Source organism: Hordeum vulgare, chromosome 1H (genome assembly GCF_904849725.1).
Source record: "Hordeum vulgare subsp. vulgare chromosome 1H, MorexV3_pseudomolecules_assembly, whole genome shotgun sequence".
NCBI classification, from domain to species: Eukaryota; Viridiplantae; Streptophyta; class Magnoliopsida; order Poales; family Poaceae; genus Hordeum; species Hordeum vulgare.
In genome coordinates, this window is record NC_058518.1 from 319,383,948 (window position 1) to 319,456,036 (window position 72,089).

Genomic DNA, 72,089 nt, shown 5'->3' on the forward strand with positions numbered 1-72,089 from the left:
GTGAGAAGTACCAAAGCACAGGAAAATGTAAGCTAGCAATCCTAGCGCGAGACACACCTCTCTCCTCTCCAACAGCAATAGAACCAATGAAATCCTCCAAGTCCCATGGACGAGGGTCACGGATATCCCCAACATAAGGTAATTTGCATACATTGCAAAAATCCTGTAGCGTCATGCACTGGGGGACAACGTATATCATGAACTCAACCATGGGAGGATTCTTCCTCCGATAAAAGTTGAAGCTTTGAACGAATATATTGGTGAGGAGGAGGTATTGTGAGCACGTATCTGCAACGAACGCAGTAAGACCTACGTTCTCCACCAAGTAATAAAAGTCTTCATAAAGTCCGGCGGCGTGCAAAAATTCATCACTTGGCCACTCGCACGCTCGAACTTCTGTGACTCGAGGGACTACGTACTTGGGGTGGTTCTTCTCATCCTCCTTGGGGTTACGGCTTGAAGAGCCTCCCAAGAACCTCCTCATCTTTTCCTTTTTCTAGCTTTGAAAAATTCTGAAATTTTTAGAGACTTCGAAAGAAAAGTGAACAAAGATTAACCCAACTTGTAGCAACTACTCCTACTAGTGCCTAGAGACCGTAACACGCGCTAAAACTACTCGAGACCAGCTAAAATCAACCTTTCAAGCTCAAGAACAGGGTCACCAAGGTAGCAAGAATACGCGAAGGATAAAGCACTCGAGAAAAAACTAATTGGACCAATGGAGGAGTCACTTACCAAGGAGTAATTTCCCCAAAACGGTTCAGAGAATGGTGCTTTGAGCAAGGAGATCGAAAATCATAGCCAAATGAGCAAGAACACGAGTTTGAGTTGCGAAACAATTTTTTCTAGAGGTGGAAGAAGAGGCTGGGAGTTGGAATGAGTGGAGGGGGTGTCTGTGGGCCCCACAAGCTTGCACCCCACCACCAGGGGGGTAGGTGGCGGTGGCAGGGCTTGTGGCCCACTGGTCAGGCCCCCAGGCCAGCTCTCAGGCCCAGAATTTTTCAAAAATTCCAGAAAAAATCATACTAAATTTTCAGGACCATCGGAGAACTTTTATTTTCGAGGTATTTTTCTCCGGGACGCTAAAACAGAAAATAGGTAAAGCTAAACTAATTCTATCATTTTTCTTCTAAGCAACAGAAAATGAAAGCTTAAAACAGAGGTAGGTGACTCTTTGATTCATCCGTCTCATGGTCATCGAAAGAACTCCGTCAATGGGGTTGATCAAGTCCTTATGACAAAACCTTCTCGAATCGCAAGTGAGAACGGAGAATTTTCGTATAGCCACTAAGTCACCTCAATGGGTATATGTATCTCCCCAATAAGCAAATCAAACTTCATCTTGACACGAGGAATAGGGCATTCAAAGCTCCCAATGAGAATCGATGAAGTCTTTTCGATAGCATTGATGCAACGTACTTGATATCGTTTCTTCAGAAAGCGCACTGTGTGCTCATTACCGTTGACATGGAAAGTGACATTGCCTTTGTTGCAATCTATAACAGCCCCTGCAGTGTTTAAAAAGGGTCTTTCGAGGATGATAGCCATGGCATCGTCCTCGGGAATATCCAAGATAACAAAGTCTGTTAAGATAGTGGTGTTAGCAACCAAAACAGGCACATCCTTGCAAATGCTGATAGGGAAAGCAGTTGATTTGTCGGCCATTTGCAGAGAAATTTTAGTGGGTGTCAACTTATCCAATTCAAGTCTACGATAAAGAGAGAGCGGCATAACACTAACACCGGCTCCAAGGTCACATAAGGTAGTTCTTACGTAGTTTCCTTTACTGGAGCAAGGTATAGTGGGCACTCCGGGATCACCAAGTTTCTTAGGAGTTCCACCTTTAAAAGTGTAGGTTGCAAGCATGGTGGAGATCTCAAGATCTGGTATCTTCCGTTTATTAGTCACGATATCTTTCATGTACTTGGCATACGGAGACATCTTGAGCATATCAGTTAACAGCATCTGCAGAAAGATGGGTCTTATCATCTCAACGAAGCGCTCAAAATCCTCATCATCCTTTTTCTTGGATGGCTTAGGAGGAAAGGGCATAGGTCTCTGAACCCATGGATCCCTTTCTTTACCATGCTTCCTAGCACTGAAGTCATTCTTATCGTATTTCTTAGGTTATGGGTTATAAGGATTAACCGTAGGTTCAATCTCCACATCCTCATCATTGCTAGGTTGAGCATTATTATGAACATCAGTGTCCATATTGTCACCAGGTTCATGTTCATCACCAGATTGTGTTTCCGCATCAGACGCAGAAATATCATTAGGTTCTTCAGGTGTGATAGTATTTGGTGAACTAGCATGTAAGTTTCTATCATCCTTCTTCTTCTCCTTAGGATGACTAGTTGTATCAGCATTGATTCCTTGAGAATCTTGGTCAATTCTCTTAGGATAACCTTTAGGATACAAAGGTTCCTGAGTCATTTTGCCTCCTCTAGTAATGACTTCGACAGAGTTGTCATTTAATTCATTGAGCAAGTCATTCTGAGCTTTAAGTACTTGTTCTACCTGAATAGTAATCATAGAGGCATGTTTACTCAAAAGCTTCAGATCGTTGACATTTCTGTCTAGACAAGCACTTAAATGGCTAAGCATACGAGTACTTTGTTCCAAATGTGTGCTAACATAATCATTGAAACTCTGTTGTTTGGCAACAAAGTTGTCAAATTCATCAAAGCATAGGCTAGCAGGTTTATCAAAAGGAATATCACTCTCATCAAACCTACGTAGAGAATTCACTTCTACTACGTGTATCGGGTTATCGAGACCATGGATCTCTTCGATAGGTGGTAGAATTTTGACATCTTCAGATCTAATGCCTTTTGTCTTGCATAGATTTCTTGGCTTCTTGCATATCTTCGGGACTGAGGAATAGAATACCTCTTTTATTTGGAGTTGGCTTAGGAGGTGGTTCGGGAATAGTCCAAGCATTATCATTCATCAAGATGTTATTCAGTAGAGTCTCAGCTTGTTCTACAGTTCGTTCCCTAAAAACACAACCGGCACAACTATCTAGGTGGTCTCTACAGGCATGGGTAAGTCCGTTATAGAGGATATCAAGTATCTCGTTCTTCTTAAGAGGGTGATCACGCAAAGCATTTTGTAGCTGGACGAGCCTCCCCAAGCTTGTGGAAGACTCTCTTCTTGGAGTTGAGCAAAGTTGTATATTTCCTGCAAGGCAACTTGCTTCTTATGGGCAGGGAAATATTTCTCACAGAAGTAATAGAACATCTCCTGGGGACTACTCACACATCCAGGAGCAAGAGAGTTGAACCAGGCTTTAGCATCATCCTTTAGAGAGAAAGGAAACAACTTAAGGATATAGTAGTGGCGGATCTTCTCCTCATTAGTGAAAAGGTTGGCTATATCGTGTAGTTTGGCAAGATGGGCTATGACCGTCCTAGACTCATAACCGTGAAAAGGATCAGATTCGACTAGAGAGATTATCTCAGGGTCGACAGAGAATTCATAATCCTTATCGGTGATAAAGATAGGTGAAGTGGCAAACTTTGGGTCATATTTCATCTTAGCTTCCCGAGATTTTTCCTTCCACTTGGCAAGTAATTTATCAGTGTCATAGGCATCCTTACACGCAAGAAAATCCTCAGCTATCTCTCCCTCCATAATGTAGCCCTTAGGTATATCAGGCAATTCATATCTAGGAGAGCTAGATCTAGCACGAGCAAAAGCAGGTTATATCTCAATAGTATCGGCAGTATCAGAAGCATCACGAGCATTGGCAGTAACTCTAGCAATATGAGCATCAAGGAACACTCCTAGTTGAACATCACGCAAAGTAGTATCTCTAGCAGTATCAAGCATAACATCATCAGGCAAAATAGCATCTCTAGCATCATCAGGCAAAGCAGTATCAAGCATAGCATCTCTAGCAGTATCAGGCATAGCATCAGGCATAGTATCAAGCATAGTATCATCACGCATAGTATCTAGCATAACATCTCTAGCAGTAGTATCACAAGCATCATCAAGCACAGGCGACATATCAAGATTTCTAGCAGGAGGTGATGTCGCAAACTTACTCATAACTCAAGGTGAATCAAGTGCAGAGCTAGATGGCAATTCCTTACCTCCCCTCGTAGTTGAGGGCAAGACTTTGGTCTTCGGATCCTTCAGATTCTTCATAGTGATCAGCGGATATAAATCCCAAGTGACTCAGAGAATATAGCAATACCTCCCCGGCAACGGCGCCAGAAAAATGCTTGATGTCAACTGTTCTTTCCCTTGCAACGGCACCAGAAAAATGCTGATTGCAATCCCCGGCAACCAAAACTAGAAGAATGTTGTTGACGCCCACCAGCGCGTGGGGTCGTAGCAGTTTTCGAGGGTATAGTATTCGACGCAAATTTGTTGATTCGCATGACGGGAGGTGAGAGAATACTCTCAAGTATTAGCAGTTTAATTGTCAGATTCAACCACACCTGAAAGATTAGTATTTGCGAGCATAGTAGTAACAACAAAGTAGCGAGTAACGGCAGTGGCAAGGAACAGCAGTAGTGACAGCAGTAGCAAGTAGCAATAGTAGCAAGCGACAGTAGTAACAACAGTAGCAGCAGGGCAAGACAAGTAACAGCAGTAGCAACAGTAGTAGCAGCAGCAGAGCAAGATAAGTAACAACAGTAGCAACAGTAGTAGCAGCAGCAGAGCAAGACAAGTAACAGCAGTAGCAACAGTAGTAGTAGCAACAGCAGAGCAAGACAAGTAACAACAGCAGTAGGACAAACTCGTAGGCAATGGGTCGGTGATTTGTTTGGATGATATTCATCATGCAACAGCTATAGATATGTGGCTAGCTCCCGTTCGTCAGTGTGATGTAGGCATGCATTCCGTGTGTCATCATACGTGCTTAGGGAAAAGGACTTGCATGACATATATTGTCCATCCCTCCCGTGGCAGCGGGGTCCAAAAGGAAACTACGGGATATTAAGGTTCTCCTTTTAATAAAGAACCAGACCAACGCATTAGCACTTGGTGAACACATGAACTCCTCAAACTATGGTCATCACCGGGAGTGGTTTCGGTTATTGTCACTCCAGGGTTGCCGAATGTAACACATAGTAGGTAACTACAACTTGCAAGATCAGATCTAAAACACACATATATTGGTGAAAACATAATAATTTCAGATCTGAACTCATGGCACTCGGGCCCTAGTGACAAGCATTAAGGATGGCAAAGTAGTAGCAACATCAATCTGAGAACATAGTGGATACTAGGGATCAATCCCCATCAAAACTAACTCGATTACATCATAGATCTCATCCTACTCATCATCGCCCAGCGAGCCTACGAATAGATTACTCATGAACGACGAAGAGCTTCATGGAATTGGAGAGGGAAGAAGGTTGATGATGACGATGGCGACGATTTCCCCTCTCCGGACTCCAGATCTGCCCTATAGATGAAGAACAGGTGGTGGCGGCGCCTCCGTATCGCAAACGCGACGAAAACTTCTCTTTTTATTTTTTCTGGGACGAAAGTGGACTTATAGACCTGAGGTTGGGGGCGGCAGAGTCGTGTGGGCCCCACAAGCCTACCCACCGCCACCAGGGGGTGCTGGCGGAGCCAGGGCTTGTGGCCCACTGGCCCACCCCCTCAGGTGGAACTTGGCGCAGATATTTTTTATATTTTCCAAAACTGCTCCCCGTAGATTTTGAGGACGTTTGGAGAACTTTGATTTCTGCACAAAAATAACACCAAGGCAATTCTGCTGAAAACAACGTCAATCCAGGTTAGTTCCATTCAAATCATGCAAATTAGAGTCCAAAACAAGGGCAAAAGAGTTTGGAAAAGTAGATACGATGGAGACGTATCACCCCCTCCTTAATTAAATTAGTTAGGTGTTTTTAACACACGTGATAATGACATGTGGGTTACACATATTGTGGACGAAACCGAATACAGTGTCCGTTCATCTGTGACATGCTCGGAGAATGATGAGCATGGACATTATGCATTAGGTTCACCTGCTCGGTAATAGCCGAAGGCCGGGAAATATCGTGAGATATTTTCCGGCTTCGTCTGTAACTTTTAGTATCGCGTTAGGTCATCCCTGACACGGTGTATTACCTTGTCATGCTTTGTGGTGTGTTTGCTTGCTCACTTATTTATTGTGTTTCACCTTCGTTATTTTCCTTTCCGGTAGACCCCAGGACCGATGTTGATCCGGTGATCGACTACTTCAACGTCAGGGATCTGTATCTGTCTATAGAGCAACAAGGCAAGCAAACCCCCCTTGATCATTCCTATATCGCCTATGTCTTTCTTCCTACTGCTTGCATTAGTATTTTGCCACTGTTGTAGTTAGCTCCTATATCTGATGCATAGCCTATTTTTGATGAACTGCTACTTTCAGCTCTGTACTTTAAATCTGCTTAGTATAGGTGGAGCAGTCATCCGCTCTGACCCCGTAGTTCAGTTGCCCCGCTTGCTTTCAATCTCGATCCCTGATCGACGAGCCAGACCCGACACAGCACACACACACCCCTTAGTTGTACGACACTACAGAGATACTATCGGGTACCGAGGGTGACACCTCGCTAAGTACTCCTGATGATATCTCTGTAGTATAGCTAGTCGGTCGTGGTTATCGAGGGTGATTCCTCTTTCACCATTCCCGACGATGCCTCTGTCATGCAACCCCTCAAGTGTGGGACCCACGAGGGTGATTCCTCTAAGCCCACCTTGACGGATACATCCTTCGGAATCCAACGAGGGTGATACCTCGGATTCCCCCCGATGTTACAACCACACAGTTATTCGACCATGTTAGTGGGATCATTGGTGTTTAGTTGTTAAGACGGGTGGATTCCCGCGAGACTGTGTTGATGGCCTAATTAAAATGTTAATGGATTTGGGTATTTGATCTGGTTGGTCGGAGACCTTTTCGCACTAACCGTCTGCGTGGGAAGAATTATGGGTACTCGGCGTCGCGGTATCAGCCGAAGCTTTTCAGATGTCAGCAACGTAGTGGCGCGCGCCCGAGTGGTCCCGAGATGCATTGCGCTTGTGATTAAGGGATGCTAGGGCTGACGTCGGCCGCCCTCGCATCATGCAGGAGCGCGGAGGGGAACTGGGCCCATGAACCCTTTGCGCTTAGGATTTAGACCGGCGGGCTGGCCTCTCTGATTAGTCTTAGGTGGGGCTGCGACGTGTCGATATTTCGAGGCCAGGCAGGACCCATAAAAGTGTGTCCGGCTAGAGTGTTATCGAGCGCGTCGGGACATGTGGTGCACCCGTGCAGGGATGAACATTAACTATTCGAATAGTCGTGTCCACGGTTACAGGACGACTTGGAGTTGTGCCCTGATCTTATACAACTACAATTGTTACTTAACTGGATCATTAGTTGCCTCGAGATTGCTTCCTCGCAGGGAGTCGAGGGAGGATCTCTGGGTGTGACCTCACTTTCATATGTTGCAACAATATGACTTTTATTTGTGTTAACCCCTGTTCTACTCTCGTCTGTTGCTGCAAGACCCTGAAGGTGCTAGTCTTCGATAAGACTAGGCCTTCTCTCTCTATTCTCGCATTGCTGCAGTCAGCCCACATATAAAACCCCCCTTCTTTGATACTAATGCATATTTAGAATAGTTCTGATGTAAGAGTTGCGAGTACTTTGGATGAGTACTCACCGCTGCTTTGCTCCCCCCTTGTCCCCTTGATCCGTTTGCCGCGACCAGATGATGGAGCCCAGGAGATGGAGTTTCCTGCCGATGTCCGCCATCCCGATGGTGTCTTCTTCGTGGAGGCCGCTGAAGACCAGGAGGTTCCCAGGAGGAGGCCTCGCCTCGTTCGATCGTGTTTCTTTTGTGCTAGCCTTCTCTAAGGCACCCCATGTTTTATGTCTGTACTCAGATATTTGTTGCTTCCGCTGACTCGTGTTTTTATCGAGCTTCTGTATTCTAGCCCTCGAGGCCCCTGGCTTGTAATATGAAGCTTGTATTATTTTATTTGTGTCTAGAGTTGTGTTGTGATATCTTCCCGTGAGTCCTTGGGTTTGATCGTACACATTTGCGTGTATGATTAGCGTACGCTTAAACCGAGGGCGTCACAGGCATAGTTTGTATGTCTCAAATGTTTCAAAAATGAGTGAGTACAAAGATCCATCAGCATGGAGCTCCTTCATGCATTTTATACCAATATAACTCAAGCGGCAGTGCCACAAGTAAGTGGTAGTATCATTACTACTTTCTATCTTTTGGCATCAATATCTTGAACATGTGTACCACTACGATCAGATTCAATAAACCATCGAAGGTATTTATTCAAGCAAATAGAATAACCATTATTCTCTTTAAATGAATAATCGTATTGCAATAAACACGATCTAATCATGTTCATGCTCAACGCAAAGACCAAATAACAATTATTTAGGTTTAACACTAATCCCGATGGTAGAGGGAGTGTGCGATGTTTGATCACATCAACCTTGCAAACACTTCGAACACTTATTGTCACCTCACCTTTATCTAGTCTCCGTTTATTTCATAGCTTTTATTTTGAGTTACTAACACTTAGTAACCGAACCGATATCTAATACCCTCGTGCTACTAGGAGTACTAGTTAAGTACACATCAATATCATGTATATCCAATATACTTCCGTCGACTTTGCCAGCCTTCTCATCTACCAAGTATCTAGGGCAGTTCCCCTTCAGTGATTGTCCCCCTCATTACAAAAGCACTTAGTCTCGGGTTTGGGTTCAACCTTGGGTCTCTTCAGTGGAGCAGCATCTGGTTTGTCGTTTCATGAAGTATCCCTTCTTGCCCTTGCCCTTCTTGAAACTAGTAGTTTTACTAACCATCAACAATCGATGCTCCTTTTTGATTCCTACTCTCGCGGTGTCAAACATTGCGAATAGCTCAAGGATCATCATATCCATCCCTGATTTATAGTTCATCACGAAGCTCTAGTAGCTTGGTGGCAGTGACTTTGGAGAACCATCACTATCTCATGTGGAATATTAACTCCCACTCGATTCAAGCGATTGTAGCACTGAGACAATCTGAGCACATGCTCAACGATTGAGTTTTTCTCCCTTACTTTGTAGACAAAGAATCTTGTCGGAGGTCTCATACCTCTCAACAAGGGCACGAGCATGAAATCCCAATTTCATCTCTTGGAACATCTATATGTTCCGTGATGTTCAAAACGTCTTCGGCGCCTCAATTCTAAGGCATTAAGCATTACGCACTGAACTATCACGTAGTCATCAAAAACATGTATGTCAGATGTTCGCAACATCCACACACGACGCTTGAGGTTCAGCACATCGAGTGGTGCATTAAGGACATAAGCCTTCTACGCAGCAATGATGACAATCCTCAGATTACGGACCCAGACCGCATAATTGCTACTATCATCTTTCAACTAAATTTTCTCTAGGAACATATAAAAATTAGTAGAGCTACAACGCAAGCTACAACATTATTTGCAAAGACCTTTTGACTATGTTCATGATAATTGAGTTTAGCTAATCATATTACTAATAACTCCCACTCAAATAGACATCTCTCTAGTCATTTGAGTGGTGCATGATCAAAATCCACTAACTCAAGTCCGATCATCATGTGAGTTGAGTATAGTTTCAGTGGTGAACATCTCCATGTTGATCATATCAACTATATGATTCATGCTCGACCTTTCGGTCTCTTGTGTTCCGAGGCCATGTCTGTACATGCTAGGCTCGTCAAGTTTAACCCGAGTGTTCCGCGTGTGCAACTGTTTTGCACCCGTTGTATGTGAACGTTGAGTCTATCACACCCGATCATCACGTGGTGTCTCGAAACTACGAACTGTCATAACGGTGCACAGTCGAGAAGAACACAATTTTATATTGAAATTTTAGTGAGGGATCACCTTATAATGCTACTGTCGTCTTAAGCAAAGCAAGGTGCATAAAAGGATTAAGATCACATGCAAATCATAAGTGACATGATATGGCCATGAACTTGTGCTTCTTGATCTCCATCACTAAAGAACCGGCATGATCTCCATCGTCACCGGCGCTGCACCATGATCTCCATCAATGTGCCCCCATCGAGGTTGTCGCGCTATCTATGCTATTACTACTAAAGCCACAACCTAGTCATATAGTAAAAGCATCTTCAAGCACAAACGCTAGTTTAAAGACAACCCTATGGCTCATGCCGGGTTCCGCGCCATCGACGTGCAAGTTGATATTTAACTATTACAACATGATCATCTCATACATCCAATATATCACATCATGTCTTTGGCCATATCACATCACATGCATACCGTGCAAAAACAAGTTAGACGTCCTCTAATTTGTTGTTGCACGTTTTATGTGGCTGCTATGGGTATCTAGTATGATCGCATCTTACTTACGCAAAGCCACAACGGTGATATGCAAATTTCTATTTAACCTTCTCCAAGGACCGCCTCGGTCAAATCCGATTCAACTAAAGTTGAAGAAACACACACCCGCCAGTCATCTTTATGCAACAAATTGCATGTTAGTCGATGAAATAAGTCTCTCGTAAGCGTACGAGTAAGGTTGGTCCGGGCCGCTTCAATCCAACAATACCGCCGAATCGAGAAAAGACTAAGGAGGGCAGAAAATCGAACATCAACGCACACAAAAACTTTTGTGTTCTACTCGAAATTTCATCTACGCATGAACCTAGCTCTGATACCACTGTTGGGGAACGTCGCATGGGAAACAAAAAATTTCCTACGCACACGCAATACCTATCCATGGTGATGATCACCTACGAGAGGGGAGAGTGCATCTATGTACCGTTGTAGATCGCTAAGTGGAAGCGTATATAACGCGGTTGATGTAGTGGAACATCTTCGCGATCCAAATAGCACCCCGTCCCACGATCTCATCATCTGTCCCGCGATCCCATCAAGATCCACCCCGATCTAGTGCCGAACGGACGGCACCTCCGCGTTCAGCACACGTATAGCTCGATGACGATCCCCACCTTCTTGATCCAGCAAGAGGGGCGGAGAGGTAGATGAGTTCTCCAACACGGCGGCGTGGTGGTGGTGGTGGTGAACTAATCCAGCAGGGCTTCACCTAAGAACCGTCGAACAAGACTAGAGGAGAAACAGATCTAGAGAGAAGTAGAGAGAGCACGTGGCAATTTTTATGTGCAAAACCCTCAAAAACCTCTAGTATATATAGGAGGAGGAGAGGAGAGGAGGCAGCCTTGGCCTCCACTTCAAGGAGGTTCGGCCGAACCACAAGGGAGGAATCCACCTCCCACAAGGGAGGTGGAATCCTATTAGGACTCCTTCCTAATTTGGCCTTTTTGCCTTTTTTCCTTTATCCTTTTCGCATGGGCCCTTGAGAGAGACTTAGGCCATCCCTCCAGGGGCTGGTCACCCTCCTCTCATAGTCCACGAGCCTCTTGGGTCGTCACACCCCTCCCGGTGGTCCCCTGACACTCACGGTACACTACCGATGAGCCCGAGACTTTTCGGGTGACCAAAGCATGACTTCCTATATATATATCAATATTTACCTCTGGACCATTCCGGAGCTCCTCGTGACGTACTGGATCTCATTCGGGACTCCAAACAACCTTTGGTCACCAACACATATAACTCAACTATACCGAAACGTCACCGAACCTTAAGTGTGTAGACCCTGCGGGTTCGAGAACTATGCAGACATGACCTGAGACACTCGCCGGTTAATAACCAATATCGGGAGCTGGATGTCCATATTGGCTCCTACATATTCTACGAAGATCTCTATCGGTTGAACCTCTGTGTCAAGGATTTAGTTAACCCCGTATGTTGTTCCCTTTGTCCTTCGGTATGTTACTTGCCCGAGATTCGATCATCGACATCTCCATACCTAGTTCCATCTCATTACCAGCAAGTCTCTTTACTCGTTCCGTAATACAAGATCCCGTAACTTACTCCTTAGTCACATTGCTTGCAAGGCTTGTTGTGATGTTGTATTACCGAGTGCGCCCCGAGATACCTCTCCGTCACACGGAGTGACAAATCCCAGTCTTGATCCATGCCAATCCAACAGACACCTTTGGAGATACCTGTAGAGCACTTCTATAGTCACCCAGTTACGTTGCAACGTTTGATAACACACAAGGTATTCCTCCGGTGTCCGAGAGTTGCATGATCGCATGATCATAGGAACAAATACATTGACATGCAGAAAACTGTAGCAATAAACTGATACGATCATATGCTACGTTCATAGTTTGGGTCTTGTCCATCACATCATTCTCCTAATGATGTGATCCTGTTATCAAGTGACGACACTTTTCTATGGCCTGGAAACCTTGACCATCTTTGATCAATGAGCTAGCCAACTGGAGGCTCACTAGGGACAGTGTGTTGTCTATGTATCCACACATGTATTTGAGTTTCCAATCAATACAATTCTAGCATGGATAATAAACGATTATTATGAACAAGGGAATATAATAATAACCAATTTATTATGGCCTCTAGGGCATATTTCCAACAATACTGATATTTGGAACCAACCTCAAAGGGATTGAGGAGGTTAAGTCTTTTCTGTCTCAAAACTTTGAGATGAAGGACCTTGGGGTGGCTGATGTTATCTTGAACATCAAGCTTTTGAGAGATGATGAGGGTGGGATGACACTTCTGCAATCCCACTTTGTTGAGAAGATTTTGAGTCGCTTTGGATATTTAGACTGCAAAATTTCTCAAACACCATATGATCCTAGTGTGCTGATTCAAAAGTTCAAAGGCACAACTATAGATCAATTGAGATTCTCTCAAATTATTGGTTCGCTTATGTATCTAGCTAGCGCAACGAGGCCTGACATCGCGTTTGCTGTGAGCAAACTTAGCCGGTTTTTTGCCAATCCGGGCGATGTTCATTGGCGTGCTGTTGAAAGAATCATGCGCTACCTGAAAGGTACTGTCAACCACGGACTTCACTATACGGGATTCCCATCGGTACTTGAAGGTTATAGTGATGTGAATTGGATCTCTGATGCTGATGAGATGAAGGCCACTACTGGGTATATATTTACTCTTGGAGGTGGTGCTGTTTGCTGGAAGTTTTGCAAGCAAACGATCTTAACGAGATCGACAATGGAAGCAGAATTAACAGCATTAGACACATCTAGTGTCGAAGCAGAATTTCTTTGAGATCTTTTGATGGACTTGCCTATGATTGAGAAGCCGGTTCCGGCTATCCTTATGAACTACAATAATCAGACAGTTATTGTCAAAGTGAAGAGTTCAAAGGACAATATGAAGTCCAACAAACATATAAGAATGAGATTGAAGTCTGTTAGACGTTTGAGAAACTCCGGAGTGATAGCGTTGGATTACATCCAAATGGCTAAGAATCTGGCAGATCCCTTTACTAAAGGGCTATCGCGTGTTGTGATAGATAGTGCATCGAGGGAGATGGGTATGAGACCCACATGAGTTGCCATGGCAGTAATCCAACCTATATGATCGGAGATCCCGTGAAGTAGGACCTGAGAAAACAAGCCAGTGGTGAACGGAGGAGAGTAACTTTACTAACCCACTCCGTTGGACATGCAATGCTCTCGGATAATGTATGGTAGGATGACTACTGTCTTAATGTGTTCTAAAGCTTATGTGTAAGCCAGAATGCAAGATGTTGTCCTATAGAGTGATCTTTGGAGGAACACACCTATATGAGCCCGACTGCTGGTCAGAGTCTATGAGATTGGGGTGATCTCTAGTAAACTCATGAATAGGCCAGGAGTGTGACTAATATGCTCCACCCGAGGGGTTGTGGCGCTCTGCCTGATTACCACTGTAGCCAGACGGTCCCCGCGCATACCAGCCCAGGAAATCACTATGGCATGCACGTTTACAACAAGTATCATGAACACACGCTCCAGTTCCTCACTAACGGACGACGAATCCTTATGTGAACCTGGCCATGTTAAAAGCCGCTGAGTACTTTTGAATGTACTCGCAAGCAAACCAAACAAACATATACACTAAGCAATGCAATCCATGGCATTTAGGCATGCATTTGTTATTAGAACAATATGAATCATCATAGCATACCTATCTAGCAATAATAATTATCAAGGTATAACAAGATTATTCAACAGGATAACTTCTAAAGTAAATGCGATAAGGTAAAGCATATTAGGTAAATAATTTATAGTCCAACTATTCTCATTATCCAGTTTGAATCTGATCCAAATCCAATCCAACTCATGTGGTCATCCGACCACTCATCTCATAGCCATCCCATGGCTAACATGTCCTATACCGGACATCTTCCGATGTCTACACAAGACGAGTTCTTCCATCATTATTATCACTATTACGGTTGACCACCTACTGAGGTCTGGTCGGGCTGTCCAATACCGTAGATGCGACTATTCGAATAGGTTTGACACTCTGCAGAGGTTGCACACTTTACCACACTATGGAGCACTGACGTCGTGATTCCATTCGGGTGGACTAGTGTTGCTCCAACGAAACTTGTATGACCTGTGACTCTTTCATCATACCCCCGGCATTCATCCTCCCCCGGAGTCCTGCCCTGTGTGGCGTTGTGTCCTTCTGACACCTGCCACCGTCGTGGCTAAACTAAACTGTCCCAACCGGGGACGGGTACCCAAACAACTCAACTAGGCTCACAAGATTATCACCGCCTACATGATTAGGGTAGCACGCGTGCATAACCCTCCTGCTTTGGAGGTACCGGTGAAAGGTCACGCGACCAGCCCAAGTCATGGCCGTCCCATATCGGCAAATGTGGTTGCACGGATAAGCTCGTACAGGTGACTCGAGATCAACCCACTAGGTTTGGTTTTAACAACATAATTATCAAGCATGGTTGTTGTCAACAATAACTTAACATGATGATAATTATGCATGAAATAGCAATGGTAGAAACACCACAACCTATCTCTATATCATGAGTCATTAATACGACAGGATGTAAATGGTAGACTATTACTTTGCAAGCTCTAACTGTAAATTAGACCCTCGGAACCCTCTCATAAAACCGGCAAATAAATCGGTAGCCACCAGAACGGTCTTTACAACGCAGATCTGGGACATTATCGAAATAACTCAACCCCGGCTCAAGACGGCTAGAGAGCAGCACAGAGCATAAGGCGGTGTTGATAAAAAGAATGTAGTAGTTCCCTAAGACAACCGAAGAACAACTCAGAGCATAGGGTCACTTCTACGGAAAGAAATTCAACAGCTTCCCGCGACGGACGAAAAGTAGCTCAAGACATGAGCTAGCTGCTGACAAGAGAATTATAAAGTCGGCATCCACCCCGAACGGCCGAAAACAGCTCAGACTCACGTGTGGTGCCGTCATAGAAAATGCGAGCAAGGGTTCGTTAGAGTCACATACATCACATTACTATCCATACAATCACAAACATATTAATTTAATCATGCAGAAATAACACAAAGCAAAGCTTGAGGGCATATATTAGATGGCCGGCTTGCCTGGGGTCGATGAATACTCCCGGAAGAGGTGCGGAGAGTCCGCGGAAAAGATCATCGGATACCTCTATCTCTCGAAGGGGCTGATTGGAGATAAGGGAAAAAGGGTCATTTTCAAAGTGTAACTAGCTTGTCCAAATGATACCAACATGATGGGCTCGACGAGACGAAGACGTGGGCTTTGGAATCACCTCAATTGGAGTCCCGAGCAAAAAGATATAAGCATTTGAAGAGGAAGGACCAATTTGCAATTAAAATAATTGCCATCGGGTCCCTCAGAGAACAGCCACTCGCGCCTTCTCCAGAAATACGCTTTCTGCTGAAGGAAAGCGTATTTTTATAAATACACCTCCACTTATCCACCCTGGCGGGTGTCTCTCTCATCGACAGGTGGGGTCGGGGCCCACCTGTTGGGTCCCTTTCTCTCTCCTCTCTCTCCTTCTTCTACCTCTCGCCATTGCACGCACAGCAGAGGAGGGCCACCGACGCCGTCGGTCTTTCCGGCGACTCGGGCCACCTCCGGTGACGTCCAGTCTACTAGCGTTCTCAGGGGAGCCAGCCGCACCCATCCCGGGGGTGCACGGAGCCCGACGATGGCCAGGATGACGACGCCGTCCTTCACAGCGGGGAGCGCATCGGACGTTGTCGGCGTCGATGCTCCGGTCATCCCTCGGAGAAGCTAGGCGGCTCGACGGCTTCCTGGGGACTCGTGGGTTCCATTTGAGGCGGCTAATAGGGAAGGGGAGGGGCTGCTGCTCGGATTGACCCAAGGGGATCACGACCGCGTTCCCTATCGAAGAGGAGGGAGAAGAGCTCCAACGTTCGATTCTTTGGACAAGGAGAGAGCTAGGAAGGAGGGGAGTCTGCCGAGGAGTCGAGGTGCTCGGGGAGGGGCTCGGTCGTGGCTATTTATAGCCGGCCGACAACGAGCGGATGAGCATGACGCCGTGGCATCCTTATCACCGCAGTAGAGCTCGCGGTGAGCTGGCTTGGACGCACTCGGTGCCGACCTGACGCTCCACAGGGGATGGGACGTCTCGGGAGAGAAGAAGACATCAGCGAGGGAAGACGACGATGCACACGAGCGGAACAGTGTCGCGGCGGCGACTGCCGTGGCGTGGGGAGGAATAAGGAGGACGGGGAAGGTGCTGGAGAGGGGCTACGTGGACTCCCCGAGGCTGTTTAACACGCTAGGACACGCTGAAGCTGGCCGGAGCTGTCGTGCCGACGACAACAGTGCACAGTTCACCGTTTTGGCCTGTCCCAAGCGTGGTCACCACGGGCGCCACATGCTCTGGAGCTATCCTGGATGCAACACTATGTCAAAGAGGTGACTTGCTGCTCAAAAAGATGAGATATGGGTCTGCAATAAGATGGGAGGCTCTAGAATAAGAGAAACTTGCACCAAAATGATCTAAGAGCAACCTGTTTGTGATATTTTCTGGTATATTGGCTAAAGAGAATATGCTGAATTTTGGTGTGTGGTAATGGTTTACTAAGATGAGTGCCTTGGCAAATTTCTAGGACAAATAACCCATCCTAGCTAGCACTTCCTTAACACCATGACAAACTGGACAGAAATAAAGATGGAGAGGCTGGTGTCAAATTGCTACATGGATTTGGCTCAAATTTGGTGGAGAATCTTTATTTGAATATATGGAGATGCTGGAAAAATTTCAGCTCACTTGGGAATGCCTACATGGTACTTCCTTCACAAAGCTTTCAAATGGGCAAAAACTTAGGAAAATTGGTGGGAAAATATTGCTAGAGGCCTTGAGCTGAGTTTTGGTATTCATTAGTGATTTCGAAATGTATACCACCATGAAAATGGTCAGCTCAAGGAGATAAAGGAATCAAGCACTTCCTTTGCAAATTGCCCAACTGGACAGAATTTGCAAATTGATGTTGTTCTCAAAATTTGAACTATGGGGCTTGGGATATTGATGCAAATGGGGAAGATAAGGATAGGAGAAGCTCCACAAATTATTTGCGATTTTTCCTGGCTACCAAAATGGTAGTTCCTTTAGAAAGTGCACGAAATGCAATATTGGCATTAAATAGGAAAAGGCAATTTTCCTTTATTCAATGATGACCAATATTTTATGGGAGCTCAATATGATCTCAAAGAATATCTCCACAAGTTTTCATAACCTTTGGAGATGGATAGCTATTTTCCTGGATTTAATTCCTTCATGTGACAGAAAAAGGAATTAAATATAAATGATAAATATTGCAAATGACTTAGCAACTTTTTTGCATATCTAGGGTTTAAAGATAGGGGATGATCATTGGGAAAAGGTGTGGGAGGCAACAGGGCAAAAGAAATTGGGGTTCCTTTGAAACATGAGGGATCAGGGTTTCCCTTCCCGCAATTCGGGAGGTAGGGTTTTGACGGCAAAACCCTGAGAAGAGATCTTGGGTGGAAAGGATGGACTGGGGAGAATCTTTTGTTGGATGGGAAAGGCAAGGATAGATGACCATCTTCATATACCCAAGATTGAAATAAATTCGATAACACCTAGAAAAAAGACGGGGGTCAAATCCTGCAAATGAAGAAAAACATGGAGCGAAAACCAGGGTGTTACAAACCTACCCCCTTAAGAAAATCTCGTCCTTGAGATTTCGAGGCTTACCTCCGGGGGAAGGGGGACTTACCTGTGTGCGACTTGGATCCATCAGTTTTCATGCCTTCGTTGGTTCTCTAACCTTATAACTGCCTCTTCGGAGGGACCAGGTGTTGTCTCTACATAAAACTCTCTTGAATCCTTCTCTTTCCTGTCAGGTGTACTCTTTGTTCTCATAGTAGTGTTGAGGGGTGGGGTAGCAGGTACTGCCAATAAACATCGTAGTTCTAGGTCCTGGGAGTACGTGCTTCAGGCTTTATTGTAATGCTTCGTATCCTAGCTGCCATGGGTAATTCGTTCGTTCCTGGTACCATGCTCATGTGCTCGTATGTCCTCGAGTGAATGGGATTGTCTTTCTTTTTGTTGTGTTAGAATGCTCAATCTGGTTGCGTGTTTCGTTCTGATGTTTCGTTCTGGCTTATGCATCCTATCTTTGCCCTTAGATGATCCATGACTGAAGGAATTCACATGACCGAGCTATTGCTGCTATATCCTCAACTCCAACGTCAGGCATGATCACAAAATAATCATAGACAGTAATCTCTTACTCCAATGATGTCATGATGTCTATGAGCTGTTGCTCCCGGTGTGCCTTGAGCCATTCGATCTTAATGTATTGTTCAGACTCTGTTGCTAGCGAAGATGGCTCTGTCATATATAGCTTATGTATTCCTTGTTGTGACCACTGAGATGAGCATAGTATGGCTGTCATTTGGTGTATCTTTTGGGGTATAGCCTCTTATCTGGGTTGATGGCCCATATTCATGATAAGTGCGGCAACTCACTTGTAACCGCAGGTACTACATTGTTGTTGCCGCATATGCAAGAGTCTCACAAGGGTTGGTAATACCACTTTGTCTTTGAGACTGTATCTTGTTGACCGCTATGAAGGTTGTTCGTCCACAACTTCTTTGGTTTTGAGGACTCCTTTGATGTACTTTTCATGTCCTGCCAACACTATTCCTTGATTATTTTCCCTAAGTGTTGGCTTGATCCCACCACTTACTCTTGTGTATGTCATAGGGGTTGATGTGCTCATTCTCTTCTTTTAAACATAGGACCGGTGTTTCTCTGACATGGTTATTCCCGTCCATGAGTGGCTTGCATGAACTGATTCACTAAACTGTATGTTCCCAACATATGCAAGTGTAGGATAGATCCTTCCATCACTACTGGGTTTTGAGGCGACTTATGTGTACTGACTAGTCCTTGCTTCTAACAAGCCCGTTGTAGGCACGATGGCGTGTTGAAGAAGACTGAATTCCTTATGCTCGAAGCTCCTGCTAGAGTAGCATGCTGAAGAAGGCTGGTATCATACCTCGTAAGTTTTCCTTCATGTGGCTTGCTGCGGAAGGTCGGGTTCCTTATGCCCGAAGTTTTCCGCGGTAGCACGCTGTAGAAGATGGAAATGTCGTACTCGAAAGGATTTCTCACTGAGTGGCGTGTCGAGGAAGATTGGAAGGAAGCTCTTCTTCGTAGCTTGTGGGGGAAGGCTAGGTTACTTATTCCAGAAGCCTTTTGCTATGATGTATTGTCATATCTAGGGCTGGTTCTGGCTTCCTTTTGAAGTATCCGGAACTTTCCCCATAGCAGAGCCATAACTTGATATAGGCTATAGCTTGGCAGAAGATATTCCATTGGTCATGCACATCGCTTGTTCTTCCGCTGGTCTGGTTATTGTTGCTGTAAAGGTTGCACAACTGGTGCAGACCTCATGTTGACAATTGATGCAGAAGGCCATATGTTCAAACCATATGTTGTCGATATAAGCAATTGAGGGATAATCCCATTTGATTCAGCTAGGTTTCCAAGCATGTTAGGTGCTCCTTGATTCGGACAACCGTGAATTTATCCATATTCCTCGTAGACCTTTGTTCATAGTGCTCAGGAAATTTTATATTTGCACCGTTGAGCTTCAAGGTTTGCCTTGAAATTTGTACCAACATACCGGAGTTTTGTTGCTGCTTTTGGTGCATTCGTTCTTGAAATATGTCCTTGGTGGGTGATAAATGGTTCTTGGATGTATTGAAAGAAAACTCCGGGTTCACCCCACTGACTGAAATAATCCTCGTACGGAATCATTTGTCCTTACTGATGTACATTCTTGGTAGCTCATGTGACTGCTCCTTAGGCGTGATTGGTTCTGAGGCAAATTCATTCATGTATAATCTGGCTTTGTCTGTTGCACACGATTCTGCTTCTGACCCATTCTTCATTCTTAACAGATCCGGTGGTAATGTTCTGAATATCAGGCAGTTGGCATGGCTTGACTTTTGTTGAGACGGGGATTATTGGGTATTATTTCAGTTGCATGCTGGTCTTCTTAGATAACTCTTGCAGATGGATCCAGTCGGAGCGGAAAAAAAACGAAATCGACTAAAGAAACGAAAACCACAAAAAACCAAAAAGGCAAATAAAATTCAAGTGTTGTGGACCTTACACATGGCCAAGGATTCACTAGTATAACTAATATAGCGCACTCGATGCATCTCTAAGGATTTAGAAGCGAAACCGCACAATGATCCTGGTAGCACTGGTGTCAAGCTCCTACTACTTCCTTAGGGAGCATCACACTCGACGCAGGACAATAGCCAAAATGGCTTAGTCAACGTTCCTACGGTTATTGAGGAAAGATAGAATTTATAAGCGTTTCCCAAAGGAAACTAGAGTAAGGAGAGAAATGTCATGGCTAGACAGCAGGGGTAAGGATATCTGGTTTACCTAGGGGTTTCAGGGCTCACGGGTCATTGTCGGGTGCGAGCATTTCACACCGAAGGCAAGGGCGACGAGAATTGGGGTCTGATGGAGCCAAAAACCTCTGGGGTTGCCTTATGGTCAATAGTAGCCATGCCAGATGGCAAAGATGGCTGAAATCCATCTGGGCTTTCTACTGAACACAAGACAGTGATGTCTGGCTAGGGTAACCTATAGTCAGCCTGGATGCTGTGATACCATTCGTTGTGGCGCTCCGCCTGATTACTACTGTAGCCAGACGGTCGCCGCGCATACCAGCCCAGGAAATCACTCTGGCATGCACGTTTACAACAAGTATCATGAACACATGCATTTCTATTAATGAATATAAGAGTTCTACATGATGAACTACAAGGGTGATGGCACCGTGAAAAGCTCTATCTAAGGCAGCATGGTCGTGGTGCGGCTCCAATCCACAGGGATGTGACTCGGTTATGCTCCTAGCCTGCAAACGCTCCAGTTCCTCGCTGACGGACCACGGATCCTTATGTGAACCTGGCCATGTTAAAAGTCGATGAGTACCTTTGAATGTACTCGCAAGCAAACCAAACTAACATATACACTAAACAATGCAATCTATGGCATTTAGGCATGCATTTCTTATTAGAGCAATATGAATCATCATAGTATACCTATCTAGCAATAATAATTATCAAGGTATAACAAGATTATTCAACATGATAACTTCCAAAGTAAATGTGATAAGGTAAAGCATATTAGGTAAATAATTTATACTCCGACTATTCTCATGGTCCAGTCTGAATCTGATCCAAATCCAATCCAACTCATGTGGTCATCCGACCACTCATCTCATAGACATCCCATGGATAACATGTCATATACCGGACATCTTTCGATGTCTGCACAAGACGAGTTCTTCCTTCATTATTATCACTGTTACGGTTGACCACCTACTGAGGTTTGGTCGGGCTGTCCAAATACTGTGGACGTGGCTATTCAAATAGGTTTGACACTCTACAGAGGTTGCACACTTCACCCACACTATGGAGCATTGACGTCGTGATCCCATTCGGGTGGACCAGTGTTGCTCCAACGAAACTTGCCTCACCCGTGACTCTTTCATCGTACCCCCGGCATTCATCCTCCCCTAGAGTCCGCAAACAACTCAACTGGGCTCACATGATTATCACCGCCTACCTGATCAGGGTAGCACACGTGCATAACCCTCCGGCTTTGGAGGTACCGGTGAAAGGTCACGCGATCAGCCCAAGTCACGGCCGTCCCATATCGGCAAATGTGGTTGCACGGATAAGCCCGGACAGGTGACTCGAGATCAACCCACTAGGTTTGGTTTTAACAACATAATTATCAAGCATGGTTGTTGTCAACAGTAACTTAACATGATGATAATTATGCATGAAGCAACGGTAGAAACACCACAACCTATCTCTATATCATGAGTCATTAATACGACATGATGTAAATGGTAAACTATTAATTTGCAAGTCTAAATGTAAATTAGACCCTCGGAACCCTCGCATAAAACCGGCAAATAAATCGGTAGCCACCAGAACGGTCTTTACAACGCAGATCTGGGACATTACCAGAATAACTCAACCCCGGCTCAAGATGGCTAGAAAGCAGCACAGAGCATGAGGCGGTGTTGATAAAAAGAATGTAGCAGTTCCCTAAGACGGCCAAAGAACAGTTCACAGCATAGGGTCACTTCTACGGAAAGAAATTCAACAGCTGCCCGCGACGGCCGAAAAGCAGCTCACGACACGAGCTAGCTGGTGACAAGAGAATTATAAAGTCGGCATCCACCCCGGACGGCCGAAAATAGCTCAGACTGAGGCGTGGTGCCGTCATAGAAGATGCGAGCAAGGGTTGTCAAAGTCACATACAACACATTACTATCCATACAATCACAAGCATATTAATTTAATCATGCAGGAATAACACAGAGCAAATCTTGAGGGCATATATTAGATGGTCGGCTTGCATGGGGTCGATGAATACTCCCGGAAGAGGTGCGGAGAGTCCGCAGAAAGGATCGCCGGATACCTCCCTCTCTCGAAGGGGCTGATTGGAGACAAGGGCAAAAGGGTCATTTTCATATTGTAACCACCTTGAGAAAATGATACCAACATGAAGGGCTCGACGAAACGAAGACGTGGGCTTTGGAATCACCTCAATCGGAGTCCCAAGCAAAAAAGATATAAGTATTTGAAGAGGAAGGACCAATATGCAATTAAAATAATTGCCATCAGGTCCCTGAGAGAACAGCCGCTGGCGCCTTCTCCAGAAATACGCTTTCTGCTAAAGGAAAGCGTATTTTTAGAAATACGCCTCCACTTATCCACCCTGGCGGGTGTCTCTCTCATCGACAGGTGGGGTCGGGGCCCACCTGCCGGGTCCCTTTCTCTCTCCTCTCTCTCCTTCTTCTACCTCCTGTCGTTGCACGCACAGCAGACAAGGGCCGCCGGCTCCGTCGGTCATTCCGGCGACTTGGGACACCTCCGTCGATGCCCGGCCTACTGGCGTGGTCAGGGGAGCCAGCCGTACCCATCCCGGGGGTGCACGGAGCCCGACGATGGCCAGGATGACGATGACGTCCTTCACAATGGGAGCGCGTCGGACGTTGTCGGCACCGATGCTCCGGTCATCCATCAGAGAAGCTAGGCATATCGACGGCTTCCTGGGGATTCGAGGATTCCATTTGGGGCGGCTAATAGGGAAGGGGAGGGGCTGTTGCTCGGATTGACCCGAGGGGATCACGACGGCGCTCCCTGCCGGAGAGGAGGGACAAGATCTCCGACGTTTGATTCTTTGGACACGGAGAGAGCTAGGAAGGAGGGGAGCTTGCCGGGGAGTCGAGGTGCTCGGGGAGGGGCTCGGTCGTGGCTATTTATAGCCGGCCGACGACGAGCGGATGAGCACGACGCCGTGGCATCCTTATCACAGCACTGGAGCTCGCGGTGAGCTGGCTTGGACGCACTCGGTGTCGACCGGACGCTCCACAGGGAATGGGACGTCTCGGGAGAGAAGAAGACATCAGCAAGGGAAGACGACGATGCACACGGGCGGGATAGTGTCGCGGCGGTGACTGCCGTGGCATGGGCAGGAAGAAGGATGAGGGGGAAGGTGTTGGAGAGGGGCTACGTGCACTCCCCGAGGTTGTTTGACACGCCAGGACACGCAGAAGCTGGCCGGAGCTGTCGTGTCGACGACAACAGTGCACAGTTCATCGTATTGGCGTGTCCCAAGCATGGTCACCATGGGTGCCACATGCTCTGGAGCTATCCTGGATGCAGCACTGTGTCAAAGAGGTGACTTGCTGCTCATAAAGATGAGATATGGCTCTGGAATAAGCTGGGAGGCTCTAGAATAAGAGAAACTTGCACCAACATGATGTGACACCAACCTGTTTGTGATATTTTCTCGAATATTGGCTAAAGAGAATATGCTGAATTTTGGTGTGTGGCAATGGTTTACTAAGATGAGTGCCTTGGCAAATTTGCAGGACAAATAACCCATCCTAGCTAGCACTTCCTTCACACCATGACAAACTGGACATAAATAAAGATGGAGAGGCTGGGGTCAAATGGCTACATGAATTTGGCTCAAATTTGGTGGAGAGGGTTTATTTGAATATATGGAGGTGCTGGAAAAATGTTAGCTCATTTGGGAATGCCTACATGGTACTTCCTTCACAAAGCTTTCAAATGGGCAGAAACTTGGGAAAATTGCTGGGAAAATATTGCTAGAGGGATTGAGCTGATTCTTGGTATTCATTAGTGATTTAGTAATGTAAACTACCATTTAAAGTTTTAGCTCAAGTAGATAAAGGAATAAAGCACTTCCTTTGCAAATTGCCCAACTGAACATAATTTGCAAATTGATGTTGTGGTCAAAATTTGAACTATGGGGCTTGGCATCTTGATGGAAATGGGGAAGATAAGGATAGGAGAAGCTCCACAAATTATTTGGGATTTTACCTGGCTACCAAAATGGTAGTTCCTTTAGAAAGTGCCCAAAATGCAATATTGGCATTAAATAGGAAAAGACAATTTTCCTTTATTCAATGATGACCAATATTTTATGGGAACTCAATATGATCACAAATAATATCTCCACAAGTTTTCATAAGCTTTGGAGATGGATAGCTATTTTCCTGGATTTAATTCCTTCATCTTACAGAAAAAGATATTAATTATAAATGATAAATATTTCAAATGATTTAGCAATATTTTTGCATATCCAGGGTTTAAAGATAGGGGATGATCATTGGGAAAAGGCTTGGGAGGCAACGGGTCAAAAGAAATTGGGGTTCCTTTGAAATAGGAGAGTTCAGGGTTTCCCTTCCGGCAATTCGAAAGGTAGGGTTTTGACGGCAAAACCGTGAGAAGAGATCTTGGGTGGAAAGGTTGGACTCGGGAGAATCTTTGGTTGGATGGGAAAGGCAAGGATAGATGACCATCTTCATATACCTAATAGTGAAAGAAATTCGATAACACCGAGAAAAAAGACGGGGGTCAAATCCCGCAAATGAAAAAAAACCGGGAGCGAAAACCAGGGTGTTACATGGGGTCAGCCTTCGGTAGCCTAGTACTAGTAAGACTTCTGGTGAAGCTTCTTTACATCGAACTGACAATTCAAGGCATAGTTAATTGTTCAGTTGTAAAGGGGTATAGCTGCTTGTTCTAGGTGAAGCTCAACCTTAACAGGTCTTCACTGAAATGCTGGTATATCAAAACACTGATTGGAACGAAGGAACACGATGTGCCCTTGAGATCTAGTGGGCGATTGTTGAAATTTGTGGTGGGCTTTAGGCCCATAAGAGAATTTCAGAAATCTCCAAGGGCCCATGTAGGTGGTGGCACCATAAGGTGGTGGTGGGAAGTTTAGTCCGAGTCCGCTAGTGGAGAAGAAGTTGGACCCTTTTATAAGGGTCTCTCTTCTACATGCTATTGGAGAGAGATAAGAGAAGAGGCCCCCGCGCACTCCTCCTCCGCCGCCCGCCTCGCCACGCCTCACCGCGACGCGACGTGACACCGGAATGAGCCGAGCCGAGCTCATACCTACGCGCTTATTTTTGCCGGCCAGGAACGGAGAATACGTAACGGACGCGACATGATCTGAGACATCGGATCGTGGGCTGTTACCGACTCAGACGTGGGTTCATCCCATGTTTCTCCACTCAACCGTCTATATAAGAAGGGCTAACGCCAACCCTAGCCGTCACGAGATCAGATCGTCTCTGCCTCACGCGCTCGTTCCTTTGCTGCTGCCGCCGGCGACTACGTTCCGTTCACCGCGTATTGAGGAGGCCTCCGAAACCTCGCCACTCCGGTTCCTGTACGGGAGAGGGGCGATTAGGTTTTTAGGGAGCGATCACGCGACTGCTTGCCTCCGTCCGTCTGCTTCGTCTACGTCCACGTCGTCCTCATCATCGCCATGTCTTCACCAAGTGAAGCCGACCGTCTCCTCCTCGAGAAGGCCGAAGCCGAGAAGAAGGCAGCACAGGATGCTGCTGCCGCCAACGCTGGTGCTACGACCAAATGGCCAATCGAAGGGTATAACCTATTTACCCCGCTCCTGTTTATTTCTGCCCTAATAGTACTAGCTATATGCGTAGATGTTTCTGCTATATGCGTAGTACTTGCTAGTATGCTGTGTGATCAGCATGTCATGAATCTAGTCAATGCCATGTTAGTAATTATTTCATGGATTAATCTACTCGAAAAATTGATTATTTACTTAACACTGGGAGAGTACATGATACTATCTATATAAGTTACCTCTATAGCTAGTCTAAATTATGACGGAAAGTCAGGAAAACGGAAAAAAAAAAATCTTCGATCCGGGAGACCATCGGCTTTCGCGCGACCCTAACGCTTGAGCTAGGGGTGGGTATTATAAAACCGAAAACCGAAAAACCAAACCAAACCGAACCGTATTAACCGATTTGTCGGTTTATTTGGTGATTTGATTTTTGGTTCGGTGGGAAATTTTAAGGTTGCTCGGTGTTTTGTTTTTGTTCGATTTTTGGTGCCCAGAAACCGAATAGACTGAACAAACCGATATGTGAGATACCCTATGTAATACCTTATTTCCGGAAGTGCAACTGTATGAAGGCATCACATTTCTTCGTAAATAATACATTTCACGTTTCATGTGTTTTTTCTACTTAATTATGGTTACTAGTTTGTTTGACCGAATAAACCATAGAATGATATTAAGGTTGCTAAAACTTGTGATTATCTTTTTGCATATTATAAAATGTGCTCTCGAGTCATTACACTTATACTGGCAAGTGCATGAATTTTGATTTTTCGATTAACCAAACAAACCGAGCCGATATATTATGGTTAATATGGTTCGGTTTCTAAATTTTAAATGATTATTTCGGTTTCTATTTCTCCAAAACCAAAATTATATAAAATCAAATAAAGCAAACCGTATTATAACCATATAAATCAAATGCCCAGCCCTAGCTGGAGCCCCGTCGGTTACTAATACGTACTGCGATAGAAGAGAATCCAAGAGATATCTTTCATCCGTATTTAATACTAATACGTATTACTACAACTTATTACTGTATTATTACTGGAGATGAGGCAAAGATACTAGTAGTAACAATATTCAAATCCGAAGTATATGCCGTAACAAAAACGAGTTGCTTTCTTTCCCGACCCGTGCCTTATAAAACTTGCAGTAAACCCGCTCGCAAATAGCAAAATAAATAAGGGAATAGCAGCACACCCAATTGAAAAAGAGAAGAGGAAATCTGAAACATGTTGACATTTAGTGGAAGCTAAACAACTAGAAGGATCCACAAGCAGCAGCACAGCCAGCAATCGGACAACAGTAGCCCACCAAACATGTCAGGTATGACATATACGTAGGTTTGTTGTTCATGTAAAGGAAAAAAAGCATGGCTTGAGATTCATTACCCCATAAGGGAGACTGTTGCTGGAGAAGAGCGGGTCAGGGAGGCATTGTTTAGCTACTGGGCAGGTCGGGTCGTTGCCTCCTCCGCCCATGTGCACGTGAAGCAGAGTGAAGCGGTGGATAACCCATAGGACATGTTCGACTAGATCTGGCCGTAGCAGGCGACGGAAACCTCTCGGTGCAGCAACTAACAGCGGCAACCACAACACGCCCTTCCGGCACCTAGGCAGGGTAGGGCGCAGTGCAGCCGCGAACGAGCGGAGGCCCCAAGCGTCGGACGAGACGGAGAGGAAGGCACCGGGCGCAGCGGTTCCGACGCGTGATTGCCAACGCCGTCGATCCGGTGGAAACGAGTGTCAGGATCAAAGCACCTTACGAGATGATCCAAGTTATTCTGGTGCGCAATTCAGACAGAACTCAGTGATCGGAGGGATTGAATTGCTTGGAGAAAAGGGAAAAGTGCATGTGGCGCGCCGCCGGCGGTCTAGGGTTCTACCCAGATATTTATTACATGCCTTTTAAGGCTGTAAATCGTGGCTTATATAGACCAGCAAAGAAAAGGAAAGAAACTAGATTAAACAGCAGAAATAAATGAACTCCTGTCAGAATTGATACAACGACGCGGACAGCTCCAGTAGCCGTTAGATGCTGGATCAACGACGCAGGTCGACTCCCGTCTGAAGCGGTATCTTTCAACCACAGCCGTTGGATCACCCGTCAACTCTTCAGAGCCAAACCGGCAAGTAGAAACAGGGGATGCTATCGACCGAGCCTGACAATACCTCCTTGTTGAGCGGCAGCTTGCCCTCAAGCTGCGAACGATGGGAAAACTTTCTGGATGAAAGCCGAATCCTCCCAGCTAGCTTGCTCCACTGGAATGTTGAGCCACTTGATCAACCAACGAACCGCAGGTATAGATATGTCTCCTTGAACTCGTGGGGCCAATTTCCTGTCCAGAATAGCTCCAGGCTCCATCAGAACAATGCCATTAGATCCCACTAACGGCAGATCCTTGGAGGGCACCACCTTTTGCCCAATGTGCTTTTTAAGCTGGCTTACATGGAAGGTAGGGTGTAGCCTGCATCCTTCAGGCAGAAGTAGTTTGTAAGCATGCTGTCCCACCTTGTGCAGAATTCTAAATGACCCATAGAATTTAGAATGCAATTTCAAATGTCTGTGCAGGCTTAGGGAAGTATGCCTGTAGGGTTGCAGCTTCAGATACACCATGTCCCCTACATCAAATTCCCTATCCTTCCTTTTCTTGTCAGCAAACCACTTCATTCTCTCTTGTGCTTTGAGCAAATTCTGCTTGATGACCTCCATTGCTAGTTCCCTGTTTTGCAACAGATCAACAGCATCCATAGATATAGAGTCAGGAAGAACAGACTCAGCCACCATAGGTGGGGGAAAACCATAGAGTGCCTGGAATGGAGTCATGTTCAAAGCAGTGTGAAAGCTGGTATTATACCACCACTCTGCTAAAGCTAACCAGCTGTGCCACTTCTTAGGTTGCTGGAAGCACATACACCTTAGATAATTCTCAAACACTGGTTAACCCTCTCACTTTGTCCATCAGATTGTGGGTGATAGCTAGTACTCATGTGCAACTTAATCTTTAGGGACTTGAACAACTGCTGCCACAAGTTACCTGTAAAGATTCTGTCTCTGTTAGTCACAATCACTACTGGCATACCATGTAATTTGAAAACAGTTTCAGAGAATGCTCTAGCAATAGATTCCACAATAATGGGATGCTTCATGCCAATGAAATGTGCATATTTAGTGAACCTGTCCACTACCACCAGTATCAAATCCTTGTTTTCAGACACTAGCAATCCTTCTACAAAATCCATGCTCACATGAGCCCAAGCAAAATCAGGCACAGGCAATGGCTCCAACAGTCCAGGATAGGGACAATGTTCAGCTTTGTTGAGTTGGCACACTGGGCAAGCTTTAACAAATGCAATCACATCCTGTTTCATACCAGGCCAATGAAACACTAACTTAATCCTTTGATAAGTAGCCCTCTCACCAGAGTGGCCCCCTAGCTCTAAATTATGAAATGTTTTCAGTAATTCCTGCCTGAGCTCGGTAGCTTTACCTACAACCACCTTGTTCTTAAACCTGAGTATACCATTGCTATAAGAGTAAGACCATGAGCCCCTTTATCCACTGCACATTGAGTGATCCACTCCTTTATATTTTCATCCTAGCTGTAACTATTCACCACCTCTACAACCCAAGTGGGAGTTACAGTACTTGCAACCAGCATAGAAGTCCAGTATTTCACTCTAGACAATGCATCAGCTACTTTATTTTCTTTGCCTCTCTTGTACTTAATTGTGAAATTGTATCCCAACAACTTGAGCAGCAACTTGTGTTGGATACCTTCTGTCAACTTTTTCTCCTGGATGTACTTCAAACTTTCCTGGTCAGTTCTGATAATAAGAGTAGTAGCCAGGAAATAATGTTTCCACTTTTTGATAGCTTCTATGATGGCCATGGCCTCCTTATCATAAGTAGACAAAGCAGCAACTCTAGATCCAATAGACTTGCTCAGGTATGAAATGGGTCTCCCTTCCTGCATCAAAACAGCTCCCAGACCATAACCACTTGCATCAGCTTCCAACACAAAGGGCTTAGCAAAATCAGGTAATATCAGGACAGGAGAGTTAGTTAATTTGTCCTTGACCACCTCCATTGCTCTGTCTTGAGGAGCACTCCAATGAAATGCATCTTTCTTCAGACAGTCAAACAGGGGCCTGCAAATAATTCCATAATCTTTAATGAACCTTCTGTAATACCCACTCAAGCCCAAGAAATTTCTCAGTTCAGTAATGTTCTTAGGAGTAGGCCAATCCTTGATTGCTTTGATGTTTGATGGGTCAGTAGCAACTCCCTCTTGACTAATTATATGGCCCAAATATTCCACTTCAGTCTGACCAAAAGAACATTTTTCCCATCTAGCATACAGCTGATTCTTCTGCAAGATATCAAATACTTGGGTCAAATGATCCTTATGCTCATTCAAGGATTTGCTGAATACCAGTATATCATCAAAGAATGTGACCACAAACTTTAACATTCCAAAGAGAAAGTTCATCAATGCCTGGAAACTAGCTGGCCCATTTGTTAATCCAAAGGACATCACCAAGTATTCAAATAAGCCCATATGAGTGACAAATGCAGTTTTATGAATATCCTCTTCAGCCATCCTAATCTGATGGTAGCCATTTCTGAGATCAATCTTTGAAAAGAATTTAGCTCCCTTCAACTGGTCTAATAGGTCCTCAATTACTGGAATAGGATATTTGTTCTTGATAGTAATTGCATTCAACTTTCTATAATCTGTGCACAACCTCCATGACCCATCTTTCTTTTTAACCAACAGAACAGGTGAAGAAAAAGGACTTGTGCTTGGTCTGATGACTCCTGCTTTGAGCAGCTCCTTGATAATTCTTTCTAGAATTTCTTTTTGATGGTGTGGCATTCTGTAGGGCCTTTGGTTTACAACCTTAGCTCCTTCTATCAGAGGGATCCTATGATCACAAGGTCTTGTAGGAGGCAACTCTGTTGGTTCTTGAAACAATTGCTCATATCTATCCAATAATGACTGAAGCTCTTGAGGAAACTTCTTTTCTGCATTGCAAACTTCCATAGCAGAAGCAGTGAACAACACAAAGCCACATACAACATGTTCCATTTCCTTTTGATTTAAGTGACTAGCTTCTTCAGGCTGAGCACTGGGAATAGTTTCATCAGAAATGTAATAGCCCTTCCATTGCCCATTGATATTTTCATTTCCATCTTCAGAAAGTCCATGTATACAGGACTATACTTCTTCAGCCAATCCACTCCCAAAATCATATCATATCCTTTTAATTTTAGCACCCTGAAACTGTCCCTGAATTCTTGCCCCTGAATTTCGTAAGTACAATCTTGCACTATAAATGCACTCCAGAGTACTTCACCACTAGCTACAGCCACCTTGACTCTAGGAGTAGCTCTTGGTTTAACTAGCATTTTGGATGCCATTTCAGGAGAAACAAAAGTGGAAGTGCTACCACTGTCCACTAGTGCTGTTGCCAGAAGCTCACCTACCTTAACAGTAAGAATAAAGGTATTCTTCATAGCACCCATGCCCATCACTGCATGCATAGAAACTTGGAGTATAGTTTCTCCTGGCACCTGCTCTGTATTTTCCAGATCAGGGTCTGCAAAGTCAGTGACAAAAATGGTTTCAGGCCACTCTTCTTCCTGTGCTTGCAAAGCTTGGACTTGAGCTTTCTGGTTCATCTTGCATACTTGCCTATGACCTGGAACCCAAGGCTCTCTACATTTGTAACACACTTGATTCTGCTTAGCATGCTGAATTATAACATTCCTATTGTGATTGACAGTACTACCTTCACTCTTAGTTTGCTCAAACAACACTTGTGTCTTAGGTTGAGGAACATAAGCTTTAGTTTGTACCACTTGAGGTTGTGCTTTTTTCCATTCTCCTAGCATACCACATAGCAGTCTACATATCTTTGGGTTTAAAACATTCCACATGATTCTTGATGTAAGGACTTAAGCCAGCCACAAAACTAGTAACATAGTAGCTATCAGGAATCCCAGGGTTTTCCCTCCTCATCACATTCATCAATAATTCAAACTGTTCCACATACCCAGACAATGATGCAGTCTGATGAACAGCATGGAAAGAGCTTACAATATCACAAGATGATTCCACGGAAAATCTCTCTGAAAGATAAGAACAAAACTTATGCCAAGGCACATTACTAGGAGCATATCCAGTACCTCTCCACCACTGTACTGCACGGCCCTTCAGATATGACACTGCTAATTCAGTTCTATGTTCAATAGGTGTTCTTGCAGCAGCAAAGTACTGATCCAGATTCTGTATCCAAGCTTCAGGATCTGCACCCTCAAATTCCACAAGATTAAGCTTTGCAGGTTTTACTGTAAGTACAGGTCTTCTGCTGTCAGGCATAGCAAACTGCCTGTGTTTCTAGCCATCAGGCCATTACTCAATTGTACCCACTTCTGCTTGTTGCATAGGTAACAATTGCTGCTGTCCATTACTCTGAATATTGTCCATCTTGTTGCTAGAAAAAGTTGGATGCCTGTAAGGAGCCTTGACAGTACCATCTAAGTTCAACTCCTTTCCTGAATTATCCCTGAGCACACCAGTCCCAACCACTACAGCAGCTTCTTTTTCTAAGCCATGCACTGAAGGTGGAGTAAAATTGTGCAGCTGTTTGGGCCTACCCAGAGGAACCACAGGTGATTGCACCTCTTCAACTTTCTTTTGGACACTACCATGCTCTCAATGATCTCCCTGATCTTCTTCAGAACCATGATCTAACATCAACTTTCTGAAGTTATCCTGTATCTTATCAAAGTTGTTTTGCATAGTAACAAAGTTCTTGTTCACCATAGCACGAAATTCCTGAAATTCCTTCCTATCCTCCTCTCTACTACTTCTCAGTGTTTTCACATCTAACTCCAAAGAAGCTAGTTGCAAATCCCCTGTCAAGACTAACTCAATAGGTCCTGTCATCCTTAGAAGGACAGGGTGGGTGGTGGGAAAGATCAGGACTCACCTTGAGATGGATCCCGCCCTCCAGATCCAATGAGAAGCTCCGCTACCCTCTTCCTTCACCGAGAATCGGCTGGCTCTGGTACCAATTGTCAGGATCAGAGCACCTGACGAGATGATCCAAGTGATTCTGGTGCGCAATTCAGACAGAACTCGGTGATCGGAGGGATTGAATTGCTTGGAGAAAAGGGGAAAGTGCATGTGGCGCGCCGCCGGTGGCCTAGGGTTCTACCCAAATATTAATTACATGCCTCTTAGGGCTGGAAACCATGGCTTATATAGGCCAGCAAAGGAAAGGAAAGGAACTAGATTAAACAGCAGAAATAAATGAACTCCTGTCGAAATTGATACAGCAACGCGGGCAGCTCCAGTAGCCGTCAGATGCTGGATCAACGACGCAGGTCGACTCCCGCCTGAAGCGGTATCTTTCAACCACAGCCGTTGAATCACCCATCAACTCTTCACAGCCAAACCGGCAAGTAGAAACAGGGGTGGCTATCGACCGAGCCTGACAACGAGTCCCACGCCTCCACGTTCTTCTCCGTCGGCGCCGAGCACTGGGTCGGTCCGAGAGCATGCCGTGCTCGAGCGGATCGTCGGGCACTTCATCGACCGATCTGACAAGGATGGGCTGAGAAGAGCGGGGGAGTGTGAGACCTGAGAGGAAGAGAGAGATGTTGGGGAACGTCGCATGGGAAACAAAAAATTTCCTAAGCGCACGAAGACCTATCATGGTGATGTCCATCTACGAGAGGGGATGTGTGATCTACGTACCCTTGTAGACCGTACAACAAAGCGTTAGTGAACGCGGTTGATGTAGTGGAACGTCCTCACGTCCCTCGATCCGCCCCGCGAACTATCCCGCGATCAGTCCCACGATCTAGTGCCGAACGGACGACACCTCCGCGTTCAGCACACGTACAGCTCGACGATGATCTCGGCCTTCTTGATCCAGCAAGAGAGACGGAGAGGTAGAAGAGTTCTCCGGCAGTGTGACGGCGCTCCGGAGGTTGGTGATGATCTTGTCTCAGCAGGGCTCCGCCCGAGCTCCGCAGAAACGCGATCTAGAGGTAAAATCGTGGAGATATGTGGTCGGGCTGCCGTGGCAAAGTTGTCTCAAGTCAGCCCTAAAACCCCACTATATATAGGAGGAGGAGGGGGGAGCCTTGCCTTGGGGTCCAAGGACTCCCAAGGGGTCGGCCGAACCTAAGGGGGGAAGGTCTCCCCCCTCCCAAACCGAGTTGGACTTGGTTTGGTGTGTGGGAGTCCTTCCTTTCCTTCCCACCTCCCCTTTTTTTTCTCCTTGATTTTGTTCCCAATGCGCATAGGACCCTTTTGGGCTGTCCCACCAGCCCACTAAGGTCTGGTGCGCCACCCTCGAGGCCTATGGGCTTCCCCGGGGTGGGTTGCCCCCCCCCCCCCGGTGAACTCCTGGAACCCATTCGTCATTCCCGGTACATTCCCGGTAACTCCGAAAACCTTCTGGTAATCAAATGAGGTCATCCTATATATCAATCTTCGTTTCCGGACCATTTCGGAAACCCTCGTGACGTCCGTGATCTCATCCGGGACTCCGAACAACATTCGGTAACCAACCATATAACTCAAATACGCATAAAGCAACGTCGAACCTTAAGTGTGCAGACCCTGCGGGTTCGAGAACTATGTAGACATGACCCGAGAGACTCCTCGGTCAATATCCAATAGCGGGACCTGGATGCCCATATTGGATCCTACATATTCTACGAAGATCTTATCGTTTGAACCTCAGTGCCAAGGATTCATATAATCCCGTATGTCATTCCCTTTGTCCTTCGGTATGTTACTTGCCCGAGATTCGATCGTCAATATCCGCATACCTATTTCAATCTCGTTTAACGGCAAGTCTCTTTACTCGTTCCGTAATACAAGATCCCGCAACTTACACTAAGTCACATTGCTTGCAAGGCTTGTGTGTGATGTTGTATTACCGAGTGGGCCCCAAGATACCTCTCCGTCACACGGAGTGACAAATCCCAGTCTCGATCCATACTAACTTAACGAACACCTTTGGAGATACCTGTAGAGCATCTTTATAGTCACCCAGTTACGTTGCGACGTTTGATACACACAAAGTATTCCTCCGGTGTTAGTAAGTTATATAATATCATGGTCATCGGAATAAATACTTGACACGCAGAAAACAGTAGCAATAAAATGACACGATCAACATGCTACGTCTATTATTTTGGGTCTAGTCCATCACGTGATTCTCCTAATGACGTGATCCAGTTATCAAGCAACAACACTTTGTTCATAATCAGAAGACACTGACTATCGTTGATCAACTGGCTAGCCAACTAGAGGCTTGCTAGGGACAGTGTTTTGTCTATGTATCCACACATGTATATAAGTCTTCATTCAATACAATTATAGCATGGATAATAAACGATTATCTTGATACAGGAATTATAATAATAACTATATTTATTATTGCCTCTAGGGCATAATTCCAACAGTCTCCCACTTGCACTAGAGTCAATAATCTAGCCCTAACATCATCATGCGAATTACATTGTAATAAATCTAACACCCATACAGTTCTGGTGTTGATCATGCTTTGCCCGTGGAAGAGGTTTAGTCAGCGGGTCTGCTACATTCAGATCCGTGTGCACTTTGCATATATTTACGTCCTCCCCTTCGACGTAGTCGCGGATGAGGTTGAAGCGTCATTTGATGTGTCTGGACTTCTTGTGAAACCGTGGTTCCTTTGCTAGGGCAATGGCACCCGTGTTATCATAGAACAAGGTTATTGGATTCAGTGTGCTTGGCACCACTCCAAGATCCGTCATGAATTGCTTCATCCAGACACCCTCCTTAGCCGCCTCCGAGGCAGCCATGTACTCCGCTTCACATGTAGAATCTGCTACGACGCTCTGCTTGGAACTGCACCAGCTTACCGCACCCCCATTAAGAATAAATACGTATCCGGTTTGCGACTTAGAGTCGTCCGGATCTGTGTCAAAGCTTGCATCGACGTAACCTTTTACGGCGAGCTCTTCGTCACCTCCATACACGAGAAACATCTCCTTAGTCCTTTTCAGGTACTTCAGGATATTCTTGACCGCCGTCCAGTGATCCACTCTTGGATTACTCTGGAACCTACCTGCCATACTTATGGCTAGGCTAACGTCCGGTCTAGTGCACAGCATTGCATACATGATAGAACCTATGGCTGAAGCATAGGGGACGGAGCGCATGTGCTCTCTATCTTCATCAGTTGCTGGGCACCGAGTCTTACTCAATCTCGTACCTTGTAAAACTGGCAAGAACCCTTTCTTGGACGGTTCCATTTTGAACCTCTTCAAAACTTTATCAAGGTATGTGCTTTGTGAAAGTCCTATCAGGCGTTTTGATCTATCCCTGTAGATCTTAATGCCTAGAATGTAAGCAGCTTCTCCTAGGTCCTTCATAGAGAAACTTTTATTCAAGTAATCCTTTATGCTCTCCAAAAACTCCACGTTGTTTCCAATCAGCAATATGTCATCCACATATAATATTAGAAACGCCACAGAGCTCCCACTCACTTTCTTGTAAATACAGGATTCTCCAACCACTTGTATAAACCCAAATGCTTTGATCACCTCATCAAAGCGTTTGTTCCAACTCCGAGATGCTTGCACCAGTCCATAAATGGATCACTGGAGTTTGCACACTTTGTTAGCATTCTTAGGATCGACAAAACCTTCGGGTTGCATCATATACAACTCTTCCTTAAGGAAACCGTTAAGGAACGCCGTTTTGACATCCATCTGCCAGATTTCATTATCGAAAAATGCAGCTATTGCTAACATGATTCTGACGGACTTAAGCATCACTACGGGTGAGAATGTCTCATCGTAGTCAACTCCTTGAACTTGTGAAAAACCCTTTGCCACAAGTCGAGCTTTATAAACGGTCACATTGCCGTCAGCGTCCATCTTCCTCATAAAGATCCATTTGTTCTGAATAGCCTTGCGGCCCTCAGGCAGTACCTCCAAAGTCCACACTTTGTTCTCATACATGGATCCTATCTCGGACTTCATGGCTTCTAGCCATTTGTTGGAATCTGGGCCCACCATTGCTTCTTCGTAATTTGCAGGTTCATTGTTGTCTAACAACATGATTGATAAGACGGCATTACCGTACCACTCTGGAGCAGCACGTGGTCTCGTCGACCTGCGTGGTTCGACAGAAACTTGAACTGGAGTTTCATGATCATCATCATTAACTTCCTCCTCAACCGGCGTCGCAAGGACAGAGGTTTCCCCTTGCCCTGCGCCACCATCCAGAGGGATGAGAGGTTCGACAACCTCGTCAAGTTCTATCTTCCTCCCACTCAATTCTCTCGAGAGAAACTCCTTCTCGATAAAAGCTTCGTTTTTAGCAACAAACACTTTGCCCTCGGATTTGAGATAGAAGGTGTACCCAACTGTCTCTTTTGGGTAACCTATGAAGACGCACTTTTCCGCTTTGGGATCCAGCTTTTCAGGCTGAAGCTTTTTGACATAAGCATCACATCCCCAAACTTTAAGAAACGACAACTTTGGCCTTTTGCCATACCACAGTTCGTATGGTGTCGTCTCAACGGATTTTGATGGTGCCCTATTTAAAGTGAATGCAGCTGTTTCTAATGCATAACCCCAAAATGATAATGGCAAATCGGTAAGAGACATCATAGATCGCACCATCTCTAATAAAGTACGATTACGACGTTCGGACACACCATTACGCTGTGGTGTTCCAGGCGGTGTTAACTGTGAAACAATTCCACATTGTCTTAAGTGAGCACCAAACTAGAAACTCAGATATTCACCCCCACGATCAGACCGTAGGAACTTGATCTTCTTGTTACGATGATTTTCAACTTCACTCTGAAATTGCTTGAACTTTTCAAATGTTTCAGACTTGTGCTTCATTAAGTAGACATAACCATATCTACTCAAATCGTCAGTGAAGGTGAGAAAATAACGATATCCGCCGCGTGCCTCTACGCTCATCGGACCACATACATCGGTATGTATGATTTCCAACAAGTCACTTGCACGCTCCATTGTTCCGGAGAACGGAGTTTTAGTCATCTTGCCCATGAGGCATGGTTCGCACGTGTCAAGTGAATCAAAGTCAAGTGACTCCAAAAGTCCATCGGCATGGAGTTTCTTCATGCGCTTTACACCAATATGACCTAAGCGGCAGTGCCACAAAAATATGGCGCTATCATTGTTAACTCTAACTCTTTTGGTCTCAATGTTATGTATGTGTGTATCACTATCAAGATTCAATATGAACAATCCTCTCACATTGGGTGCATGACCATAAAAGATGTTACTCATAGAAATAGAACAACCATTATTCTCTGACTTAAAAGAGTAACCGTCTCGCAATAAACAAGATCCAGATATAATGTTCATGCTCAACGCAGGCACTAAATAACAATGATTTAAGTTCATAACTAATCCTGATGGTAACTGAAGTGAAACTGTGCCGACGGCGATTGCATCAACCTTGGAACCATTTCCTACGCGCATCGTCACTTCATCTTTCGCCAGCCTTCGTCTATTCCGCAGTTCTTGTTTCGAGTTGCAAATATGAGCAACAGAACCGGTATCAAATACCCAGGCACTACTACGAGAGCCGGTTAAGTACACATCAATAACATGTATATCAAATATACCTGATTTTTCTTTGGCCGCCTTCTTATCAGCCAGATACTTGGGGCAATTGCGCTTCCAGTGACCCATACCCTTGCAATAGTAACACTCCGTTTCAGGCTTAGGTCCAGCTTTGGGTTTCTTCGTCGGATTGGCAACAGGCTTGCCGCTCTTCTTCGAATTACCCTTCTTGCCTTTGCCATTTCTCTTGAAACTAGTGGTCTTATTCACCATCAACACTTGATGCTCTTTACGGAGTTCAGACTCTGCGACTTTCAGCATCGCAAACAACTCGCCAGGAGACTTGTTCATCCCTTGCATGTTGTAGTTCAACACAAAACCTTTATAGCTTGGCGGCAGTGATTGAAGGATTCTGTCAGTGATAGCTTCTTGCGGGAGTTCAATCCCCAGCTCAGCTAGACGGTTTGAGTACCCAGACATTTTGAGCACATGTTCACTGACAGACGAGTTCTCCTCCATCTTGCAAGCATAGAATTTATCGGAGGTCTCATACATCTCGATCCGGGCGTTCTTCTGAAAGATAAACTTCAACTCCTGGAACATATCAAATGCTCCATGACGCTCAAAGCGACGTTGAAGTCCCGGTTCTAAGCCATACAAGACTGCACATTGAACTATTGAGTAGTCCTCCTTACGTGCTAACCAAGCGTTCTTAACATCCTGATCAGCCGTAGCGGGTGGTTCATCTCCTAGCGCAGCATTAAGGACATAATCCTTCTTCCCAGCTTGTAAGATTAGCTTAAGGTTACGAGCCCAGTCTACAAAGTTGCTTCCATCATCTTTCAACTTAGCTTTCTCTAGGAACGTATTAAAATTCAGGATGACTGTCGCGTGAGCCATGATCTACAACACAAATATATTCAAAGTGGACTTAGACTATGTTCAAGATAATTAGAGTTTAACTTAATCAAATTATTCGCTAAACTCCCACTCAAAAAGTACATCTCTCTAGTCATTTGAGTGGTTCATGATCCACTTACACTAGCTCAAGTCCGATCATCACGTGAGTTGAGTATAGTTTCAGTGGTAAGCATCCCTATGCTAATCATATCATCTATATGATTCATGATCGACCTTTCGGTCTCATGTGTTCCGAGGCCATGTCTGCACATGCTAGGCTCGTCAAGCTTAACCCGAGTGTTCCGCGTGCGCAACTGTTTTGCACCCGTTGTATGTGAACGTTGAGTCTATCACACCCGATCATCACGTGGTGTCTCGAAATGACGAACTGTAGCAACGGTGCACAGTCGGGGAGAACACAATTTCGTCTTGAAATTTTAGTGAGAGATCACCTCATAATGCTACCGTCGTTCTAAGCAAAATAAGGTGCATAAAAGGATTAACATCACATGCAATTCATAAGTGACATGATATGGCCATCATCACGTGCTCCTTGATCTCCATCACCAAAGCACCGTCACGATCTTCTTGTCACCGGCGCCACACCATGATCTCCATAAACGTGTCGCCATCGGGGTTGTCGTGCTACTCATGCTATTACTACTAAAGCTACATCCTAGCAAAATAGTAAACGCATTTGCAAGCACAAACGTTAGTTATAAAGACACTATGGCTCCTGCCGGTTGCCGTACCATCGACGTGCAAGTCGATATTTTCTATTACAACATGATCATCTCATACATCCAATATATCACATCACATCGTTGGCCATATCACATCACAAGCATACCCTGCAAAAACAAGTTAGACGTCCTCTAATTTTGTTGTTGCATGTTTTACGTGGTGACCATGGGTATCTAGTAGGATCGCATCTTACTTACGCAAACACCACAACGGAGATATATGAGTTTCTATTTAACCTCATCCAAGGACCTCCTCGATCAAATATGATTCAACTAAAGTTGGAGAAACTGACACCCGCCAGTCATCTTTGAGCAACGGAGTTACTCGTAGCGATGAAACCAGTCTCTCGTAAGCGTACGAGTAATGTCGGTCCGAGCCGCTTCGATCCAACAATACCGCGGAATCAAGAAAAGACTAAGGAGGGCAGCAAAACGCACATCTCCGCCCACAAAAACTTTTGTGTTCTACTCGAGAAGACATCTACGCATGAACCTAGCTCATGATGCCACTGTTGGGGAACGTCGCATGGGAAACAAAAATTTTCCTACGCGCACGAAGACCTATCATGGTGATGTCCATCTACCAAAGGGGATGTGTGATCTACGTACCCTTGTAGACCGTACAGCAGAAGCGTTAGTGAACGTGGTTGATGTAGTGGAACGTCCTCACGTACCTCGATCCGCCCCGCGAACTATCCCGCGATCAGTCCCACGATCTAGTGCCGAACGGACGGCACCTCCGCGTTCAGCACACGTACAGCTCGACGATGATCTCGGCCTTCTTGATCCAGCAAGAGAGACGGAGAGGTAGAAGAGTTCTCCGGCAGCGTGACGGCGCTCCGGAGGTTGGTGATGATCTTGTCTCAGCAGGGCTCCGCCCGAGCTCCGCAGAAACGCGATCTAGAGGTAAAACCGTGGAGATATGTGGTCGGGCTGCCGTGGCAAAGTTGTCTCAAATCAGCCCTAAAACCCCACTATATATAGGAGGAGGAGGGGGAGCCTTGCCTTGGGGTCCAAGGACTCCCAAGGGGTCGGCCGAGCCAAGGGGGGAAGGTCTCCCCCCCCAAACCGAGTTGGACTTGGTTTGGTGGGTGGGAGTCCTTCCTTTCCTTCCCACCTCCCTTTTTTTTTCTTTCTCCTTGATTTTATTCCCAATGCGCATAGGCCCCTTTTGGGCTGTCCCACCAGCCCACTAAGGGCTGGTGCGCCACCCTCAAGGCCTATGGGCTTACCCGGGGTGGGTTGCCCCCCCCCCCCCGGTGAAGTCCCGGAACCCATTCGTCATTCCCGGTACATTCCCGGTAATTCCGAAAACCTTCCGGTAATCAAATGAGGTCATCCTATATATCAATCTTCGTTTCCGGACCATTCCGGAAACCCTCGTGACGTCCCTGCTCTCATCCGGGACTCCGAACAACATTCAGTAACCAACCATATAACTCAAATACGCATAAAGCAACGTCGAACCTTAAGTGTGCAGACCCTGCGGGTTCGAGAACTATGTAGACATGACCCGAGAGACTCCTTGGTCAATATCCAATAGCGGGACTTGGATGCCCATACTGGATCCTACATATTCTATGAAGATCTTATCGTTTGAACCTCAGTGCCAAGGATTCATATAATCCCGTATGTCATTCCCTTTGTCCTTCGGTATGTTACTTGCCCGAGATTCGATCGTCAGTATCCGCATACCTATTTCAATCTCGTTTAACGGCAAGTCTCTTTACTCGTTCCGTAATACAAGTTCCCGCAACTTACACTAAGTCACATTGCTTGCAAGGCTTGTGTGTGATGTTGTATTACCGAGTGGGCCCCGAGATACCTCTCCGTCACACGGAGTGACAAATCCCAGTCTCGATCCATACTAACTTAACGAACACCTTCGGAGATACCTGTAGAGTATCTTTATAGTCACCCAGTTACGTTGCGACATTTGATACACACAAAGTATTCCTCCGGTGTTAGTAAGTTATATGATCTCATGGTCATCGGAATAAATACTTGACACGTAGAAAACAGTAGCAATAAAATGACACGATCAACATGCTACGTCTATTATTTTGGGTCTAGTCCATCACGTGATTCTCCTAATGACGTGATCCAGTTATCAAGCAACAACACTTTGTTCATAATCAGAAGACACTGACTATCGTTGATCAACTGGCTAGCCAACTAGAGGCTTGCTAGGGACAGTGTTTTGTCTATGTATCCACACATGTATATAAGTCTTCATTCAATACAATTATAGCATGGATAATAAACGATTATCTTGAGACAGGAATTATAATAATAACTATATTTATTATTGCCTCTAGGGCATAATTCCAACAAGAGATACAGTTGTGATGAATGGGTAGTGGTGGGGAGACAGTGAAGGAAAAGAGGTGGGGAAGGTAGGTGACGAGGCAAGGAGAGTTTTTTTTTTCATAAGCAAAACGAGTCGAGGAGAACATCACTTGCCGGGTATTTCCAATTCTTTTGTTCTTTTATTTATAATATTTTTTAGTTGGTCTTCTTACTCCATTTGGTCAAATAATGATAATTATAGATATAGCGCCTTGTTGCAGAAAAACGTTTATAGATATGGTGTCAGTCTTTGTCTGATTTATTTTCTTTATTGATAGCCCATTTGGTCATTTTTTATATTTAATGTTGCATGTTATCAAAACCGGTTTAAAAAAATGTTGTCAAAATCTTTTTTCTCAGGCTTCCAGGTTTGGCGATCTTTAGGGTTAAAAAATGTTAAATCATGATCATTTAAAAAGTTCTATAAAATTATTATGATTTTTATTGATATTTGTTATTGAACATATAGAACTTTTGTAATCATGCATATCATCTTGTTGTCTCTATTGTTGCTTAGTACAGTATATTTATGTGATGAAGAATTTTATGTGCGCATTCACATCGATGTGCATGAAACACATTAAATGGCTCGGTAGAGAAAACTTGCCAAATAAGAAATAACATTCAAAATACTATGTGTTTTTAGATTATAATACGTGCATTGCACGTGCACGCTAACTAGTATGCCGTAACAAAAACGAGTTGCTTTCTTTCCCGACCCGTGCCTTATAAAACTTGCAGTAAACCCGCTCGCAAATAGCAAAATAAAGGAAAAAGTTCAAAAAAAACCTTGAACTGGTAGACGGTGACGAGATCGCACCCCGAAGTGGTAATCCCTGGAGTTTGCACTCTCAAGTCAGTAATCCCGGTCTAAAAATAACCTTGACAGCGTTTTAGGCTAAAATCGCTGACGTGGCAGTAGTCAACCGGGATTGACCTGAAATGTGGGCCACACAGGGGTAGTGATGACCCGTGCGAGCGCATCTGTTCGAACAGAATTGGGGGAAATTGGGAGGTAGGGTTCATCCGTGCGGCGGCGACGGCGCGCAGAGGACGGTGCGATGTCTTGGTCTTCGGGGGCATCTTCTGCTCCGGGATTCCGTCGAGCAAGTGGACGGAGGGGCGTGGAGTCGAGGTCGCCTGTGCCCTATAGGGAGAGCACAGTGGCTTACGAGCCGGAGAAGAAGTGTCGTTTCAATCCTCCCCGGAAGGCCCCTTGATGGATCTCGTGGAGCAGGCACAATCCTGGGAGGAGATACTATGCCTGCGTGGATGCCATGGTAAGTTTGTTTTTTGCTCGATTTTTCTGCTCATGTCTCCTTCTTCCTCTGCTCCTATCTGTTTCTGATTGCTGGGATTGATTTTGTTTGAATGAATAGCACGGTGGGTGTGGCTATGTTGAATGGCATGATCCGGAGCTGCCAAATTTTTTTAGTGATCTCATTGGAGATTTGAAGCATGAGGTTTGGAGGCTCAGGGGACTAGGTTCTGCTGCTCGAGGTGATGATGAATGTCCAGTGCTGGCGAATGCTGGACATGAAGAAGCAATATCCAATGCAATTGAGGCTCTGCAAGCTCAGTTGAAGGAGAAGGATGCAGAAATAGAAGCTCTCAAGGGAAAATATATGAATGTTGTGATGATTTGCATTGTGTTTGTGTTAGGTCTAGTTGTAGGTAAAATGGCAGTGTATGAACTAAATTAGGAACATGTATGCACTGGGTTATGTAAGGAATGACACTGTATTGAAGTACATTATCTATGTAAGGAATGACAGTTATTTAAAATCTATGAAGTGCATTATGCTATCAGTTTCAATAATATGAACTTGTCATTCAGATTGTCAGTCAGAACATAGCAGAACATATAGCAAATATCTGGCAGAACATATATCAAATATTTTGCAGAACATATAGCAAATATCTGGCAGAACATATATCAAATATTTTGCAGAACATATAGCAAATATCTGGCAGAACATATAGCAAATATATAGCAGATATCTGGCAGAACCCAGGTTTGCAAACATAGCATTACATACCACTGCTTCATCCAAAAGCTGTTGCACTACTAGGTTTGCAACATTCCATACCACTGCTTCATCAAAAAGTAATTGCCACTACCAGGTTTGCAAATAAAGATTACACATTGCCACTGGAATTGAAGTACTTAAAGCTAGGAATAGATGATGCAGGAACTCTCTTTCTCTTCTTTGTTGCAGCAGAAGTAGATGTTCCAGCATGTGCATCTGAAGAGGTGCTTCTGGGAGGCTTAAATGTACAAGATCCCCTTCCTCTAGGTGCAGCAGATGATCCCCTTCCTCTAGGTGCAGCGGATGATCCCCTCCCTCTAGGTGCAGCAGATGATCCCCTTCCAGAAGGTGCAATATGTGCTGGTGCACTAGATGACTGCCCAGGTACCTAATATATAGCACAACATAAAGTTAAACAGCAGGTTAAATTCAAACTACATTGCAGGACACATACTATGCAAATAAAATTACCTATGATGCCTTGTTCTTTTTGGTAGTCTTAAGAAGGTGAGCATTCTTCTTGTTGGCTCTCTCTGGGTTATTTTTGCAGCTTCCTTTATTGTGGCCAGCTGTGTGACATAGTGAGCAAGTAATTACAGTGCCATGCTTGCTCATTTTGTTAGTAGGCTTAGGTTTCTCATGCTCTTCTCTCTTCCTTGCATTTTTCTTTGGCCTACTTGGCATCCTCACATAACCTGGAGCTTCAGGCCTAGGATTGGGAGAAATGGGCCACATTTCCTCACCTTCCACAGGTTGAAGACAGTGGTCATATATGCTGTTGAAGGTATCAACTGAGTAGCATGGAGCAATGTAGTCTTCCAAATTCTTCTTGCTCTTGTAGATAGCACAGATTGCATGAGAGCAAGGTAGACCAGCTAATTGAGAGTACCCACAAGAGCAAGTCATATTTAAAAGACTGACTGTGTACTTCCTCTTTCTGCCAGTTAGTATTTGCACTTCATATGAATCTTTCCCACCCCACAACACCTCCATGAACTGTGTCCTTGCTATACTGGCCTTCAACTTGTTAAATATGCTTGGGCATATTTTTCCATGAAACTTTGCACCTTTCTCCCTTTGTTCTTGGATTCTAACAAATATTTTCTTTCTGATCTTCTCTTGCATTGAAATCAATGGATAAAACCTGGCATCAACAATTGCATGGTTAAATGATTCACATAGGTTATTGTCAACTGATTCACAGATGGAACCAACTTGAAAGAAAGCTCTTGCCCAATGTCCAGGCTCTGTTTTCATCATGTCCTGTGCACCCTCAGGAGTTTCTTGTGCAAGCTTTGCTTTGTAATAATTAAAATCTTGCTTATTGGATGCTTTGGCCACTTCCCAGAATTTTTTCTGCCATTCATGTGCCCTATACTTCTTCCTCCAGTTGGCATAGATATGTCTTGCACACATCCTGTGCTCTGCATTTGGCAGATAATCCCTCATGGCATTAATCAATCCTTTTTGCTGGTCATAGATGAAGACCCAGCCAGCTCCATTGTTGTTGATGTCTAGGTCTTTAATAAGCAAGCCAATGAACCACTTCCAACTCTCATTTGTTTCTTGTTCAACAACAGCCCAAGCCACTGGATACATCTGGTTATTGGCATCCCTAGCAATGGCACACAACAGTTCTCCCTTCACTGCTCCTTTGAAGAAACATCCATCTAAACCAATAACTTTTCTACACCCAGCTTTGAAGCCTAACTTCAAAGCATTGAAGCACACATAGAAGCTTTGGAAAACATTCCTATTCATGATTGTTGGATCCAAGCAAACTGCAATTGTGCTACCAGGATTACTTCTTAGCAACTCCAGCTGATAATCAAATACTCTTGTGTACTCTTCTTTCATGCCAGCCATTAACTTGTCCATGACAATTTTTTTTGCATGCTTGCACTTAGAAGGGGAAACATCTACAAACATGTCCTGTAAAACAGTTGCCTTCATGCTCTCAATCTTCCACATTGGGTTTGCTAAGATAAAATGCTCATATCTCTGAGCAATGACTTTAGCAGTGACCAGCTTATTTTCTCTGTTCTGTGCACAATGGTGCTCATCATTGTATGTAATTATCTGAAACCTGTTTGTTCTTGAGGTTTTGGCACCATAAATAAGCCAGGGGCAACCATCCCATCCACACTTGGCCCTTACCCTGTCAGCCTCTGATTTAACAAACTTAATGCTCCTTTTAGTTACAACGTCATATCTCTTGAGTGCTTTAACAAGCTGGTTCTTGCTTCTAAACACCATTGACAAACTGAAATGTGGAATCTCCGTGTCATTGATATACCTTGGAAACTTGCTCTTCCTCCTCACTTGTTGTCCATCTGAATCTTCATCATAAGAGTAATCCTCATGAGATGAATCATAGCCCCACTGTTTGTCATCTGCTTCTAATTGTTCTTCCATATTTGCAATGAGCTCCAATGGAACAACTTCTGTGGTATCTCTGCCAATCCAACTCTTGGTGTCTCTCATTTTCTTCTTGAATTTTCTAGCATGCCTTCTAAGCTCAACAACCTCTGAATTTTCACCACTGTCCTCACTGTGTGCCAGATACTCAGGGTCTGAATCTGAGTCACTATCTGAATCTGTAGGTTGTGCTTCACTTGGAGTTTCTGTACCATGTCCTGATGCATGAGCTGCAGGATTTAACACCTGAGAAAATGCAACCTGAGATCCATCTTGCACCTGCTCCTCTGCAACTTGGTGTGCTACAACTCTCCTTGCTCTGGCATCTACATGGATGTGCTTCACAGGACTAGAAATAGTTTGAGTTATCACACCACTATCATCTGGAACCAACACTTCCTGCACAAACTGCACATCATCATCATCAGAAAAGCCTGCTGGCTCAGCACTTATAACTATGGCAGGTTCATCAGCATCACTCAAATTGACCATCTCATCCATCTCAAAATCACTCCCACTGCTGCTATTCTCACTGTCTTCTTCCCCATGGTACTCAACAAAAATGCCAGCAACTCCTCCAACATCTGTGTACTCTCCCATCTGTAGACATGCTCTGTCATCATGCAGAAACATCAATCCATCTGCCATTGATTTCCCTGGCACCTGAAAATATAATTTCATCGACTCCTTCAACTGCATATGATCATTCAGAAAGCCCTTCACCTCCTGCAGTGACAACTTATCTCTCTCGATTTCTGACATCTCTTCATCCCCACCAACATACTGCAAATTGGGACCAGTGCCAACAAACTTGCCACCAATGTGGAATCGGACGTTCAAAATCTCTGTTGGATCCATGATTAAACTGAAAAAACAAAGACACATCACTACCCGCACCAAAATCGCAGCTTTTACCGCCAAATTACCCGCCCCAAAAACCCTAACCCCTAACCCTAGTGTTCTGCAGAAAACAGAAAGAAAGGTGCCCACAGGACGTGAACGACGGGGACATACCTTGGCCTGACGCTCGCTGTCGAGCGCCGCCCCGATCGTTGCCGCTGCCGTCGATCACCAGGTCATCGCCATTGTCGCCGCCAAAGCAGAGCAGAAGACAGGGAGACAGTCCTCGACAGGGAGACACTCCTCGGGCTGGGCGACCGTCGGTCTAAATAAGTCAATGGGCTGTTAAGCTGGGCCGGTCCACCCTATAAGCCTTCTCCTTCGGTCTGAAAAAAGGAAAAAAAAAAACGAAACCCGACCCTCACTTGCCACGCATGCAATCCCTGTTTGGGAACGCTGTCAAGGTTATTTTTAGACCGGGATTGCTGACTTGAGAGTGTAAACTTCAAGGATTACCACTTCAGGGTGCGATCTCGCCACCGTCTACCAGTTCAAGGTTTTTTTTGGACTTTTTCCCAAAATAAATAAGGGAATAGCAGCACACCCAATTGAAAAACAGAAGAGGAAAGGAGCTGTCTTTTTTCATTGCGATGGCCGGCGGTTGGTCCTCCCTCCCGGCCGATCTTCTCTATCAGATCTCGGCTCGCCTGATCTCCGATGCCGACCAGCTCCACGCCCACCTGGCATGCGCCCACTGGCGAGCCACTATTCCTCGTCCGGCCGCCTACCGCCCGTGGGTCGTCGCCGCCCGACAGGCCCCGGACGGACTGAGCCCAGTCGGCGAGCACTCCTTCCTGCTCCCTCGCGGCGTCCCGGGCGTCGACTTCCAGGCGATCCCACCCGGCCTCCCGTACTGCTGCGGCGCGCCTCGCGGCTGGCTCGCCCTCGCGGACGACGCCCGGTCCCCGACGCGGCTCGTGCTGTGGGAGCCCCACTCCGGCACCGAGATCCCGCTCCCGTGCCCGTGCCCAGTCATCCAGGTCTTCCTCTCCGGCGACCCGCTCGAGTCGTCGGACTGGACGGCCGTCGCGACCCGGCTCAGACGGCCCAGGGCGCATATTATCTTCTTCTGGCGGCCCGGGGACGCCTCCTGGAGCGGCCCGGCCACTGTCCCTTGCGCGAAGCTCTACAGCGTCGAATTCCATGCGGGGAACATATACTGCATAGACGGCATGTTTAACCTGTCCATCTACGATCTTCAACTCGGCACAAGGTCTCCTCCCATTGCTCGGTCATGTACCCTTGTCAGTGGTCAGAGTCGTGGGCTATCCGCAAGTCTCTCAGGGACTGCGTGCGTGCGGTGCACGTCGTGGCCTGCCGCGGCGAGCTCCTGCTAGTTCTGCTGTTCCACGGCCGCCACCCGTCGCTCATGGAAATCTACAGGCCGCCGTGGACGCTCGGATGCGCCTTCCAGATCGGTGAGAGGGTGACTGACCTCGGGGGCTACACGCTCTTCCTCGGCCGCGGCGATGCTTTTGCACTGTCTGCCAAGGAGTACCCTGCGATCAGGGGGAACTGCGTTTACTACCTGGTGCACAACCTCCCCAAGTACAGGAAGGATTGGGCAATGGTGTATGATCTGGGGACGGGTGATGTGGACGATGTACCTTACCCCGAGGTGCACAAGCAGGAGAATAGTTGCTGGCCATACTCTTGGTTTTGTCCTCGAAGGCCTTTCCTGAAGACGCAGGTTGCTTAAGCAATAAGCATGGACTTTGAAAATTAATCTTTTCCTTGTGAATTCCCTGTTGTAACTGTTTTAACCTAAGAACTTCGCGCCTCTTACATTGTACTCCCTCCGTTCCTAAGTTTAAAACCTTTTAGAGATTGCACTATGAACTACATACGGATGCACATAGACATATTTTAGAATATAGATTCACTCATTTTGTTTTGTATGTAGTCTTTTAGTGAAATTTCTAAAAGGTCTTATATTTTGAAACGGAGGGAGTATATAGAGAAACAAATTCGAATCACAGGGAGTATCAAATTTCTGTTGAAGACTGCATGATCTTTTTCTAATAGAAATAAGAAAACGTTTATAAATGACGCGCCGACTGAACGCTTCCGCCGGACGTCTTGGCACGCACCCTGCTTGCAAGTCCATGTGACCATTCGTCGGAGCCGTGAAATCGTTGCAACCGTTTTTCTTTTTGCTACTACGAGTTAAATGTTTTTGCTACATCCATCAAGCAAAAGCTACAACCTCGCGATGACAAAGATTTTGTTGCAATCATAATTGGTTTTTGCTAGCACCGACGAATTTTTTGGATGTATTTTTTTTATACATCCATCAAGGCATAGAGAAACGTTTATAAACAACGCACTGTCCGAACGCTTCCGCTGGACGTGCGGGCCCATGACGAAGATTTTTGCTACAACCTTACTTGTTTTTTGGTTACTATGGGTCAAGTGTTTTGCTATATCCATCAAGCAGAAGCTGCAACATCATGATGATGGCGATTTTGCTGCAACCGTAATTGGTTTTTGCTAGTACCGACGAACTTTTTTTGCTACATCCATCGAGGCATGGCTGTGACCTCGTGATGGTGATTCGCCGCAACCGTAATTGATTTTTGCCTACTACTGGTGAACTTTTTTAGAAAATGATCAGAAATCAGCCGTGTCACGCGAACGCCATGCGTCCCATGGACCACGCGGGCAGAGTCTCTTATCTCTAGTGAACGCAAGTGGCTGGTTCCTTTTTTCTATCCTACCAGCGATGCAACGAGATCCACTTTCTACCTATCATCTTCTACCTTCGTCTGGATGCACCACCCGTCCACCACTTCGCCATTACCATCGTGGGAGCAAGCCAGCCCGCATCTCCTCCATCGGCCCTCGCTGGAGCGAGATGCCTGCAGGAGCCGGCTGCAAATTGCAGGCTGCAGCACCCGCGTCGACCTGCAGTTTTCGGTGTGGCCGTCCTGCTGCCATGGTCAGCGGGAGCTGCGTGCAGCAGCAAGCAGAGGGGGCTCACCGGCGTTGCGATGAAGCGACACGAGGGCCGTCGGCGCTGTAGTGACGAGTTGCAGCAGCCGGTGAAGCAGATGGGGCTCACCGGAGTTACGATGAAGCATCACGAGGCAGTCGTAGTTGCAGTGAAGCGCCGTCGAAGCTGCAACGAGCGCCACAGGAGTTGCATTGAAGCGCCGCCGGTGCTGCATTGGAGCTCCGTCGGTGCTGCAATGAAGCTTCAGTGGCATCGGTGGTGCTCTGCAGCTTCGTCTCGTTGCTGGGTTGCTATGGAGCTTCATGGAGGTTTAATGTTGCCATGGACAACACATACAACTCCCGGTGCAGCTTCAAATCAGACGTTCAGTAGTGCCAAATCGAACGACTGGCTAGGCGGATGATTTCCTGGAGAAATCATCCGCCAGATCCGTAGCACTCGCCAATTTTTTTTGCTGGAACCAGAAAAAAGTGGAGGAGTTGCAAACAATGCCTAGAAATGCTGTAACCGGTTGCAAGATTTGCTGCAATGCTGTTTTTGAAAAGCTTCAACCGGCGAAACGACATGCACAACCAGCTACAGCCGAAGGAAATGATGTTTTTGATGCAACTCGTTGTAGACTTTTGCTACAATTGGTGATACAAAATGCTACAACCAAACGGCCACGCTATGACGAGCGAGGTCATTTTCGTTGGAGCGTGTGAGGTTGATTTTGCTACAACCGATGCATTTTTGTTGCAACCATTACCAACATTTGCTACTACTGTCCGGAATTGCCGCAACGATGAAGGCCCAACTGATGCGCTAATCAAGATCCTTTTACGCGTGTTAGAACGGACGCTAGGCAGCCGACCGACCGAAAGTCTCGGCCGACGCACCGGCGTAGATCAGTCTCCATAGAAATATGAAATTATCACCCGCGAAACAGAAAGAAATTATGTCAAAATGGTAGAGTACATCTTTCAGTGGATTTTTGACCATTGGATCAGCATTGTATGAGATGTGTGCTCTTTAACTATTTGTCTCCAAATAATAGGCTCACTAAGAGCTGATTTGTCCATGCATAGTTTTTTTTAGGGCAACAAGACTTTATTTCTTAAATAATAGATAAATCGTATTTATATCTATATCTATACCCCTATATATATACCCCTACTAATAAATTAATTTGATATTTTTAATTTTGTCCCGTTTAAATGACGGGATTGACTAGAGAGCCGCGCTGCATATGTGCTCTTCCATGCAGCGGTTCCTTAAATAGCCGGCTGGGCCCGATTCCCTTTGATGTTTACAATTCAAAAAGTTTTATCTACAAAACCGTTAATTCAATCGATGATCCGTTTTCACCATTGACTTTCTCGCGACGAGTTCTTCGAAACTAGATCCTATGTCGACATGTTCTAACAATTATTTTTTCCGGTTCATACTTGCCACATTTTTTGACCCCACTTGTCATATTATTAACCACTTACTTGTTTGGGAAAAATAACTTGATTGACATTTTTCAATGTTGTTTCGTATAAAGCTTTGTAGCAGTTTCTATTATGCATGATATAAAAAAGCATGTAATAGGTTGTGTTTGCCAATTAAAATATGCTAACTTATCGTATTTACATACAACTTTGCCAGAAAACTACTTTGTGTGCTTGTTAGTTTAAATATGCCGAGTTGTCATATTTACAATCGATGACTAAAAAAGATTTCTTGTGGTCATCGGTTTTAAATATGTTGAGTTGTCATATTTTCGCGCGTAATCGCCTATATAAAGAGTTTGTGTTTGCTAGTTTGATTATGTCGAGATGTCATATTTATATGCAATTTTTAAAAAATATGACGATTAAGTTATTTTTTATCAGACAAGTAAGTACTTACTAATATGACAAGTAAGTGCAACAAATGTGGTAAGTACGAGTAAAAAAAAAGTTGTCACAACATGTCAACATGAGATCTAGTTTTGAAGATTTCATCGAAACAAAGTAAACAACGAAAATGGATCATCAATCGAATTAATGATTTAACAGATAAAGTTTTTGAATTCCGATCATTTAAAGATGAATCATTGCATGCATGAAAAGAGAACACAATGCATGCTTGCGCAGTCGCAGCACGTAATGCCGAGATGCGGCGCTGTTAATTAGATTTTCCTTTAAATGATTAACTTCATTTTTTTAAGGTGGTACTAATCTATTGCGTTGTTTTGGTCTGGCCGCTAGAGCCGAGTTGGGCTTGCTACATAGCTTATTGGTGGAGTAGCAAAAAACAGGGTTATGGTGGGGGTCGGATTCACGCCTCCCTGACATCCCAATCGTTGATTCAAACCAGGCTAGCCTATGCATGTGTTAGAAAGAAGGGATCCTCTCTTGATTAATAGTATCACATCACTTTTTCAAATTAAATCCGACCGTTTTATATAAATGCGCTAATTGCCTGGAAAATGAGCCAGTTGCCTCAAGAATCAAGAAATTGATGAATTGTGGGTCTCGTTTATCCTAGACTAGATGAATGAACGAAGGAATAATACTAGAAACCTAAATTCTAAAAAGTGCAGCTCTGCTCGATTGATGTCTCGGTCGCGTCACGTCTCTGCACCATTCGATCGCGATCGACAGCCCCACGTGCCGCGTGGTCGGATCGCGACGATGTGCTCGGGTGTTGCCTTGTCGGTTCGAGGCCCGTTGGGGTGGAGCGGCGGTGCCAAGGCTCACCACACTACCACCCACCACACACACACACACTACGGCTACAACTTCTCCTCGACATCCCATTTTCCCCTAAATCCGGCGAGGAGTCATCGGCAAATCCGCGGCCGATTCCGCGGGTGAAAAGGATCGAGATGGACCTAGGGGGGGGGGGGGTGAATAGGTACAAATCCAAATTTTAATAATTACTTAGCAATTTTAGGCTAAAGTGCGGAATATGAGTGTAAGCCTAATAATTGCTATGACAAAGAGTAAGCTATTAGGAGTGAAGCAAGGCAAGCGGTAAACAATAATCAAATACAAGTATGTAATAAGGATTAACACAAGTAGAGAGTTAGGGTTAGGAATAACCGAAACTCCGAGAGAGACAAGGATGTATCCCGATGTTCACTTCCTTGGAGGGAAGCTATGTCACCGTTAGAGGGGCGGATGTTACCACGAAGGCACACCAACGCCACGAAGGCTCACCCTATTCTCCCTTTGAGATAACTCCACGAAGACGTTTCTCAACCACTAGTGGTAAGCCTTGAGGTGGCTTCCAAACCTTCACAAACTTTCCGGGGGATATCACAATGGTTTGATTCCTCTCCGAAGACTCCTACCGCCTAGGAGTCTCCAACCTCCAAGAGTAACAAGATCACGGGGATTGCTCAAAACTTGCTCAAAACACAAATCACTTTGGTGGGAAGGAGGAGAGGGAGACGATCTATCTTTTGATTGGAACAACACTCAAAATGACTCACAAATGCTCTTGGGATCTAGGATTTGGTGTAGACAAGAGTGAGTGAGAGAAAATGTGTTCTTGGGTGTATTCTAGCTGTGTTGAACACCCTTTCACGAGGTGGGAGAAGAGTATATATAGTGTGGAGTGAAATCCAGCCGTTGGAGGTGCAATAAGTCACACAGGGTCCGGACGTCCGACACTTGCCGGAAGTCCGGGCGTCCGTGAGGGGCCGGACGTTCGACATGAGTCGGTCGTCCGAGGCTTGTAGGCACGACTAGAACTCTTCTGAATTTATCAGTGACCGGACGTCCGACAGTGGTCGGTCGTCCGAGGCCTGTTGATGCGCCTGAACCTATTTGAATTCATCAGCGTCCGGACGTCCGGACGTCCGGAGTGGATCGGAAATCCGTGTTATGCAGTTCAATTTCTACTGGTGGTGGCTTCCGGATTTCCGATGGGGTTCGGACGTCCGACGCTCGGACGTCCGGAGGGAGCCGGTTTTCCGAGATGTAGAACACAAATTCTACTGGTGTAGACTTCCGGATTTCCGGAGCTTGGCCGGACGTCCGGCCCTCGGATGTCCGGAGGGAGCCGGATTTCCGAGTTATATGCCTCACAAACTTCTGGTGACGGGCTGCGGATTTCCGAAGCCAGCCGAACGTCCGGCCCTCGGACGTCCGGAGGGAGCCGGATGTCCGAGGCAATTGGACATGTATTGAATTGAAGACAAAGTGGATAGTATGTGGTGTTTGGTATGATAGTAGAGATGTGGTATGAGCAAGTTTATCGCAAAACCTGTGATCCCCTCTTAATAGTGCAGGATCCCTATACTCAATATCAGTAAACTCAAAAGACTACTCTACATCATCTCTTCTTAATCCCGAGCCTTCTCGAAATATAAATCACCAATCTTTTCAGGCAACCTTTGGCACATAAATCTCAATCTACTAAAGTACTTGCCGTCCTGAGATACACTCAACAAATGGGATTAGTTTCCTATGTATGTGTTGTCATTAACACCAAAAGACGATTAGGGGCATATCATGCACTTTCAATCTCCCCCTTTTTGGTAGTTGATGACAACATATACATAGGTCTCAAAAAGATTTAACATACATTATAGTCTAGGAGATATTTAGTACGGAGCTCCCCCTTAAGATATGCATGATAAAGAAATCGAAGCTCCAATGGATCAACATGTAAAGACAATAAATCATCATAGAAATAGGGAAGCAAGACATAATAGTCTATGATGATATCATAGCAATCCATAGCAAGTCACAACCATTCATAAGGAGCCATACATGAGTTTATCCATTACATTAAATCTCCAAAGACTAAAAATGACAATAATAAAAACTACGATACATTACTCCCCCTTTGGCACCAAGTACCAAAAAGGGAGAGCCATCAACAGCACCAAACAAACTCAGAGCTCATCACCATCATCATCAGCATCATCAGCCAAGCCACTGCCCCCAGCCTTGTCAAGGAAATCAGACCACTCAGGACCAGAAGGGAAGCCAAAATCAGTAGGAGGAGCAACAGGAGGGGCCTCATCATCACTCACATCAAGAGCGCCCGAGGCTCGCAGACGAGCCTTAAGGGCATTCTTGGAGGAAACTAAGCGGGAAACCACGTCATGGGTTTGACCACACTGAAAGGAGACAACCTTCATCAAAGAAGAATGAGCTTTGCCAAGGAATTTGGCAATGCGATTGAGAGGAGCGGAGCTAGATGAGGGGGTGGCGGCCCGTGCAGCAGTGCGGCGAGTGGATGTGGAGGAAGAAGGGGCTTTCTTGGGAGCAAAGTCATCCGCCATGTGAGCGGGAATGACCCACTTGCGATGGGTGTGAGTGACAGCCACAGAGAAATCAACAACGTGGTTAATAAGTGCCTGGATGAAAGGAGCGTGAGGAAAGGCTCGCTTGTACTGAAAGCTAGCAAGCCGAATCTCATGCCATAGGAAATGGGGCACATTGATTTTGCTCTTGGGATTCTCGAACAAGTGATACATGATGTTGATACAATAGCCACTTCAAGAACCCTTATCACCCATCTTGGGATAGATGGTGCGGGTGAGCCACTGAAAAATAATGAAGTAAGGTGAGCGCCAGATGGATACCTGGTTAAGGTCCTTCAGGCGCTCATCCGCATTGAGCTCACGTAGTGGCTTGAGAAGATGTCCACACACGTCAATAGTCTTAGGCGCATGGTTAGGATCATCCTTATGTATTTTGGAGCCGGAATTGGGGAAACCCAGTGCGGCAACAAATGTAGCATAAGAAGCTTTGAAGCGAACGTTACAGGTGATCCAGCTGACAGTGTTGTCGAAGCCAAAATGGCATGTGGCATAGAATTGGTGAATGGCAGCAGCATTATAGTCGCAACGAAAAGCAAACGGGGCGGCAAGCCCCGATGCCTCAATAAGCTCAATGGCACCTGGATATTTCGCCGGGTGCATGCGAATATGCTCAACATCAATAAAAAGATGATTAGACAACCCCTTAGGAACTATGACTGTGGTAAAGATGTCCGCCTGGACGTTTGTACGGAAACGTGAGTCCGTAGAATCACGGCCGACCTCGTATTGATCTATGTCGCGGCGGAAAGTGAGATAGGAAGTTGCGCCAAGTGTGGTGAAATTTGTGATAGCACGACCTAACATGGCAGGAGGCTCTAGTGAGATGCGGCGAGCTTCACCTGCAGGCCGGGCAGGAGGAGGTGGCGGCATGTAGGACGCCCTGCGAGTCCCGGGCTTTGACGTGGACCTTCGAGCGACGTGTTGAGGAAGTTCCTCGGCGGCAAGCTCCTCCTCGAAGTCGGGGTCAGCACCATCAGACGACGAGGGAGACGACGAACGACGGGCAGTCCGTTTGAAGGGACGGATTTGCTCATCCGTTTCCGACCCCGTGTTCATAGGGGTGCGAGGGGATGAGCCGGCCACGGTCTTCCGAGCGGTGTGCTTGGTCTTGCCCATGAAGCACAACACCTACGCGGATGAAAAATCCCCAAATGAGGAACGAACATGGAAATACATGGGAGAGAAAATCAAATCCAACGCGAAAGGAGACGGAGGAGCGACCTGAGGATGGATCCCGCAAAGAATACGGAGGAAGAAGTGGGGGATCCGCGGAGGAGATCGGCCCGATCTCGAGGTTGGCGGCGCTGGGCAGGAGCTCCTCGAGCAGCTCCTCGAGCTGGCGGTGGCGGCTGGGGAAAAGGGGTGCTGGGGGTTAGGGCAAAAGCCCAGCCCCGCGCCCAGCTTTATATAGAGGCCCCGAGGCGTCGGATGTCCGAGAGGCGTCGGACGTCCGGAGGTTGTTCTGGCGTCGGACGACCGACAATGGTCGGACGACCGGAGGAGGCTTTGTCGCCGGACGTCCGAGATTAGCCGGACGTCTGAGAAAGAGGAGAAGGGAGAGGCCAGTTCTGGTAATTTTTGTTTTGATGATGATGACTTGCATGGTATCGCAAGAAAAAAAGATACGAACACTGTTTTCCTAGAAGCATTACATGCATGAAATGACCTGTGCGTACGTTGTAAGCTTAAAAACACATAGAATTGCGACTCACTCCCCCTAAATATATGCGCACATCAAGACACAACCATAATGTGAGTGTATGTATGTGTGCAAGATTTCAAGATATGTTGTCAAGCTCCAAGATACCAAGTTCACGCCTAAGTTGACAGAACCTAGCTACGCTAAGTGGCTTGGTGAAAATGTCGGCTAACTGCATGTCGGTACCCACATGGGTAATATCAATGTCACCCTTTTGCACATGGTCTCTCAAGAAATGATACCTAATATCAATATGTTTTGTGCGAGGGTGATCAATGGGGTTCACGGAGATCTTTATGGCACATTCATTATTACAGAGAAGAGGAACGTGTCGATACGTGATACCATAATCCTTTAGTGTTTGCCTCATCCATAGCAATTGAGTAGCACAGCTTGCGGCTGCAATATATTCAGCCTTGGCCGTGGAGAGAGAAACACAGTTCTGCTTCTTCGAGGACCAACTTACCAACGAGCGTCCAAGGAACTGACATGCACCGGAAGTGGATTTCCGTCCCACTTTATCACCGGCCCAATCCGCATCAGAATACCCAATAAGATCAAAGTTTGCATCCTTAGGGTACCATAAGCCTAACTTTGGGGTGTGAACAAGGTATCTAAAATATGCTTAACCGCCGTGTGATGGCTTTCCATAGGGGAAGCTCGAAATCTAGCACATATTCCTACACTTAACATGATATCCGGTCTAGATGCGCAAAGATAAAGCAGCGAACCAATCATGGAGCGGTAAGTAGATGGGTCAAAAGGAATACCGTTCGAGTCTTCATTTAGAACTACATCGGTGGCCATGGGTGTCTTCATTGGTTTAGCATTTTTCATATCAAATTTCTCAAGAATTTCCTTGAGGTACTTAGTTTGAGACAAGAAAATCCCTTCTTGAAATTGTTGTATTTGAAAACCAAGAAATAACTTCAAGTCCGTGTTGAGTGACATCTCAAAGGTCTTGGTCATGGAGGCCGCAAACTTCTTGCACAAAATGGATGTTAGGAGAACCAAAAATGATGTCATCTACATAGATTTGACATAAGATCAAATCAGCATTTTCCCTCTTAGTAAAAAGAGTGGGATCGATCACCCCCACCACAAAGCCATCATCGAGTAAGAACTTCTTAAGATGATCGTACCAAGCACGGGGTGCTTGTTTAAGACCATAAAGTGCCTTGTGAAGTTTATATACATGGTCTTTGTGATGAGGGTCAACAAACCCAGGTGGTTGTGATACATATACCTCTTCTTGTAGAGGACCGTTAAGAAAAGCACTTTTCACATCCATTTGATGCAAAGTAAAACCATTGAAAGCAGCAAGGACAATAAAATGCGAATGGACTCAAGACGAGCAACAGGGGCGAAAGTTTCACCAAAGTCCAAACCTTCAACTCGGGAGTACCCCTGTGCTACTAACCTTGCCTTTTTGCGTAGGACAATCCCGTTCTCATCTTCCTTGTTCTTGAAAATCCATTTAGTTCCAATGACATTATGTTCCTCAGTTGGTCGTTCTACCAATGACCATACTTCGTTGCGTGTAAAACTGTTTAGCTCCTCTTGCATAGCAAGTAGCCAGTCATTGTCACATAATGCATCCTGAACCCTGTGTGGCACGGTACTAGAGACAAACGAAAAGTGAGCACAAAAGTTTGTTAATTGTTTACGAGTCACTCTACCTTCCGACACGCCTGTGAGGATTTGATCAATATCAACATGACCGGCCACACGTGGCATGATGGAGGTCAAGGTTTCACGACGTTCCACTTCGTTTCCATCATCAACGTCCTCAACATATGGATCATTTATGTGCGGAGGAAGATATTCCTTTTCGCGTTGCACCTGTTGAGGTTCATCATCAAGCATACCCATACTTTGGTCCACCTCTTGAAGATCAACTTGTTCTTGAGTGTCATCAGAGTGAGAGACATGTTCTCCCACTTGATCCTCAACAACTGGCATGATGTGTGTGCTAATATCTTGTGGAGGTACGGGCAGTGAACTGTCTTGAGGATGCGAGATATTCTCATCATCTTCATCATCATCATGGGGTCTTTGTTCCATAGGCAGAAGTGCACCTACACCCATGTTTAAGATATCTTGTGGGGAGTCTTCTTCACCTGCATCATTTAGATCAACTTGCTCCCCATGGGAGCGGTTAAATTCATCAAACGTCACGTCACAGGTTTCTATAACACATCCAGTGGATTTGTTGTAGACTCTGTAGGCGTGAGAGTTTGACCCGTAGCCAACAAAAATCCCCTCAGTTGTTTTGGATTGAAATTTCCCCAACCGTTCCCGTTTGTTGAGGATGAAGCATTTGCATCCAAACACACGAAAGTACTTAACATTGGGCTTGTTCCCAGTTAGGAGCTCATATGGAGTTTTCTCCAATATTGATCGGAGGAAGAGCCGGTTTGATGCATGACATGCTGTGTTGACGGCCTCAGCCCAAAAACTATGTGGTGACTTGTATTCATCTAACATGGACCTTGCCATTTCCACAAGTGTCCGGTTCTTCCTTTCTGCCACACCATTTTGTTGAGGGGCGTAAGGTGCGGAGTACTGATGTTCAATCCCCTCATCACTAAGAAATTCTTCTAGGGTGTAGTTCCTGAACTCAGAGCCATTATCACTTCTTACTGCCTTGATATCCTTGTCAAACTTCTGCTGGGCTTGTTTGGCAAAGTCAATGAAAGTGACCTTCGTCTCGTCGTTGGACTTGAGAAAGAACACCCATGTATATCTTGAGTAATCATCAACAATGACTAGGCCATACTTTTTCCCTCCAAGACTTGCCCATGAAGGAGGCCCAAACAGATCCACATGAAGGAGCTCTAACGGCCTCGAAGTGGATAGAATGTTCTTGGGTGGATGTCTTGATTGATGTTGTTTCCCAGCTATGCATGCACTGCACACACGATCTTTCTTAAAGGATACATTTGTTAGTCCAAGAATGTGATTGCCATTTAAGAGATTTTGAAGATTTTTCATGCCAACATGGGCGAGCCGGCGATGCCACAGCCATCCCATGTCGGCCTTGGCCATTAGACAAGTTGTATGGAAAGTGCTCTCTTTTGAGAAATCAACCGTGTAAAGGTTGCCATCCAACTCTCCAACAAAAGCCACTTCAAGAGTGTCTCTCTTAAAGACTTTCACATCCGTTAGTCCAAATAGTGTGTCATAACCGACGGAAGCCAATTGGCGTACTGAAAGTAAATGATATTGAAGAGATTGGACAAGCATGACATTTTCAATAGACATGTCATTAGTGATTGCCACCTTGCCCAACCCAATTACCCGCCCTTTCGACCCTCCACCAAATACAATGCTCATGTATGGTCAAATGGCTTGCATGAAGTCATAGAGCAAGTTACTATCTCCGGTCATATGATTTGTGCATCCACTGTCGATCACCCATTTGGCTCCACCGGAGAAAACAACCTGTAACGAATTAAGACTTGGTTTGAGGTACCCATTTTGTCATGGGGCCTTTCACATTAGTTACAAGAGTCTTAGGAATGCAAATAGCATAGAATCGAAATGCATTACGGGGACCAACGAATTTAGCATAGACCTCTCCTTCCTTTGATTTGCGTAGTACATAGGATGGCGGCATGAATTCGGTTGTCTTGTTGTGAGTAGACGAACCCCTAGTGGCCGATCCACTCACAACCTTACCTTTCTCCGTGTGTCCCTCTGGTACAAATATTTCCTTAGGAGGAGTGGTACACTTGAGAGGAGATGCACTTTTCTTGGCAGTGCTTGGGTTGAACCCAAGCCCTTCCTTGGCGAAACCTCCATTGTGTCGACTTAAGATCTCATTGAGAGTCTTTTGTCCTTGTGCACATGTCATGAGAGCTCTGTCTAGCTGTACCTTTAACGAACAGTTTTCCTCAAGGATAGATGTCAGTTCACTACTAGGGTTAGTAGTGCAGGTATCAACATTGATAATAGGTGAGGAGTAGGCCTTAGCTAGAGTGTCAAGATAAGTGACCTTAAGTGCCTCAAAGCTCTTTGTAAGAACAGTGAGTTTCTCTTCCTTGTCTTTGAGAGACAAGGATAGACGCTCACAGTCCTTAGAAAGAGAAGCATGAGAGTTCACAAGTCGGTCTTTATCATTTAGTAATTCTCTGCACACATTTTCAGCCTTTTTCAAGGAGGCAAGATCATTAGCATGTTTATCAAGATTTTCACCTACTTTTGAACATAATGCATCATTTTGTGCTTCCTCATACAGGACTTTCTGCTCAAGGAGTTCATTTCTCTCCTTCTCCTCAGTGACGAGGGTTTCGAGTTCCTTGATGGTATTGGTGTGCTTACTCACCATTTCCATAAGTATGCGAAACATAGTGAGCTTCTTTCCTTTAAGAGAGCACATAAATTTGTTTATTTTAGCAAACATGGGATGATCTAAATCATTATCCTCATAGTGATCTTCCGCATCAAGATACTCATCAGAAGGGGTAGAAACTAGACTGAAGGAGTTTAACCGTGGGGTTACCTTAACCTTATCATGGGAGCTTTGGTCTTCCCCATCTCCCATGGCAGTCTTTGCCATCAAACACTTGTGAGTGTTGCCCTTGTAGTCCTTCATATAGTTGTAGTGAACAACATCACCACTTTTTTTGACTAGCCTCAAGGTACTCTGTGTATCTTGAGCTACTCCGGCAACTCCACCAACATCTTCTGGATCTGATTCTTCTTGTGCAACCATTGCTCTTCCATCTGTCCTCTTGAACTTGGAGTTCATAGGGTTTGGCAACTTCTTATTTACAAAGGTCTTTGGAAACCTTGGTTTGTCTTCTCTCTTCTCATAAGGGCAGTCATTGGAGAAGTGGTTGGTTTCCTCACAGTTATAGCATTTCCTTACCTTCTTCTTTAGGAATCTTCCCTTGAACTTCCCTGCACTGAACTTCTTTACAAAGAGAGCAATGTCCTCAAAAGATGGGCTTTCATCAGAGTCAACGTCATCACCATCTTCGCAGTCATCATCACCCTCTTCTTCTTCACTTTCTTCTTCGTCACACTCATGCTTGGCTTTCAAAGCAAGATTGATCTTTGATGTTGAAGTGCCATACATGGCTAGGTGCTTTGTTGCATTTGCCTTTGACTCTTCAAATAATTGGAAGGTGGATATGATGTCATCCGGAGTCATTTCTTTGAAAGCATGATGCTGCCTCATGTCCCATACCATTTGATGGTGATACGGAGCAAGAGCGTGAAGTAACTTGTCCACAAGAAATCTCTTGGTCAGATTGAAACCATCTTGCGTCTTGTCACAGTCACATGACTCAATGTCTGCGGCGAGAGTCATGAGCCGTTCTAGTAGTTGCTTGGGAGATTCACCCTTTTCCATACAGAAATTCTGTAATTGCCCCTTGGCAATTTCATATTGAGCAAGCCGAAGAGTGGAGGTACCGGTCTTGGTCCTTATGATGCTGTCCCACAATTCCTTGGCACTTGTGATGTGAATGTAAGGTCTTCGTTGCTTGTCATTCATTCCTTTTCTTATGCACATGATCGAAGTGTCATTGAGATGCTTGTGTTGGAAATATGCCCTAGAGGCAATAATAAATTAGTTATTATTATATTTCTTAGTTCATGATAATTGTTTATTATCCATGCTATAATTGTATTGATTGGAAACACACTGCATGTGTGGATACATAGACAAAACACTGTCCCTAGTAAGCCTCTAGTTGACTAGCTCGTTGATCAAAGATGGTCAAGGTTTCCTGGCCATAGGCAAGTGTTGTCACTTGATAACGGGATCACATCATTAGGAGAATCATGTGATGGACTAGACGCAAACTAATAGACGTAGCATGTTGATCGTGTCATTTTGTTGCTACTGTTTTCTGCGTGTCAAGTATTTGTTCCTATGACCATGAGATCATATAACTCACGGACACCGAAGGAATGCTTTGTGTGTATCAAACATCGCAACGTAACTGGGTGACTATAAAGATGCTCTACAGGTATCTCCGAAGGTGTTCGTTGAGTTAGTATGGATCGAGACTAGGATTTGTCACTCCGTGTGACGGAGAGGTATCTCAGGGCCCAGTCGGTAATACAACATCACACACAAGCCTTGCAAGCAATGTGACTTAGTGTAAGTTATGGGATCTTGTATTACGGAACGATTAAAGAGACTTGCCGGTAAACGAGATTGAAATAGGTATGCGGATACTGACGATCGAATCTCGGGCAAGTAACATACCGAAGGACGAAGGGAATAACATACGGGATTATATGAATCCTTGGCACTGAGGTTCAAACGATAAGATCTTCGTAGAATATGTAGGATCCAATATGGGCATCCAGGTCCCGCTATTGGATATTGACCGAGGAGTCTCTCGGGTCATGTCTACATAGTTCTCGAACCCGCAGGGTCTGCACACTTAAGGTTCGACGTTGTTTTATGCGTATTTGAGTTATATGGTTGGTTACCGAATGTTGTTCGGAGTCCCGGATGAGATCACGGACGTCACGAGGGTTTCCGAAATGGTCCGGAAACGAAGATTGATATATAGGATGACCTCATTTGATTACTAGAAGGTTTTCGGAGTTACCGGGAATGTACCGGGAATGACGAATGGGTTCCAGGAGTTCACCGGGGGGGGGGGGGGGGGGCAACCCACCCCGGGGAAGCCCATAGGCCTCGAGGGTGGTGCACCAGCCCTTAGTGGGCTGGTGGGACAACCCAAAAGGGTCCTATGCGCATTGGGAATAAAATCAAGGAGAAAAAAAAGGGGAGGTGGGAAGGAAAGGAAGGACTCCCACCCACCAAACCAAGTCCAACTCGGTTTAGGAGGGGGGAGACCTCCCCCCCTTAGGTTCGGCCGACCCCTTGGGAGTCCTTGGACCCCAAGGCAAGGCTCCCCCCTCCTCCTCCTATATATAGTGGGGTTTTAGGGCTGATTTGAGACAACTTTTGCCACGGCAGCCCGACCACATATCTCCACGGTTTTACCTCTAGATCGCGTTTCACCGGAGCTCGGGCGGAGCCCTGCTGAGACAAGATCATCACCAACCTCCGGAGCGCCGTCACGCTGCCGGAGAACTCTTCTACCTCTCCGTCTCTCTTGCTGGATCAAGAAGGCCAAGATCATCGTCGAGCTGTACGTGTGCTGAACGCGGAGGTGCCGTCCGTTCGGCACTAGATCATGGGACTGATCGCGGGATAGTTCGCGGGGGGGATCGAGGGACGTGAGGACGTTCCACTACATCAACCGTGTTCACTAACGCTTCTGTTGTACGGTCTACAAGGGTACGTAGATCACACATCCCCTCTCGTAGATGGACATCACCATGATAGATCTTCGTGCGTGTAGGAAATTTTTTGTTTCCCATGCGACGTTCCCCAACAATGGCATCATGAGCTAGGTTCATGCGTAGATGTATTCTCGAGTAGAACACAAAAGTTTTTGTGGGCGGTGATGTGCGTTTTGCTGCCCTCCTTAGTCTTTTCTTGATTCCGCGGTATTGTTGGATCGAAGCGGCTCGGACCGACATTACTCGTACGCTTACGAGAGACTGGTTTCATCGCTACGAGTAACTCCGTTGCTCAAAGATGACTGGTGGATGTCAGTTTCTCCAACTTTAGTTGAATCGGATTTGACCGAGGAGGTCCTTGGATGAGGTTAAATAGCAACTCATATATCTCCGTTGTGGTGTTTGCGTAAGTAAGATGCGATCCTACTAGATACCCATGGTCACCACGTAAAACATGCAACAACAAAATTAGAGGACATCTAACTTGTTTTTGCAGGGTATGCTTGTGATGTGATATGGCCAACGATGTGATGTGATATATTGGATGTATGAGATGATCATGTTGTAATAGTTAATATCGACTTGCACGTCGATGGTACGGCAACCGGCAGGAGCCATAGGGTTGCCTTTAAACTAACGTTTGTGCTTGCAGATGCGTTCACTATTTTGCTAGGATGTAGCTTTAGTAGTAATAGCATGAGTAGCACGACAACCCCGATGGCGACACGTTGATGGAGATCATGATGATGGAGATCATGGTGTGACGCCGGTGACAAGAAGATCGTGCCGTTGTTTTGGTGATGGAGATCAAGAAGCACATGATGATGGCCATATCATGTCACTTATGAATTGCATGTGATGTTAATCCTTTTATGCACCTTATTTTGCTTAGAACGACGGTAGCATTATGAGGTGATCTCTCACTAAAATTTCAAGACGAAATTGTGTTCTCCCCGACTGTGCACCGTTGCGACAGTTCTTCGTTTCGAGACACCACGTGATGATCGGGTGTGATAGACTCAACGTTCACATACAACGGGTGCAAAACAGTTGCACACACGGAACACTCGGGTTAAGCTTGATGAGCCTAGCATGTGCAGACATGGCCTTGGAACACATGAGACTGAAAGGTCGAGCATGAATCGTATAGTTGATATGATTAGCATAGAGATGCTTAACACTGAAACTATTCTCGACTCACGTGATGATCGGACTTGAGATAGTGGATTTGGATCATGTACCACTCAAATGACTAGAGAGATGTACTTTTTGAGTGGGAGTTCTTAAGTAATATGATTAATTGAACTAATTGTCATGAACATAGTCTAATGGTCTTTGCGAATTACGATGTGGCTTGCGCTATAGCTCTACTGTTTTTTATATGTTCCTAGAGAAAATTTAGTTGATAGTTGATAGTAGCAAACTTTGCACACTAAGTCTGTAAAACCGAGGATTGTCCTCGTTGCTGCGCAGAAGGCTTATGTCCTTAATGCACCACTCGGTGTGCTGCACCTCGAGCGTCGTATGTGGATGCTGTGAACATCTGACATACACGTTTTTGATGACTACACGATAGTTCAGTGCAAAATACTTAATGGCTTAGAAGAAAGGCACCGAAGACGTTTTGAAATGTCACGGAACATAAGTGATGTTCTAAAGAGATGAAATTGTGATTTCATACTCGTGCCCTTGTTGAGAGGTACGAGACCTCCGACAAGATTCTTTGTCCACAAAGTAAAGGAGAAAATCTCAATCATTGAGCATGTGCTCAGATTGTCTGAGTACGACAATCACTTAAATCAAGTGGGAGTTAATCTTCCAGATGAGATAGTGATGGTTCTCCAAAGTCACTGCCACCAAGCTGTGAGAGCTTCGTGATGAACTATAACATATCAAGGATAGATACAATGATCCTTGAGCGATTCGCGATGTTTGACACTGCGAAAGTAGAAATCAAGAAGGAGCATCAATAGTTGATGGTTTGTAAAACCACTAAGTTTCAAGAAAGGCAAGGGCTAGAAGGGATACTTCGTGAAACGGCAAAACAGTTGCTGCACTAATGAAGAGACCCAAGATTAAACCCAAACACGAGACTAAGTGCTTCTGTAATGAGGGGAACAGTCACTGAGGCGGAGCAACTCTAGATACTTGGTAGATAAGAAGGCTGGCAAAAGTCGAAAGAAGTGTATTTGATATACATGATGTTGATGTGTACTTTACTAGTACTCCTAGTAGCATGAGGGTATTGAATACCGGTTCAGTTGCTAAGTGATTAGTAACACGAAATGAAAGCTACGGCATAAAAGGAGACTAGCTAAAGGCGAGGTGACGATACGTATTGGAAGTGTTTCCAAGGTTGATATGATCAAACGTCGCACGCTCCCTCTACCATCGGGATTGGTGTTAAACCTAAATAATTATTATTTGGTGCTTGCGTTAAGCATGAACATGATTGGATCGTGTTTATTGCAATACGATTATTCATTTAAAAAGAATAATGGTTACTCTATTTTCTTGAATAATCACCTTCAATGGTTTACTGAATCTCGATCGTAGTGTTACACATGTTCATGATATTGGTGCCAAAAGATACGAGGTAATGATGATAGTACCACTTACTTGTGGCACTGCCGCTTGAGTCATGTTGGTATAAATTGCATGAAGAGGCTCCATGCTGATGGATCTTCATACTCACTTGATTTTGAATCACTAGTGACATGCAAATCATACCACATGAGCAAGGCCCTGTTTTTCATTGAGATGAAATAAGATAGTAACTTGTTGGAAGTGATACATTTTGATGTATGCAGTCCAATGGGTGCTGAGGCACGCAGTGGATATCATTATGTTCTTACTTCAATGACGATTTGAGTAGATACTAGAGTATTTACTTAATGAATCACAAGTCTGAAATATTGAAAAGTTCAATTCTGTTTCAGAGTGAAGTTCGTCGTAACAAGAGGACAAACTATCTACGATATGATCATAGAAATGAATATCTGAGTTACGAGTTTTGGTACGCAGTTAAGACAATGTGGAAATTGTTTCGCAGTTCATGCCACCTGGAACATCATAGTGTGATGATGTGTCTGAACGTCATAGCCACGCACTATTTGGTATGGTGCATACTATGATGTCTCTTATCGAATTACCACTATCGTTTATGGGTTATGCATTAGAGACAACCGCATTCACTTTAAATAAGGCACCACGTATTTCCGTTGAGATGACACGGTATAGACCGAGGTTTAGAGAAATCTAAACTGTCGTTTCTTGAAAGTTTGAGGCTTCAACACTTATGTGAAAAAGTTTCAGTCTGATAAGTTCGAACCCAAAGCGGATAATGCATCTTCATAGGATATCCAAAACGGTTTGGTACATCTCCTATCTCAGATCCGAAAGCAAAGTGTTTGTTTCTAGAAACTTATCCTTTCTCGAGGAAAGGTTTCTCTCGAAAGAATGAGTGGGAGGGTGGTAGAACTTGATGAGGTTGTTGAACCATCACTTCAACCAGTGTGTAGCAGGGCGCAGGAAGCTGTTCCTGTGGCGCCTACACCAATTGCAGTGAAAGCTGATGATGGTGATCATCGAGCATCGGATCAAGTTAGTACAAACCTCGTAGGTTGACAAGGTCGCATACTACTGCAGAGTGGTACGGTAACCCTGTCTTGGAGGTTATGTTGTTGAGCAACAGTGAACCTACGAGTTATGGAGAAAGCGATGGTAGTTCTAGATTCCGACAAATGGCTGGAAGCCATGAAATCCGAGAGAGGATCCATGTAAGAAAACAAAGTGTAGACTTTGGAAGAATTACTTGATGGTCATAGGACTATTGAGTAAAGATGGATCTTTGAAAGGAAGACAGACGATGATGGTGATAAGTCACTATTGAGAAAAGCTCGACTTGTCACAAAGATGTTTCCGACAAGATCAAACAGTTGACTATGATGAGACTTTCTCACTCGTAGCGATGCTAAAGGTCTGTTAGAATTATGTTAGTTGGTGATGCATTATTTATGAAATATTGCACGTAGGATGTCAAAACATTGTTTTCTCGACGGTTTCCTTGAGCAAACATTGTATGTGATACAACCAGAAGGTTTTGTCGATCCTAAAGATACTAGCAAGTATGCAAGCTCCAGTGATCCTTCAATGGACTGGTGCAAGCATCTCGAAGTTGGAATATACACTTTGATAAGATGATCAAAGATTTTGGGTTTGTACAAGGTTTATGAGAAACTTGTATTTCCAAAAAGGTGAGTGGGAGCACTATAGAATTTCTGATAAGTGTATGTGGTAGACATATTGTTGATCAGAAGTAATGTAGAATTTCTGTAAAGCATATAAGGGTTGTTTGAAAGGAGTTTTCAAAGGAATACCTGGATTGCGCTACTTGAACGTTGCGCATCAAAGATCTATGGAGATAGATCAAAAGCGCTTAATGAAGGTTTCAATAAGATGCATGCCTTGACAAGTTTTTGAAGGAGTTCAAAATAGATTAGCAAAGAAGGAGTTTTTGGTTGCATTGTAAGGTGTGAATTTGAGTAAGACTCAAAACCCGACCACAACAGAATAAAGAGAATAGACGAAGGTCGTCTTCTATGCCTTAGCCGTAGAATCTGAAGTATGCCATGCTGTGTACCGCACCTGATGTGTGCCTTGACTCAAAGTCTATTGAGAGGTACAGAGAGTGATCCATGATTGAATCACTAGCAGCGGTCAAAATTTATCCTTAGTAACTAATGGACTAAGGATTTTTTCTCGATTATGGAGGTGGTTAAAGAGTTCGAAGTAAAGGGTTACGTCGTTGCAAGCTTTGACACTAATCCGAATAACTATGAGTAGTGAAACGGATTCATATAGTAGAGTAGATATTTGGAGCATTTCCGAATAGCACGTAGTAGCAGCATCTATAAGATGACATAAAGATTTGTAAAGAACGCACGGATCTGAAAGTTTCAGAACCGTTGACTAAAACCTCTCTCACGAGCAAGACGTGATCAGACCCCATAACTATATGAGTGTTGGATTCGTTGGAATCACATGGTGATGTGAACTAGATTATTGACTCTAGTGCAAGTGGGAGACTGTTGGAAATATGCCCTAGAGGCAATAATAAATTAGTTATTATTATATTTCTTAGTTCATGATAATTGTTTATTATCCATGCTATAATTGTATTGATTGGAAACACAGTGCATGTGTGGATACATAGACAAAACACTGTCCCTAGTAAGCCTCTAGTTGACTAGCTCGTTGATCAAAGATGGTCAAGGTTTCCTGGCCATAGGCAAGTGTTGTCACTTGATAACAGGATCACATCATTAGGAGAATCATGTGATGGACTAGACCCAAACTAATAGACGTAGCATGTTGATCGTGTCATTTTGTTGCTACTGTTTTCTGCGTGTCAAGTATTTGTTCCTATGAACATGAGATCATATAACTCACGGACACCGGAGGAATGCTTTGTGTGTATCAAACGTCGCAACGTAACTGGGTGACTATAAAGATGCTCTACAGGTATCTCCGAAGGTGTTCGTTGAGTTAGTATGGATCGAGACTGGGATATGTCACTCCGTGTGACGGAGAGGTATCTCAGGGCCCACTCGGTAATACAACATCACACACAAGCCTTGCAAGCAATGTGACTTAGTGTAAGTTACGGGATCTTGTATTACGGAACGAGTAAAGAGACTTGCCGGTAAACGAGATTGAAATAGGTATGCGGATACTGACGATCGAATCTCGGGCAAGTAACATACCGAAGGACGAAGGGAATAACATACGGGATTATATGAATCCTTGGCACTGAGGTTCAAACGATAAGATCTTCGTAGAATATGTAGGATCCAATATGGGCATCCAGGTCCCGCTATTGGATATTGACCGAGGAGTCTCTCGGGTCATGTCTACATAGTTCTCGAACCCGCAGGGTTTGCACACTCAAGGTTCGACTTTGTTTTACGCGTATTTGAGTTATATGGTTGGTTACCGAATGTTGTTCGGAGTCCCGGATGAGATCAGGGATGTCACGAGGGTTTCCGGAATGGTCCGGAAACGAAGATTGATATATAGGATGACCTCATTTGATTACCGGAAGGTTTTCGGATTTACCGGGAATTTACCGGGAATGACGAATGGGTTCCGGGAGTTCACCGGGGGGGGGGGGGGGAACCCACCCCGGGGAAGCCCATAGGCCTCGAGGCTGGCGCACTAGCCCTTATTGGGCTGGTGGGATAGCCCAAAAGGGGCCTATGCGCATTGGGAATAAAATCAAGGAGAAAGAAAAAAAAAGGGGAGGTGGGAAGGAAAGGAAGGACTCCCACCCACCAAACCAAGTCCAACTCGGTTTGGGGGGGAGACCTTCCACCCTTAGGTCCGGCCGACCCCTTGGGAGTCCTTGGACCCCAAGGCAAGGCTCCCCCTCCTCCTCCTATATATAGTGGGGTTTTAGGGCTGATTTGAGACAACTTTTGCCACGGCAGCCCGACCACATATCTCCACGGTTTTACCTCTAGATCGCGTTTCTG

At 45.1% G+C, this 72,089-nt stretch overlaps 1 protein-coding gene and 1 long non-coding RNA gene across 2 annotated transcripts; one reads left to right on the forward strand and one right to left on the reverse strand.

Annotated features, from left to right (window-relative positions):
- Positions 1 to 15,339: 15,339 nt before the first annotated feature.
- Positions 15,340 to 16,679, reverse strand: LOC123410288. Its single transcript, XR_006613018.1, has 2 exons — positions 15,663 to 16,679; positions 15,340 to 15,554 (listed from the first exon to the last, which is right to left on the reverse strand). It is a non-coding gene; the product is annotated as an uncharacterized LOC123410288 (long non-coding RNA).
- Positions 16,680 to 48,708: 32,029 nt separating this feature from the next.
- LOC123410291 lies at positions 48,709 to 50,181 on the forward strand. The gene has a single exon (XM_045103210.1). The coding sequence runs from the start codon at positions 48,930 to 48,932 to the stop codon at positions 49,674 to 49,676; it is 747 nt and encodes a 248-aa protein (XP_044959145.1). The 5' UTR covers positions 48,709 to 48,929; the 3' UTR covers positions 49,677 to 50,181.
- Positions 50,182 to 72,089: the final 21,908 nt, after the last annotated feature.

Excerpts from the sequence above, each read along its gene's own strand:
- LOC123410291 (XM_045103210.1), top strand. The coding sequence starts at position 48,930 with ATGGCCGGCGGTTGGTCCTCCCTCCCGGCCGATCTTCTCTATCAGATC.